Raw genomic sequence first — 64,700 nt, 5'->3', positions numbered from 1 at the left:
TTATGATGATCAGTTGTACTATAGTTCTTCGTATCGTCTGCAAACTGTTTACAAGCCGAATCTATGCCACATGGTAAATCATTTATATATAAAAGAAATTAGAGTGGTCCCAATACACTTCCTTGGTATACACCGCTAATGACATTCTCCTTAATATCCGACACCACGCCATTGACAATGATTCTTTGTATTCGATTATTGAAAAAGTCTTTAATCCACTTAAAGATAACACCTCATTTAACAATTCATCTCACAACTGAGACATAAGGATACAATAAGAAATGCAAGAAAAAACGAACAGCTCTCGAATGTAAAACTTGTATCTCTCGGTTGAACGTAATTCATTATTGTCATGTATATTCATAGTGGAATGAGATATTACTGTGATTATTATTAATATTATTATTACTATTATTATTATTATTATTATTATTATTATTATTATTATTATTATTATTATTATTATTATTATTATTATTATTATTATTATTATTATTATTATTAATATTATTATTATTATTATTATTATTATTATTATTATTATTATTATTATTATTATTATTATTATTATTATTATTATTATTATTATTATTAATATTATTATTATTATTATTATTATTATTATTATTATTATTATTATTATTATTATTATTATTATTATTATTATTATTATTATTATTATTATTATTATTATTATTATTATTATATGTGTATAGTTTAGTTTTGATTTATTTTATGGATGTTCGTAAGTTGAAGTACTTGTACAAAACTATGCGTATAATAAGTATATTATACTACAGTTAACATTTGTTAATGATCCATGATATTATTTCCACCTGCATTCAATATGTATATTAGGTGATATCTGTAATCTACCGCAAATCCCCTGCCATACATCATAATCAAAATTACAATTTCTAAATTATAAAATATAAGGGACATAACCCTGTTAATCTCTCATCATGTAAAATAATTCAACTGTCAGTTGATTTTTGACATCCAAATGTAATAACAATAATTATTATGATTTTCATGGAGTTACTGTTCTCTTTGCCTTTGGTCATCAAATAAAAGCTATTATGATGTGTCGCTCAAGGACGAAACGTTGACGAACGATAAACTAGAATTGGCTCTATGACTTTAAACACTTGATTCCTCATGTTAGTCAATCCCTGGTCCTTGCCTAGCACCAGAACGATCCTGTCAGTCCTTCCTAGTCTCTCCTAACAGTCTCTGGCGCCGGAACACTCCGTGACACCCTGAACAATCCTTGCCAGCCCAGAACATTCCCCGGCACCAGAACATTCACTGGAACCCCAGAATAACCCTGGAACTCAGAACCAACCCTTGAAATTGCTGATACAATCCAGTCATTAGAAGGGTACAGAACAATCAAGCGGCTGGATTAAAGGTAAGCCAAACAGGCTTATACCATTGTCAAATCTATCACCTACATATGATTAAAATTATATAAATAAATAGATAAATAAGAAATCAGATCCACTCAAATAGAGTCATTCTTCCTGAGATTAAATATATTATAGCGGAATGATAATTAATTTGTCAAATATACATCATCCACAATCTGCATTCTACCTTTCACTCATTCTCTCTATATTTTCTTGTAACATCTAAGTAAACTTTTGTATATAATTGTTATTATTGTTATGGGTGTTACGATTTTCTCTACTCACTTGTTACTATTACAGTCAGTTGTGAGGGATTCTAAGGCTATTCTTACTCACCCCTAGATTAAACGCGAGCCATTTGTGGTGTAGATGGAGTGCCGCAGCTGGTAGCGATAACCATAGCGCTCATATTAGGTTTGAACCCAGAGCATTGAGCTTATCGCACCCACAATAAAAGCACAAACCCCCCCCCCCCTCTCCCCCCCCCCCCCGCCTCCCATAAAAAAGAAACTGGTTTTGAAACAGCATGCGGTTACTGAGTTTCTTAGCGCTGAAGAGACTCCACTAATAAACATAAAAAATTGTTACCGCCCTCAGTGATGCTTCTGTTGATGTGAGTACTATGACCCGTGGGTTTATCATTGGTGAATATTTTTGTTTTACATATAGCTTCGCTGGTCGTTAAGAGTTGTCAGAATGTGTTAAATGTTATCAAAGTTAGTTTTTCAGAATAACGATAATCAACACCAAACCAATGAGGCTGAAAAAGGAAGACAGGGCATAGATGTAAAACCATCCTAGGTGGTTAACGATGAATTCCATGATTTGAGGCAGAATTAGGTCACTCGGAAGGCAAGCAAAAGTTATCATGGCGAAATTCATTGCCATTTGGGTTCTCCCAAATGTTCTTGCAATGACGACAGAGTAAATTCCCATGATAGACGAAGCGTTACAACACAACATTACGTAAGTACCACAAAATACCCAAATGCTGATTTTGGGTGAAAAATAGAAGAAGATGCTGGACAATGAAAGAATAGAGCCGTAAATAATAAGACATGTTTTACTGCTGACCATATCCAGTAAAACACCATAGAGCAGAAATACAATCATGGTCAACCCTGATACGATATTCCCTATAGTGGTTAGGAAAAGGTCAGATTTTATATACAACTGGCCGTAAGACTTGCCGTAATTCAGGATTGAAATGAATCCAAATGTACATAAGGACAGGTTGATGAATAAAACATAGAACTCAACTGATCTAAGAACTTTTTTGGGTGAGAGATCTGTGGTTTTTAAAATGTCATCTGTCTGCATTTGAGAGTCAGCTTTATATGGAAGATTTGTGTCGCTATCCGAAGATTTGGTTTTGTTGTCCATTGAGGAATATAAAAGAATATGAGATCCTGTTTTTTTCTCCACAGACGATTTGTTCTTTATCATCAAAATACTGAGTAAGCCAAGACCAAGGTAAAAAAATCCAATTATCAGAAATGTGGATGGTACTTTTTCAAGAAGGAGTGGTTGGTAAAAAAAATGTCAAAGATGCAGATGTTGTTACTGGAGTGTCATTATTGGGATTAATCCAAAATGTTACAGTTTGACTGGTAACAATCGCACCTATAAGCATAAATGCCCGAATAAAACCAATAAAAAACCCAGCTCGGTTACCCATCAAGTCGATGACAATGCATGTTGCCATCATTTTACTAACCCCAGACCCGAAACCCTGCACGAGTCCAAGGCAGATACTAAACAAAACCATTGAATCGTCGGAATTTATGACCACATACACTAAAGTTATACCAGAACACTGAGTCACAATTCCAATTAACATCATCCATGATCTTCCGATGTGTCGAACAAACCATCCGGCAAAAAGTTCACCGAATGCGGTGCCGTTGAGATAGAGGGGTAACACCCAGGCCGCCATTGCTGCGGATTCTGAGTGTACTTGATGCCAGATGTACGACCCTGTATAGACAGTCAAGTTTCCCCAGTAATATGGGAATCCGCATATGAACATCTGAAAACACGACCCAATCAGAGTGCTCCATTTCCAAAACGTCTCCTTGGCCGGTTGGCTCATTATCACTGGAATGAGAAAGAACAACAAAACTTTGAAATCATTAATATAAGATTCTTTCATTTCTTTGTACTTATTAGACGAGTTATTCTTACCGTGCCAAATAACACTGCGAGCTTGCTAGTATGTGTTCTTCCACAATAAAAAAGATGGCAAGTTCAATAAATACAAAGAAATGAAAGAAAACGTTTAATCCAACCCTCCAAGTAAGATTCTTAAATATTTCGTGATCAGTTGTATTGTAGTACTACTTCGATTTGTCATAATTTGTTTTTTCTCCCTCTCCTTGAATGACAATTTGACTTAAAAAACGAAAAACGATGGATTTGTATTCATGCGCACCAAAAGATTATGTTCAATTGCCAATCAGCTGTCTGTTACACCTTATTTTAAAGAACTAAGTGCGCGGAAATATTCTGCAATCCATGAAGTTATTTTGTTTTTCTATCCCTCTCCCTAAATGGTAACGCGTAATGATATCGTGTTGACAATAATAATTCGTGACTTCAGATTATCAAGTGTAAAATTTACTAAAAATCAGATTCTTTACAAAGAAATGTCATTTCAATGTTTTCAAAGATATCTTTTATTTACAATGACGAAATATAAATCGATGGTTGGGTAGAATACATGATTTCTTAATGTCTTGCGTTTTGGAATTCGAACTTTGTTCACACGCGCACTCGCAAGCTCATGCAGCGGCAGGAATCACGTCCGGAATTCCAGATAGCAAGAGTGGAAGAATCGTATACTATTCCACGCATTCAAAGCATAATTTAGCTATTCGGATTTTTCTAAGAAATTATAGGTTTTTCCAAATGAAGGATTGGAATAATATACGATTATTAGTCTCTTGTTTTTTTGGAATTCAGGATGTTTTCCCAACCGCTGCACGAGCTTTCGGGTGTGCGTTGGGAACAAATTTCGAATTTCAAAACGCAAGAGTATAAGAAATCATTTATTCTACACCTCAATCGATTCCAATATCGTAACTCCTTAAATGATACTTCTTTTTTTTAATCTAGAGTTTGATAATCTGACGTCACAAATTATTACTGTAAACATGGTAAAAAATTCCATTCCAGAGTCACAGCTGCTCGGATTAAGACGAATCTGCCATGATGATGAGAACTTCAGGGTGGAGAAGGAAAAAATGCATAACTTCTTCCCCAACCGCCAATACCCTGAACACATAATATTGAAACAAGCGGTCGACAAGGTCGACATCTCTGTGGAGGCTGCCATGAGACCAGTTAACAGCGGAAACACCAAAAGAGACAGACCCATCTCCCTCATCACAAGTCACCACACAACAAGAAAGTCATCAAAATTAAAAAAAAAACAAAACAAAACAAAACAACTATCGTCACATTCTCCAGGAACATGTAAACACCGGGGATATATTCAATTAATCACTTTTAATGTCTTACAGACGGGACCGCAGTTTGAGCCGGATGTCTATAGACATGGCCAACAGTCAACTTAAGACACAGCCTTGTGGACGTTGAAGATGGCGGACATGCCCACATATATTCGTGGAAAGCACCATCAGTTTCCCCGATAGAGGGTGCGGTATCAGGCACGCCTTCATCTGCACGGATCGTAATTGAATCTACGCATTCATCTGCAAACTTTGCCACAAGACATATGGGGGGAAATGGGAAATATATTACACGACAGGTTTGGACAACATCCGCGGTCCATCGAACGCGACGAGGACAAACCTGTCAATTCATTGAGTCCAGTCATCGAGGATTGCATGACATCTAAATCGCCGTCCTTCACAACATAGAAACACAGAGAGGCAGAGCCACAGTCAAGCAGAACTGGTACTTAAAATTAACACCCTGTCACCTCAGGGCAATAACTCGGGGACTGGACCTCATTTAAATACACTGCTGTCAGCTTAAGATAAACTTCGTTATGTTAAAGTCTTGCATAAAATAAACTCCTAAACAGGTCTAAAACATTCTTTTTGATCTCTCTCTCTCTCTCTCTCTCTCTCTCTCTCGCTCTCTCTCTCTCTCTGTCTCGTTCTCTCTCTCTCTCTCTGTCTCGCTCTCTCTCTCTCTCTCTGTCTCGCTCTCTCTCTCTCTCTGTCTCGCTCTATCTCTCTCTCTCTCTATCTATCTATCTATCTCTCGCTCTCTCTCTCTGTCTCTCTCTCTCTCTCTGCCTCGCTCTCTCTTTCTCTCTATCTCTATCTCTCTCTATCTCTCTCTCTGTCTCGCTCTCTCTCTATTTCTCTCTCTCTCTGTCTCGCTCTCTCTCTCTGTCTCTCTCTCTCTCTCTCTCTCTCTCTTCATATGTTGATAAATTTAACAAGAAAATGTGTGTTCAAATGACGTCACCCCCTTCATTAGATGTGCACTTATATTAAACAGTGTGTAGAAAAAGTTTTAGTCAATTTTGGTTTGATTCCGGCCTGAAATGCATGATGTATTACATAGATCAAATAGTAAAGGTACCTGGAATAAAATTATACTTATTTTTAACAATCTAGAAGTTTCTAAATCTCACAAACACCGACTTTTCCTGGAGCAGGTGTCGAAATTAGGGCCATCCCTTAAAAGTTTGCACAATGGCGGATGTTGAAGCGGATTTCGTGAATCGTAAGTTTACGCATTAAACAATACAACATTTTCCAACCATTTTTTTAAAATCGGAAAGTAGAAGAAAGAGAAAGAAAATTCATCGGCGGACAAGATGAAATCAATGTTTTTGTGTCCAAAAAACATAAATTTAGGTGAAATATTGTTGGAGAGCAGGTTCTCTAAAAGTGTCGACTTTTGGGCAACTGTCGAAATTCGGGCCCTTTCCTTATTACACTGGAAGACTGGAATAGCCCAGGTGACAGCCACAGGACAGCGCCCCAAATCGAGCTAGGGAGGAATGGCATGCTCAAGGCCACTGGGTACAGAGCATCGTAAAGGCCATAATGCTGAGTCACACTGCCCCCGCCCCCCCCCCCCCCTTCCCCAATTCCATCCCCATCAAGTCGTTATGGCAAGTCATTCTTTCCTCGATTTAAATCGATTGATATTTGAAGGACGAGTTTTCTGACCAAATTTTAAATACGTGTTTTTCCAGAGCACAGCAGTAAACTGGTTAGACTATAAATTGTAAACAGAGCGCATCCAATTTCCTCTCCGGTCCGTCGTGCCCTTACCTGACTCAATCCTAGAGATTTTTGCTACTTTTCAAAATTGGAAAATAAAAAAGTATTAAAAATGAGCATGTACATAGATAGTTTTATTCAACTACCATTAACATGCACAAACTAAAAACATAATCTTTGATACTACGCCTATAAATTGTCTCAGAAAAAAAATGTAATAAATAGGCATGTTGTAAAAGTAACCCCGGTTAAACTACGGATGTAGTCGGTATTAGGGTTCAGTGAGTTAACTTGACCTTTCCTCTCAGTCGGCTTCTTGTTTTGTCTTAGCAAAGTGAGTGCAACTCACCCGTTTTTAGTTGCCGAACAGTACAGGACTCGAACGCGAACGTTTTATCTCGGAATTAAAAATCCTTCAATAGGCTTTAACAGTCGTGACGTCATTTCCCTAGTAATGACGCACAGTTACTTAGTAACTCGTTCTAAACTATCGGAACAATGGCGGACGCCCTTATGAAATACTTCTCCGACGAGCATAAAAGTATTTCCAGAGGAGAAAAAAACTTATAAATCTGGTCATGCTTTGACTTGTATACATTCTGTTCACATGACATGTGAACATGTCCAAGCCGGCATGTAGAATAAAAAAGTACCGATTTTCTTTGTTTAGAACCAAGCTGCTCGTTGCAGGGCCGACGTGACATCAGACTATTGAATCCTATTTCCTATCGACAAAGCGAAGTAACACACGAAGTTTCATTACAGAAATGTATGCCGATGGATTTGTATTCATGCGCACCAAAAGATTATGTTCAATTGCCAATCAGCTGTCTGTTACACCTTATTTTAAAGAACTAAGTGCGCGGAAATATTCTGCAATCCATGAAGTTATTTTGTTTTTCTATCCCTCTCCCTAAATGGTAACGCGTAATGATATCGTGCTGACAATAATAATTTGTGACTTCAGATTATCAAGTGTAAAATTTACTAAAAATCAGATTCTTTGCTGTTGTTTTTAGAACACCTTTGGAAGATCAGCTTTCACTAAATAAATGTTTGAAAAGTAATATAAACGTTTTTGGTTAGACGTTTGCTGGTATGTGTCATGATTTTGTTGAGAGTAAATTACAGAAATGTATGCCGTCTAAGACACACTAATTATTCACGAAATAAGCGGTCAGTTATTAAAACACGTGGACACAATACCCTTCTTGGGAATCCAACTAAACAAATCACTGAAATGGGACCGACCAACATGTTGATAATATTGTGGCAAAAGAAAATCGTAGCCTTGCCTTCCTGGGGCGAACCTGTACCAGAGCCCACCAAATGTGGAAGATCAGACATATCATAATGCTTAAGTCAGACCCGTATTAGAATACGCGTGCACAGTGTGGGATCCTTATCAGCAAGGTCATATCAAGGCAATCAAACACGTTCAAAGGACAGCTTCGAGGTTTGTCACCAACAATTACTTCTTATGCGAACCAGGATGCGTTACTGAGGCTCTGAAACTGTTGCAGTCGAAAACACTGGAGAGTATGCGGAAAGAAAAACGCCACCAACTTCTACACAGAACAGGACATTCCAACAAAACAGCAGTAACTCTACCACGGTATTTCACAAAACAACACTGTACATCCACAAGACATTTTCATAACAGTAAGTTCACAACTCCAACACACAGAACCAACAAAAATAAAAAAAGTTTCTTCCCAAGTAGGCATCAAGGAATGGAACACTCTCCCACCAGAAATCCTACAGTTTACAGACATTAATGTTGAACTTACTTTCTTTCAATCCAATTGAAGTGTATTTAAACTTTTAAGTTGTACTCACGAACAAGAAAATAACTATTATAGAAAAGTAGGTTATCCAAAACTAATAAACATGAAATAAAAACAACAGCTTCAAACATAGAGAACAAAATACCAAACACGAAACGTTTCGGGCTCAAATTCCTTTTTCAGCCAACACACAAAAAAATAAAACACAACAAATTAAGGAATCATAAATGCATTACTAAAAAACAAGATCGTGGCATAGAAATAATTGGCAAATCCTTTCCAAGATTTTTATACAGAAACGAGGCGCTGCGGGATATTTACCTGCCGTTGATCGGCGTTTTTAAGCAAAAAGTAATGAATGTCTTCAATGTTTGTTGTTATTTTTTGGATGAAGAATGGTATTTGAGCCCGAAATGTATCGGTTTTTTTGTTGTTGTTGCTGTTGTTGTTGGTTGTCCTATTTTGAAGCTGTTATTTATATTCATATTTTTTTTTGTTTATTACTTTTTGAGTGCACAACCTCTAGCAGTTTACTGTCACTAGGTTTCCCGAACAAATTTATAGAAGGGAAATGAAAGCGTTTGCGTCAGATGCTGTGAGAAAAATGGCCTATTTATTCGTTCGAGTTACCCTACGCGCAGCTTTTACTGTCAGGATTGGTGTCATGCACTTAGGTATAATACTCATATTATCCGCAGCTGGATGTCTATAGATAACATTGAAGGTTTATTGTCCGATGCATAATTGTGATCCGTTGACTCATAACGGTATTGTGTCAAAATGAACCATATGCTTAAAAGCCGAATTTAATTGTTGAACTGGTCAAAAATATAAATTATTGGCAATAGCACCCTAAATATGGTATCCGTTCTCCTCAATAAACTCAATGTAAGTCTGATATTTCTGGCAATAGATTCAATTTTCATCATCTTAACCAACCCGAATTAATACCGTTTTGAGGTGAAGGGTCACAATTTAATGAGAACTCATAACTAAAATGGCTGTGTAGAACCTATAACAAAGAACTGTGCCTTCTATAGAGAGTATGCAGATGACGTCACTCAGGCCTTTGTTATTGTTTTTGCCATCCGCGTTTGTCAGTTGTTCTCACTAAACTGTATTAACCAGACTATAAAAGTTCATGGTTACACAGAGTGTGTGTTGGTCCGTTATACTTCCGGATGGCAATGTTATGAACTCCTTGGCCAAGCGCATTCTATCTATAGATAGAATGAACTTGACGGTTATGAGTAAATCGATATCATTAACCCTCTCGTGTTCAGATTCTTTTTGGGGGAGTAGATAATGAGTTCCCTATATGGCCATGTCAATCATGTAGACATCCTTTGATGATATAAGCCTACTCTTTGATATCTGTAGTCGCCTTTTCGTTTTCTACGGTCACTCATGGCTAAACTCCGCCCAGAAACGATTTCATAGGTCCGTCCATCACCAAATTTCAAACTTTTGTTCTCGTGAGTTCATAAGTTTTTTGACCGAAGAACGATTGGCTACTGAGCATCTTGACCCTTCAACGATTGGTCGTTCTGGCAGCTCACGTGTCAACAGACGTCAACAATGAATTGAATCATCGTCGATGCAGTGGAAGACGGCCATGGAATTGTTGCGTCACATCGCCACGTTGTTGAATAAATTATCCAGGCATGGTCGATAGGTAAAAAAGCCAAATTACGTTCTAGTTACATTTGAAACAAACAAAGTATATCACTGATCTCGTCTCTTTGAGATATAAAGAATGATATAAAAATCAAGAAAATCGGCCGATAAATAAAAAAGTTGCTAAAAAAAGCTAAAATAAACAAAAGCAATTTTTAAAATCAAATTTATTCGTAAAACAGTTGGTTTTCAACCGATTTTTATGAAACAAAGACCAATGTACTTCTTTTTTCAAGCTGATTTCAGCAATGTGACTTTCAAATTCCTCAGAATTATATTTTTTACTTTTAGATTTTAGCTTTTAGGCCTACTCCATAAGGTGTTATATTCCTTGCATAACAATAGCGTAATACATCGACGGGGAGAAGCGTCTTTGTTTCGGCCAGCTGGATAGATAGCCTGTGATTGGTCGAAGACTTTGAGATGCTTGATTCACAATTCTACACGAACGGACCCCGGCGGTCTATCAAAGAGGTGTAACAAATTTATTTACCGACTTTATTTCTTGGTGCTAAAATTACAAAGTAATAATTTCGCATCAGAAAAAATAACTCTGAAGTTCCTATCTCTTTATTACAATAAAATTGAGACCTCGAATGACAAAATCGACCCACAAATAAGGGAGTTATGAATTATTCATAATATTTTTAAAAGTTTACAATAATGGTCTTCAAAGTCATTTTTCATCACCAAAGTCGTAATTTTTTACCGATCTTTACCAAACAAAGTGCAATGTCAATGATTTTCACCCGCAAATAAAATAGGATCCAAATCGCAATTTCTGAAACGTATTTTCTTTTCGGTCGGCAAATTCACAAAAATCAAAGCTGAAAACACCCTTCGGCAGTGACATGGCCTGTCATTTCCTTCACAACGATTGGATTTTACTTACTGAGGCCAGTCTTGACTACCCCGCCCATGAATATTATGTCGTTGTCGGTTTTTGTCGGGTTGAATCTTAAAGAGTTAAACTGTCTGAACCAGACTATAAACGTTTGAGGTCACACATAGTTTTGTGTGTTAGTCCGTTCCATTTCTTTATTGTAATGTTATGAGCTTTCTAGCCAAGTGCACACTATCAATAAACGAACGTATAATTAGGGTCGGCAAAAATGAATTTGATTACCCAAACAATAGCGTCCATTGATAGTGTACTATTATCTATAGGGAACAAAACTAGAAAATATTTCTAATTGTTTTAACGGCTGTGCAGAATGCACCATGATATGTAGGCCTCATCTGTTACAATATTGTATAGATAAAAAAAGTTGGCGTCACTTGGGTAATTGTTATTGTTTTTTGTTATCCGGGTTTATGAGAAATGCTCACTTAACCGTATTATCGGAATATAAAAGTATCTATTAACAGGACTATAAAAGTACATGGTTAAACATAGTCACATAGTGTGTTGGTCCGTTATACTTTCGGATGGCAATGCTGTGAGCTTATTAGCCAAGCGTATACTATCTATAGGGAACAAAACTAGAAAATATGAGGTCATGCTTATCTGCCCTAACGCTACTAATATTGCAAACAGACATATCAATGATGGTGTTATCTCTCAGCCCTGCATTGCTTTATTAAAATTGTTTTTTCTTTCATATGTGAAACGGGATTGAAGAGTAGCTAATAATAATAATAATAATAATAATAATAACAATAATAATGATAATAATAATAATAATAATAATAATAATAATAATAATTATAATTATAATTACAATAATAATAATAATAATAATAATAATAATAATAATAATAATAATAATAATAATAATAATAATAATAATAATAATAATAATAATAATAACAATAATAATAATAATAATAATAATAATAATAATAATAATAATAATAATAATAATAATAATAATAATAATAATAATGCTTTCTTTATAAAATATAGCAGCATTGTGGAGAGAATTGTGCTTATTTGAGTCTATAAAACTAATTATACGGCGCACAACTCTATTGAAAGTTAAGAAAATTAGAAATGTATTTTTTACAGATAGATAAACAGATAACTTGATTTCCTTTTATAATTTAAAGTCAGTTTGAAAGTTCGTTGAATCAAACAGATAGAATAAATTACGCACCGACAACACAAACACTCTCAAAAACAACCAATTTTCTAAACTGTAAAAAGTTGTCAGTTTGGCGTTTTTACGCAAATCGATGAATTCGAAATAATGTATTCACTTAATTAATTTAAGGATTTCAGATCTACACTAAATTTTCAACAGTTTTCATCTATTTATGACACAAAGTATTATTATTGATGCTTTCAACGTGATGGTTTCGGGTTGATAATACCCAGGTCTAATTTCTTTGGTAATAAATTTAAAAATAGTAATAATAATCTTAAAAAATCGAAATTTAAAACCAGAAAATAGAACTTGCATTGAAGGTAATAATAAGGGTTTAGAAAGACATTACTAAATGTTATGAACAGTCGGGTGGCTCCGTAGCGCAGTGGATACGCTGTCAGACTCTAACCTTAAAGGTACTGGGTTCAATCCCATTGTGGACATTTTTTAAAAGTTTACTTTTATTGAGAAAGACATCATTTTTGTTGTTATAGTTACTGGACATATATTTAAAACCTTAAATTAATATATTATTATTATTTACTATTATTATTATTATTATTATTATTATTATTATTATTATTATTATTATATTATTACTATTATTATTATTATTATTATTATTATTATTATTATTATTATTATTATTATTATTATTATTATTTATTTATTTATTTTTTTCATTATTATATTATAAAAAACAACATCGGGACCATTCAATGTGTTATCCACGTGCATTTATATGTACACGTCGATTGCAATCATTTTATATTTTATCATTATCATCATTGCATTCGTTTACCGCATCTTTATCATTTTATTGGGTTTTTTTTTTCCTTCTTGTTTTTTTTTTTTTGTTTTTTTTGTTTTTTGTTTTTCAAAAACTTCCTGTCCCATCATTGTTTATGTCTATTTACCTTATCTACGCCATTCACACTACAATCTCTCATCCGTCCTTAGTGTCTTATTCGTCGTGTTTTGTTGATAAAGGGGAAATCAGAATCGTCCACAGTATGTCTTCGTCTATAAAAATTAGGCTTAACATTCAACGGTGCGTTTTTGTACACCTCCAACGGAGGTATATAAAAACGCCACCTTTCGCAGTTGATTTTCTTATCACAACCTGTTTTCACACACGGACAACTGCATGTTGCTGTGTCAAGGGTCAGAGGCTATGTTGGGCCACAAAGAAAAATCAACAGAGGAGGTACCAATTTACACAGACAACGTTGCTTACCAATCTGCCCTCATTAAATTACGGTGGGTACAATATCGAATGGAAATAGTTTTTTCCCCGCGAAATTGCGGGCTTTTTACTAGTAAAATAATAAAATAATAATAATAATAATTATAATAATAATGATAATAATAATAATAATAATAATAATAATAATAATGATAATAATAATAATAATAATAATAATAATAATAATAATAATAATAATATAATAATAATAATAATAATAATAATAATAATAATAATAATAATAATAATAATAATAATAAATAATAATAATAATAATAATAATAATAATAATAATAATAATAATAATAATAATAATAATAATAATAATAATAATAATAATAATAATTAATAATAATAATAATAATAATAATCATAATAATGATCAAATAGGCTAATGGTCAGAACTGACCCCCAGGCGCTGGCGCTTGTTGGATAGTACTGACCAATACCAAGTTAACGATTTTCACTCGTCGGGTGAGACGAACGATAATTTTTGATCACGTGAGCAAAGTCTCTTTACTTTTCTCTCGTCACTAAAATTCAGAACCAAGATGGAGCCTGCGTTTCACGTTAGAAGATGAAAACTGTTAGGAATATTTGTGCTCTGAGATTTTATCAATTTGCGACAAAAATCAAATCTGCTGTAGAAATTGCGATTTGATCCTTATTTATTCGCGGGTGTAAATCATTGACATTGCACTTTGTTTGGCAAAAATCGGACAAAAATTACTACTTTGGTGATGAAAAATAACTCTGATGACAATTATTGAAAACTTAAAAAAGAAAATATTACTATGAATGATTTATTACTGCCTTGTTTGTGCGCCGCTTTTGTCATTCGTGGTATCAATTTTATTGTAATAGAGAAATAGGAACTTGCGAGTTATTTTTTTCTGATGGGGAAGTATTACTTTGTATTATTTAGCAACAATAAACATGTTTGGTAAATAAAAATGTTACCCTCTTTGATCTAACGCCACCATCTATTCGTGTTGAATTCAGAGTCAAGCATGCCAAAAGCTTCGGCCGTGGTGCTAGAGGTATGGCCTATCTCAATTTATCATATTAATATATAAAGTGTTGCTATTAGTTCTTGGTTGTATAATTTTACATTTTTGTGCATTTGGATATTATATATATATATATATATATATATATATATATATATATATATATATATATATATATATATATATATATATATATATACATTGTCGCCATAGATTCTCAACTTTGTTTTTATACATTTTTATGCATGCCACGTCTGTTAACGAATTTCCATTTTTTTATGAATAAAATATATCTTATCTTATCTTATCGTACACTAATAGTCTGACACTGACCAAGAAATGACGTCAAAAGACCAGTCTTTTGCCACAAAAGAAAACAAATCGTGAGTTGTATTCAATAGTTCAACCAACGGAATCGCTTGTTTCCTTGAGCTCTACCAACGACAACTCACTAGACCCTGCACAAACCTTAAAATGACGTCCAACTAGTGTCAGGCTATAGTTAGTATGCGCTTGGCTTAGAAGCTCACAACATTGCCATCCGTAAGTATAACCGACCAACACACAAAACTATGTGTAACCTTGAACGTTTATAGTCTGGTTAAAACAGTTTAGTGAGAATTACTCATAAACGCGGATGGCAAAAAAAATAATAAAGACCTGAGTAACGTCAACTTTGAACTATCGATAAGTTAACGATGGCTATGCTTCGACCAATGGCAGGCTCACTACTCGGTCGACCTTCAAGGTATTACCCTAGAAAGAGGAGCTACGACTAGAAGGGACATCTCGCCGTTCGCGTGGCACATACCACACTTGCCTAGTGATTTGTTAGCGCGTGTTAGCAACACGCTCCTTGGCTGGCCGCCGGTTTCGCCTGGCTAGACTAGAGGGGGAGGGGAGGCCTAATTAAACTGGGCACGTTTGTGTTCTAGATCTATAGTAGGCTAGTACTAATAAGATCTGAGATATTTTAGAGATTGAGTTGAACATGGAAGACACTGAGTTGTACATTGTGTTAATTTTGTGTGCCCCCCCCCCCCCCCCTTGTCTCTCTCTTTTCTCTCTCTCTCTCTATCTATCTATCTGCCTCTATCCCTCTCCCCCCCCCCCCCCTACCCCTACCCCCCCCCTCTCTCTCTCTCTCTCTCTCTCTCTCTCTCTCTCTCTCTCTCTCTCATTCTCTTAAATTCGCTATATTATATCTACCTACCTACCTACCTATCTACCTACCAATATATCTATCAATCTATCCCCAACCCACCCAACCCCAGAATAAATTTTAAAATCACAGATTGTTATAATAATGATAGATCTTTATTGTCCATCAATATGGCAATTTGTCATTTAGTTAGACTTGTTATGACTTTATAAAATAACGATAACATTGAACAGATATTTCACTCCTACTTATTCTCTCTCTCTCTGTCTCTGTCTCTCTCTCTCTCTCTCTCTCTCTCTCTCTCTCTCTCTCTCTCTACACACACACACACACACAATTGATGAATGTCAGTACATTTAGTTAATCTTGTGTGCCCCCCCCCCCCACGGTTTCTCTCTCTCACCCTCTATCTTTCTCTCTCTCTCTGTCTATCTATCTATCTATCTATCTATCGCTCTACCCCCTCCTCTCTCTCCCATTCTCGCTATATTGTATATATATCTACCTACCTATCTGTCAATCTATCACCGACCCACCCAACCCCAAAATAAATTTTAAAATCACAGATTATATTATTATTATTAATAATAATAATAATAATAATAATAATAATAATACTAAATAATAATAATAATAAATAATAATAATAATAATAATAATAATAATATAATATAATATAATAATAATAATAATAATAATAATAATAATAATAATAATAATAATAATAATAATAATAATAATAATAATAATAATAATAATAATAATTAATTAATAATAATAAATAATAATAATAATAATAATAATAATAATAATAATAATAATAATAATAATAATAATAATAATAATAATAATAAAAATAGTAATAATAATAATAATATAATAATAATAATAATAATAATAATAATGATAATAATGATAATAATAATAATAATAATAATAATAATAATAATAATAATAATAATAATAATAATAATAATAATAATAATAATAATAATAATAATAATAATAATAGATCTTTATTGTCCATAAATATGGCAATTTGTCATTTAGTTACACTTGTTATAACTAGATCTATATACTTATATTATGATAACGATAACATTGAACAGATATTTCACTCCTACTTATTCTCTCTCTCGCTCACACACACACACAAAACACACACACACACACACACACACACACACTCTCTCTCTCTCTCTCTCTCTCTCTCTCTCTCTCTCTCTTATAAGATATATCTAGATCTACCACTAAATGTAAACATAGAAACATACACATAAACATACACATCCATAAACAGAAAGGCAGGCGACAAGCCGTAACTAGGGCAAACACTTAGCGAGGCACACGCGCTTAGCGAGTCAGCGTGCGCGGGCTGTGACCATTGGCTCAAAGAAGGAATGTCCCTTCTAGTAGCGTTAGCTCTCCTCTTTCTAGGGTATTACGCCTCTCTTATATAAAAAAAATAAACCCTTTTCCTATTGAAAAACATACAGCGCATATATTTTCCTCATTGCTCTCTCTACCCCTGTGACCTGCACCTCTTATCATTAAAAAAATTATGGAGGAAAAAAAACACAACTCACATTTTTAAATACTTAATGACGTCATCAATGAATGCTGTCAACACTATTTTTAACACGAAAACAAAAATGTCCGCCAAGCAAGCGAACATGTAAACTTCCAAACGAATTCATCGTTTCATAATAGAGAAGTATGTTTTGATAAAATGATAGAGTGCTTCTTCCAAAAGTCTCTTTACCTTTGGGATCATTGTCTTATACTTTTCAACTTTCACAATAGGGCCCGAGACAACTCATATCTCACCCGTAGATTCCACAGACAAAAAAGAGCCGTATCACGCCTTAGCCTTATGAGCAAAAGGGAAATAATCTGCCTAAAACAAGCATCATGTGAGACCTTCCATAAGCTACTACATCCCAAGTATTCTTGTTCTAGTAGGGGGTTTGGGAGGGGGGAATTTTTTAAAAAAAAAATCTTTCCCCTCCCAAACCCCCTACACTAGAACTTCTAGAAGGGGGTTTGGTAGGGGGGGGAGACTTTTTATAAAAAAGCCCCCCCCCCTCCCAACCCCCTTTATAACATCGGAAGACTTGGGATGTAGTATCTTATGGAAAGTCTCCCAGCATCATAAATAATACTGTTTTCAAAGAGCAATGCTGCAAAATATGAAGATAAGGTGGTAGGTTTGGTGCGTCAATTGACTTTTTCCCGGCAAGAAATTAATGTTTTAGATAAGTGATATATTTCCTTCTACCGGCCACCGTCTTCTTACTGATCAAAGCCCGATCCCTTACCGACTACGCGATCTTACCATTAATGAAACATAATTTTGATGAACTACAATTTAATATAAAGCTCAAATAATAACAAGAAAGTCTGTACCGTAATTATCATAGTAAATACATATATAGTAAATAAGACTATCATTTGTAGATTTAAAGAAACCAAACACAAACAACAACAAAAAAAAAACAAACAACAAATCAACTTAAATTCTCGCTCAATGCGCTTTACAATGTTAACCTGACAAGGAAACAGTAAGATGGTAACAATGATAAGGACAAGAGATCACATGCAGATTTACTTCTTTTTAGGCAAACCTCAAATTGAAACAAATACTCATTGAGCCCTTCCTCGTCAAGGGCTTCAATGGCTGCCCGAGCATTGTTTTTTTTTTTTATGTAACCAGCGCTTGCACCGGCCGCAACGGATCCGCCATTGTATTCTTATAGATAGTATGCAGTTGACGTCACCCAAGCCTTTGTTATTGTATTTTGCCATCCGTGTTTGTGAGTGATTCTCACTATAGTGTATTAACCAGACTATAAAAGTTCATGGTTACACATAGTTTTGTGTGTTGGTCCGTTATACTTCCGGATGGCAATGTTATGAGCCTCTTAGCCAAGCGCATACTATCTATACTGCTGAAGCAATCTGATGAACACGATGAATCATAGCCCAGAACAACCTCTGTCTGATATTTCGCCGAGGGTGATTTATGTCTTTCTCTTTTTGCCATTCCCTCTACCTGCTTTCTGTTCCTGTTAAAATCTCAGTTTTATTTTTTCTCTCCTGACGTTTCCTTTCCTACTCAGTCTTCTTTGTAGCATCTTTCTTTTGCCCTCCTATTAGCAGCCACTGTTAAAGGACAAACTGCTTAGCAATTATTTACACATCTAGGTCTAGGAAATGAAAAAATGCATAAAACAGTGTTAGCACCCATTTTAACTCTTTCGGCGCCATTGGTCGCACTGTGCGGTCAGAGCAGAATCTGTTCTACTGACCAATGACGGCACAATGCGGCCAATGTTGAAAGGCAAAAATGATAATGTAATCCAATACTACTTTCTCAAAAAGTACTATAAATTGAACCAATGGATTCTTTTCTTTCATCAGAACATTCAATTGGCCCTAGGGGGGGGGGTATTTTAATTGATATTTTGCTCCGAATTCGAATGTCGCTTTGTCATAGCTTGCCATTCTCACGCTACCTCAATCAGGTGTCAGCCATTTTGTGACAGAATTGCGAATATAGCCTCAGCGCTGAAAAAGTTAAAGACCCATTGAAGGTGTTTGGTCGGTAAGGGAAGGGACATGCTAAAAGGACCAACGACCAACCTGTTTGCAGTGCACGATGGAGATTCAACACCGATTTCACACTAGTAATTCCTATAATATATATATATCCCAGGAGGCAGGATTAAGCCACTCAATGTATTTCTACGGTAGGAAGAGTTGCATTCGGCTTATTTGTAAATCAGGGCGGATGATGTGCAACCTGTAAGACGAGAAACATCTTCATCTTACTTGAAGAAAAGTTGTTAATTTCAGTGGGTTTTCGCTACAACTTGCTATTTTGACAGTTTTAGTGGCGGAAGCAATCTTCGTAGATGATGTAATCGGTTTATTAAAGCTTAAGTCATTCAATAAAGGCGTATCAAAAACAAAACAAAAATCCCGTGTGTTAATTATTTGGTCGGCCGGGTAAGTGGTCGGTAAGGGAAGGAAAGCGGTAACGACTCCCTGGGTTGTCTATGTCAACTCGGTAAACATAGCATTTTTTACAACAACAGTCTTCAAGGATTACAGATACAAAGGAATGTGTTGCCTGCTTCCAAGGCTAATTTCATTATGGTAAACCCAATGCGCACATATTTACAGGTCAGATAACCGGACGCATTTATGGATCTACTTTATTATTGTTGTAATGGAAAATATTGTGCGCTGGCTTGAGAGTTTTCCCATTGCAACAATGAGCCCATAACGATTTGAGTTATCCGACCTGCAAATAATCACACGTCGTGGAAAACCCAAAAGAAACAGGAAAATCTGGCTTCTCTCTCTCTCTCTCTCTCTCTCTCTCTCTCTCTCTCTCTCTCTCTATCTCTCTCTCTCTCTCCAAAAAAAAATTGGGTGCGCTATGGTAACGCGGCGTTACTAAAATTAGCGCATAGACTGAATGAAAATGACGTGAAATGAAATCATCGTTATTGGGTTGAGACCGCTTGCTAAGTTATTTGTACTCACTAAATTTAAGTACACAACCAACGCTCAGGCTATATAGATAGAACGAAGTTGACGTCACTCAGGACTCTGCTCTTAAAAAAAAAAAAATGTCATCCATATTTATGAGTAATTCTCACTAAACTGTATTTACCAGACTATAAACGTTCAACCTTATAGATAGTATGAAGTTGACGTCAATCAGGCCTTTGTTATTGGTATTTGCCATCCGCGTTTATGAGTAATTCTCACTAAACTGTATGAACCAGACAATATACGTTCAAGGTTACACATTGTCTTGTGAGTTGGTCCGTTATACTTCCGGATGGCATTGTTGTGAACTTCTTTGCCAAGTGAATACTATATATACATAGTTTTGTGTGTTGGTCCTTTATACTTCCGAATGACAATGTTTAGAGTTTCTTAGGCAAGCGCACACTATCTATATAATTTTGTGCATCGGTACGATTGATCTGACGGATAGAACAAGTGAGTATTTTACCTAACTACATATCATTAATCAGGAAAAAAAATGTATATATAAATAATCTATATTTTTTCACAGATGACATGGAACATGATGTGATTTTAATGACAAAAGATGGTCACTTTAAGAGAAAGGCTATTGGTCGCCGCACTATTGTTGAGAGTCTGTACAGGTAAATTAATGCTATTTAATATACAGTCATAACAGTTGTATGACACCACCGTTTTACTTGGGCTTCTGCATCGAGTTTGTAATGGGTGTCAAAGTTTGATCTATTTAAACCTTTCCATAGAGTCCTTCCCTGTTTAAAAACATCTTTAACGAAACTAACGATCAAGCCAATATAGTATAAACGGGGACTTATGAATTTATAAATACTTTACATTTTGTTTACCATTATATATTATTCATTGCGTCGCAATATGGTTTCCATGGAAATCTATTTTTTTTAAAAATAGACCTATTTTTGTGTTCTTTCAGTATATTTTGTAGATTTTGTGACGTGATCGATCTAATATATATTTATGGTTCTAACTTTCTAATTTGGAGAGAAGCGGGATTATATTCCAGCACTGGAATAAAGATTTTTTTAAAAATAATGACGGGCACTTTGCACTATGGATCAGAATGTTGGAAGATCACAGAGAGTATCATCCAGAAACTTGAAGCTTTCCAAAACAAATGCTTGAGACGAATCTTCAAGATCTTCTGGACATACACAATCTCACTCTGATGAAACACCAATAAGAAAAGCTCTACGATGGACACATCAAGGAAAGATAAAGCGAGGCCGTCCCAAGGAGTCTTGGAGACCTACCGTAGAGAGGGACATAAAGCAGAGAGGTCTGTCACTCGAGATGGCCCCAGGAATATCTGCTGACAGGACCAGGTGGAGATCCTTTGCATCGCCTGAAATGCCAGGAGACTCGGAGAGGATTGTGTGAGTGAGTTTTTTTTTTTACATCGGGTATGGGAGATGAATAAACAATGTCTCTGAAGTAGTAGCCCCATAGGCAAAAGCCATGCAGAGAAATATACGGTGACCCGGGCGACCATGTAATCGAGTACATCTTTCCCAGATCATCTGTCTGAAAACGTGTTCTTTAGATTTTCGCGAACGACTTGAATCTAAGTTGGAGGAACACAGTCTTATTGAGAAATATATATTTGACCGAGATACAAGATGTGGAATGGGGAATAAGATTCTAGCATATTTAAAAAAGACATTTACGGCAGTAGTAATTTTTTTTACTGTAAATGATCGTGGGCCCATACGTTTTATGTGCATTTGCCAGTCGAAACATTCACTTAGTGTACAAGTAAATTTAGAATATCCGTTTCTTTTTGTTTTTCTTTTTTGTTTAAAATCATGTTCATATCCTGTAATATGTGCCAGGCTAGGCTATGGAATGTTGAGCTTAATTGTCATGCAATCTCATTACACAAAGAGAATTTTGTCGCACTGTTGTGATTCCAAAAAGAAAGGCGAGGAAAATGAAGCCCTTCAAGTCCATGTTCATTCTGCTTTTTGGTGACGTATTGAAGGTTGAGGACTAATAAGCATAAATGTATGACTTTTCCCTAGAAGTTAGTGAAAACCGGATGGTATTATAATGGTTTCAGAATAATAATTCTTGGAAATCAGAGAAAGACTTTATTGACTTGCATTTCTATCAATCTCTCTCCTCTCTCTCTCTCTCTCTCTCTCTCTCTCTCTCTCTCTCTCTCTCTCTCTTCCTATATATATATATATATATATATATATATATATATATATAATATATATATATATATATATATATATATATTTAGGAGAGAGAGATAGAGAGAGAGAGAAATAGAGAGAGAGGTAGATAGATAGATAGATAGAAGAGAGAGGGAGAGAGAGAGAGAGAGAGAGAGAGGCGAGAGAGAGAGAGATTGATAATAATGCAGGATGTCAATAAAGTCTTTCTCTGATTTCCTAGACTTATTATTCTGAAACCATTATAATATCATAATGTCAATATATAATCTCCCTTTATATACATATAGAATCGATTTTACTTCAAAGACCTTTACTGGCCGACGCTTAGAATATTGTTTCATTTTCATTGAACTCGACGACATGAATGAATTATGACATAGATGTGAAATCGTTTGAGATCAAACTCAGTCTACTGGTCTCTATGAATGACTACTTAATAAGATGTATATCATTGTACGAGGGCTGTCCCAGAAATAAGGTAAGTAGAGTCATATCTCCTGAACCAATGATGATATTCGAAAGCTGTAAACCGGGGATTAAAGATAATTTTGTTGTGCATCAGTGCGGAACGTTTCAGCACGATTGATGAACAGGATTCTGATCTGCATAAAATCAAAGATGGCTACTCCCATAACTGAGTGGTACAAAGAAGAAGTTTGAGCTTTAAGGATTTCTGATGCAAAAGGCAATTGTCCTTCTGAAATTCATCAAGAATTGGTAAGCGTGTATGGAGAATCTATGATGAGCTTCAAACAAGTTGTTTTCTGGTTCAATAAGTTTCAACAATGTCGATTAAATATGCATGATAAGCAATGCGCTGGGCACTCTTCTTCTGTCCATTCACATTAAAATGCCCAACGTGTTGAGACCCTGATTAGTGAAGACAGGAGACTGCAAGTTCGCGAATTTGCCCTTAGGCTTGAAATATCAAAATCTGTTGTCGAAAGAATAATCAAGCAATTGGACTTTAGAAAAGTTTCCGCTCGGTGGGTCCCGAAACAGATGACAGAAGACCATCAGGCACAGCGTGCAGAAGTGTTACAGATCCTCCTTCAACGAGTCCATGATGAGCAAGAAATGCAAGTTGGACCTGGCGGAGACCTTGGGCCTGCTGACCAGTCTGTGTTTTCTTGACCATATGATCACTGGTGAGGGAACCTGGGTTCACCACAACACGCCAGAATCAAACAAAGGATTCGATGATCTGGAAACGTTCTTCTTCGCAACCGGCAAAAAGTTCAAAGTGCAACATTCAGCGAGAAAGGTGATGGCCACCTTATTCTGGGATGCCAAAGGTATTCTCTTGATTGATTTTCTGCAACCAGGTCTGGCTATGAACGCTGCCAAATACTGTGAAACTTTTAACAAACTTAAAGATTCTATACGACAAAAGAGACCCGGTCGGCTCAGCAGAGGAGTCGTTTTTCAATACGACAATGCCACTCCCCATACTGCAAACATGACAAAGCACTGGTTCCAAAGGAATGAATGGGAAGTTTTACCACATCCTCCTCATAGTCCAGATATGCCCCGTCAGATTTCCATCTGTTTGGGCCCCTTAAGAGACACTTGGGTGGAAAAAAGTTTGACGACGACGATGACTTGATTTTCAAAAATGGAGAATTTCCTGAAATGTCTTGACGTCAATTTTTTAGGGAGGGGGTATTTGCCCTCCTGTCATGATGGAGGAAATGCATCGATCGGAACGGCGACTACCTTGAGAAGTAAATAAAGGATGCCAAAGTTTATACTGCAAGTTTCATTCAATTCCATTCACAACTTTCTGAGTTAAGAGGTCACTTACCTTATTTCTGGGACAGCCCTCGTAGATTAATTTTACTCCTCACCTTTTACTCACAGATAAAAAAAAAACAGTGCTTGGACTTTGTACCGAGATATATGCAATTACATTGTTATACTAACACTTCCTTAGTAGTAGCGTATGGCTATATCTCCACACTGGAAGACTCCAGCCAGTCTTTAAATTCGTCACCGCGGACAGCCACGAAACCTCCCGCCAATCTCGTCACATGGCTGCGTATATGCTGTCTCCGGCGTTCCCTGACAGTGGGGACAGTCGGCCGACTCCCTCAGACCCCAATGCTACCAGTCGGCCAGACAAGACCTGTCTTCTTCTGGACCCACATACCCACAATGAAGAACTCTTCCTTGATAAATGTCTAACACCAATCAATGGAAATAGTGTACCGGAATCAAAATCTACGTTGAAATTATTTAGTGTGGCTTGTGTTGCAATGAAATAACATTTGACTTCTTTAGAGATTAAATTTTTGTCGCTTTACTTATTATTTTGTCTCGATAATTCATTTTAAAAATAGTCGCTCAGAGCCATTTTGTTCATGGAGCCGGCGTTTGTCCCGGTTTCTATAGCGTGAAAATGACAACAGTATTACTTGTTATCTTTTGGATAGGACGCTAGTTTATCGCAAGGTACAATGGGGTCAGAAAAAATTTCGACTGCACCTGGGATCGATCTTGGTCCCTTTGTGTGTGAAACCAGTGCTCTACCAACTGAGCTATCGTGATTCCTTTCGATAATTCAAGTTCAATAAAATATTTTATACTCGATCCTGCTGATTTGAGTGTTCACTTAATGCGTCAATCTTATACATTCCAGCTAAGCTTCAGTTTGTGAATTTGACAGATCCCATAGTCTTTGAAATCAAAGAGGGAGACAAGTTTGAAATACGATTCGATTTAGTCGATACTAATCCCCGGGACTATGTCGTGACTAGGAACAATGTTGAAATAGAATCGGAAAACTACAATATCTCCGTCAAACCACAGAATACAACCTTACATAGCTCTGTGACGATGACTATGGACAATGTGTCGCGTGAAGGCACCCGTAGATATTCTTTATCTATCATCAGCGCAGTTGGGATGATTTCAAGTTACAATTTCCATCTTAATGGCACTGAAGGTAATATCAATTTTTTCTCGTAATAGTAATAGCAAAGTAAACACGATCATAACAATACACTGATATTCAATAGCAACCGATCAATCCTTTGAATTGTTAAAGGTTTTCTAGTATTTCAATGTGTTTTTAGATCGCAAACTTTTGCATGAATCAAATAAACACAACATTTTTTTTCGAAACAATATCATTTTTATACTCTCTACAAATAATCTAATCAATCAGAAAAATTGACATAATCTTGTCTTTGTTTTGTTTAACTCTCTCCTTGCCGATCGTTTTCAGTATTTTCCCAAAATGGCAGAAAAATTGTTGTTTTTAAATACAAACAAGTTCTCTACAAAACAACTGTATGCTCTTATCAATTAAACAAAGATCTGTCTTAAAATTTTGTGATGTACAAAATAAATCTGAATTTTATCAAATGTAAATTGTGTCGTAATAAATGTGACGATTTTGCTGTAGGTGGTAAAGAAAGGGTTAATCTGAAAGTAATACATCATTGTAACTTAGCTTCCAAAATAATAAAAGCACCACATAAATACTGATGATATATTTCGGACCAGGGCCAAATTTTTGTATGCACTCAAATAATCTTTTTTATAAAGTATTCAATTGTAAGCATAATAAACACGAGACTTCATAGCAATGTTGTAGTAGTGACGTATCACTTTAGTTTGGTTTTACTGTTATCTTTCTTTTCATCATATTATTTTCGCTATGCATTGGTCAACCGATCAGTCATGATTAACATGGATAAAAGTTGTTTCATAAAACGGACATGACAAATCTTCTGATAATGAACTTCCTGCGCAATCAAATCACCATTTGAGAACATGTAGAGAATCTGGACATCGTTTAGCATAAAAAAATGCTGAATATTACCAAAACAAACAAAGTTCTAGTTTTGCTGTTGCTGAAATTGTTTATTCTTTTTCTTCCTCTTCCTCTTCAAGCTGAAACTTCCTCGTGGAAGGCTGAGCAGCAGCATTCCCAATTGTATTTCTGGGAGTTATCCAAATTGTTCCTAAGTCTTATAGTTGAGGGCAGAAACGAGTGAAGATGGTAGTCCACTCTAGATTGTGGCAACATAAATTTGCCAGGTTTCCTCTTGTTCTGTAGGAGATCGTGTAATGATACCTGACCTGGTTTTTCTGACCTTTGTAAAATACATTGAGTTTATTCTTCTCCTTCTTTACTTCAATGGTTCCAAATGGGGTGTCATATAAGGCTTTGATTTGTTTGAGGATTTTGTTGAACGAATTCTATAGCTTTTTTGGATTGATTCTATTTACCTTATTTCGGAGGTGTGATCGAGATCCCGTACCTTACCGCTTTACTCGAGTGTTGGTCTAACATAAACGTTATAGCATTTCTCTTTTATCGTTACTTTGTAGCCGAAGATGTTTCTTCTCAAGAATCCCAGGGTGGAGTTTGCCTTCCTGCATGTGTTTGCACTGTGGTCTTTCCAGGTCAGGCGATTGTTTATCGTTACTCCGAGATATTTTGCTTTGGTGACTTCTTCTAGTGAGTAGTGGTGCATTGTGTATTATCTTCCTTTTGATGGTAATTTTCTGGAATCAAGGTCCCGATGAAGAATTTATGAGTCTCTCTTACGCCTTATTGTTCTGTACAAAAGGCTGTCATCCGCAAATAGTCTCAGTTGAGTTCCTAGCGTCAATCTTTCAGGCAAATCATTGATGCAGATAAGGAACACGAGGGGACCCAGTACGGTACCTGGGGGCACACCTATAGTACTGGAGCTGACTCTGACATTGCTCTTTCAGTTGTTTACGTTTAGTGAGAAAATCCATTATCCAGTCGTGTGTGTTACTAATGATTCCACATCTCCGCAGTTTTATAGCCAGAGTATGGTTATTGACTTTATCCAATGATTTACTGAAGTCTAATAATGTAGCATCTGTTTTGAGTTGTATATTCATGTTTTCTGTTAGGTTGTTGTAAGTTGTTATTCATTGCGTTTAACAAAATCTCTCCTTTCTGGAGCCATGCTATATATAAAAAACATTCACGTATAGAACAGATCAGAGAGAGAGAGAGAGAGAGAGAGAGAGAGAGAGAGAGAGAGAGAGAGAGAGTCCATAAATTGTTTGAATTAATCAAGATCTATAGCATATACTGTTGTGAAAGAGGTTGCACCCAGTCGTATGTTCACCCAATCAGGTTCAGAGACGGAATCCAGCCGGTCCTACCAGGCCTCGACAGCTAACCTCAGGAAAGGAAACATTTTTAGCCTTCAATAAGACAACATATGGTTTTCTTGAACACACTACCATTGAAAAAGCTGACAACGAGATATTGGCTTTACATTTGACGTTAAAACAATTCAAAGAGATCAGGATAAACTAGAAAGTCTTTCATTTTCGAAATTAATAGTTACCAGCATCATCATAATGACTACCACTATCACCACCACCACCGCATCAATACCATATTCATCATCATCATCATCATCATCATCATCATCATCATCATCATCATCATCATCATCATCATCATCATTATCATCATCATCTTCTTCCTCATCATCGCTACCACGATCACCACCACCTCATCATCATCCCCATCACCATTATCAATACTACTATCTCCATAATCACCTCATCACCATCACCATCACCATCATCATCATCATCATCATCATCATCATCATCATCATCATCATCATCATCATCATCACTACCAAGATCAGCACCACCACCACCTCATCGACATCATCATCGTCACTGCTATTATTACCACAATCACCTCATCATCATCATCATTATCACCAACATCACCTCCACCATCATATTCACCACGATGACGACCAAAACAACACAAGTAAAACTGACACCAGCACCATCTCCTCCTCTCCCACCACCCCCTTCCAGTCCTCATAATAAAGCTATACTACGGGCACAAACGGATCCTATATCACATAATGTCACATTTTTAACAATTATAATTATTTATACCAAAATAATGAACCGCTTGCACGGGCTAAAAATAATATATTTTTAAAGCGCCGAATTGACAACACATATTTCATGGATTACGCCCTTTGTTTGAATATAGCTCATATAGGCGGATTTTCATCTCCATATTTTACACTGTTAGAGGAATTTATCAATGTGGTTCTATATCAACATCAATTAATAGTGGTCTCGAGTTACTTGGTACCAAATTTGGTGCTTTCATCACTAATTTCCACAATTTTACCCTAATTCCCCTAGCTATAATCTATTTCATTCCAGCTACTCTCCGGTTGGTTAATAGAACAAACAACAACCGGTACATTCACATTTACGGGGGAGAAGAATATCTTACAATCCAATTTGAGATATACGCTGACCCTACACCCGAACATTCTATTTTGACAATAATTGACGTTGAAGTCGGATCCAAAGATTATAACGTTACAATCAAAACACTGAATACATCCTACACATTTCTGTGACGTTGACTATAAATAATATAGCATACAAGGATTCTTTATATATACCTTAAACATCATCAATGCAGGGGGGGGGGAATTTTAAACTACATTTTCTAGCTAGATATCACTGAAAATAATCATCTATTCACTATAGCACAATTAATATATGTCCACCATCGCCCACTCTAACATTCTTTCGTGAGGAGCAAAACTTTCAAAATCAACTTTAAAGTTTTATTGGTGAATTTATAAAATTTGAAAATTTGTTTGAAAATTCCTCCGACGGATTTGTCGTTGTTTTTGCATGTACTAGAATTATAGCGAAATAATTTTGTAGTCATCCATCTCGGACTTGTCAAAAGTGAGAGGCCAGACCATGACTTGCCCTCGCATTTTCAGTTAGAGGCCAACCACCCACCTCGAAAAAAAACAAGTTAAAGTTGTATATAAATAGCTTTCTAAAATATGTATCATACATTGTGCCCATCTATATCATTCCAGCTACCCTCCAACTGGTACATGAGACTGACAACAACAGCTACATTCATATCTACGATGGAGAAAATCTTGCAAACCAATTTGAGTTATACGCTGACCCTAAACCCCAAGATGGTATCCTAAAAATAAACGACGTTGAAATAGGAACAAAAGATTATAAAGTTACAATCAAACCACTGAATACATCCTTACACAATTCTGTGACGTTAAGCATGAAGAATATGTCACGTGACAATACTGATAGATATACCTTAAAGATCATCAACTCAGTCGGGAAAAGTTTAAACTACATTTTCGATCTAAATATCACTGAAGGTAAGTTTTCAATCATAGTCCACCACCAAACTCACGTGTTGTGCTTTTGACATAAATATCATATAAAAAATGACGATGTAACATATTCTATATACAACCATAACTCAAAAATGTATATATAAAATGCATTCTAAAATGTATATCATAAGTTATACCAATCTGTTTTGTTCCAGCTATCCTCCAGTTGGTAAATGAGACCAATAACAACAGCTATATTCACATCTACAGAGGAGAAAATGTTGCACTACGTTTTGAGATATACGCTGACCCTAAACCAAAAGATTATATCCTAACGAGAAACGACGATGAAGTTGGCTCGAAAACCTACAATGTTACAATCAAACCACTGAAAGCATCCTTACACAGTGTTGTCACAATGAGTATGAAATCTATATCACGTGATGATACTGGTAGATATACCTTAAAGATCATCAACGCAGTCGGGAAAAGTTTAAACTACATTTTCTATCTAAATATCACTGAAGGTAAGTTTTCAATCATAGTCCACCACCAAACTCACGCGTTGTGCTTTTGACATAAATGTCATATAAAAGATGACGATGTAACATTCTATATACAACAATGACTCAAAAATGTATATATAAAATGCATTCTAAAATGTATATCATAAGTTATGCCAATCTGTTTTGTTCCAGCTATCCTCCAGTTGGTAAATGAGACCAATAACAACAGCTATATTCACATCTACAGAGGAGAAAATGTTGCACTACGTTTTGAAATATACGCTGACCCTAAACCAAAAGATTATATCCTAACGAGAAACGACGATGAAGTTGGCTCGAAAACCTACAATGTTACAATCAAACCACTGAAAGCATCCTTACACAGTGTTGTGACAATGGGTATGAAAATGTTATCACGTGACGATACTGGTAGATATACCTTAAAGATCATCAACGCAGTCGGGAAAAGTTTAAACTACATTTTCTATCTAAATATCACTGAATGTAAGTTTTCAAACATAGTCGCAGAATAAATGCATGTCCTATATCAGTCACAATAATATAATGGTGATATACCAGACATCGAAAATTTAAATTGATTTAATTATAATGTTTAAATGGTGAAACGTATAGAAACAAACTATAGATCCTTTATAAAAAAAGAACTATTGTTCTTAAATTGTCATGCAGAGATTTTATCTTCCAAAAATATTAACAAATAATCAATGAATGTAATGATAAAATCATTATTGCAGAATTAATGTCTGTTCCACATCGTTATCTCTAATTACTGCCTTGATAAACAATAATTTAAAAACTATATTTAAAGTTTAAATGGTGGGAATCTTGGAAATGGAGATTGGAGTCAGTTGACAATTTATAACTCGGAGTTTTCAAACGCTACTATCAACTAGAATTTAGCTGGACAGGCGAAAAGTGAGAGGCCAGATTAAGATTGTTCCACCCTACTCACATAGAGGCCAACAACCCATGGTTGTGGTTTTGACTTGAATAACATATAAAAATGACGATCTAACATCTTTTATATACAACAATAACTCAAAATTGTAAATATAAAAAAGCATTCTAAAATGTATATCATAATTTTTGCCAATCCGTTTTGTTCCAGCTGTCCTCCAGTTGGTAAATGAGACCAATAACAACAGCTATATTCACATCTACAGAGGAGAAAATGTTGCACTACATTTTGAGATATACGCTGACCCTAAACCAAAAGATTATATCCTAACGAGAAACGACGATGAAGTTGGCTCGAAAACCTACAATGTTACAATCAAACCACTGAAATCATCCTTACACAGTGTTGTCACAATGAGTATGAAATCTATATCACGTGACGATGCAGGTAGATATACCTTAAAGATCATCAACGCATTCGGGAAAAGTTTAAACTACATTTTCTATCTAAATATCACTGAAGGTAAGTTTTCAATCATAGTCGCAGAATTGATGCATGTCCTATATCAGTCACAATAATATAATGGTGATATACCAGACATCGACAATTAAAATTAATTTAATTATAATGTTTAAATGGTGAAACTTATAGAAAAAAAAAACAAAAACAAACCATAGATCCTTTTAAAAAACAACTATTGTTCTTAAATTGTCATGCAGAGATTTTATCTTCCGAAATTATTTATAAATAATCAATGAAGATAATGTTAAAATCATTATTGCAGAATTAATATCTGTTCCACGTCGTCTTCTCTAATTACTGTCTTGATGAACAAAACTTTTAAAAGTATATTTAAAGTTTATATGGTGCAAATCTTGAAAATTGAGATTGGAGTACGTTTGAAAATTTATAACTTTGATTTATTTTCAAGCGTTACCACTAACTAGAATTTAGCTGGACAGGCGAAAAGTGAGAAGCCAGATTAAGATTGCTCCACCCTACTCACATAGAGACCAACAACCCATTGTTGTGCTTTTGACATAAATATCATATAAAAAATGACGATCTAAAATAATTTATATACAACAATAACTCAAAATTGTAAATATAAAAAGCATTCTAAAATATATATCATAAGTTATGCCAATCCGTTTTGTTCCAGCTATCCTCCAGTTGGTAAATGAGACCAATAACAACAGCTATATTCACATCTACAGAAGAGAAAACGTTGCACTACGTTTTGAGATATACGCTGACCCTAAACCAAAAGATTATATCCTAACGAGAAACGACGATGAAGTTCGCTCGAACACCTACAATGTTACAATCAAACGACTGAAATCATCCTTACACAGTGTTGTCACAATGAGTATAAAAATGTTATCACGTGACGATACAGGTAGATATACCTTTAAAATCATCAACGCATACGGGAAAAGTTTAAACTACAATTTCTATATAAATATCACTGAAGGTAAGTTTTCAATCGTTGTAGCAGAACTAATGTCTGCCTTAAGTCGCCCATAATAATATGATGGTGATATACCGGACTTCAAAAATAAAAACTAATTTAAGGTTTAAAGTGTGAAAATTATAGAAAAGGAAAAAACAACTAACAATAGAACTTTTTAAATAAGTATTCAGTCCGCCATCTTGTTCTTAAATTGTCAGGCAGAGAATATATCTCCCATAATTATGGATAATTAATCACTGGAAGTAATTCTTAAATAATTATTACAGATTTATTTTCTGTCCTACATTGTATACTCTAATGATATGTCTTGATGAACAATACTTTTAAAATTAAATTTAAAGTTTAAATGGTGGGAATAATTAAAATCGACATTGGAGTTGTCTGAAAATCTATAGCTCGAATTTTTCAAGGCGCTTGTGTAAACTAGAATTCGAGCTGGACAGGCGAAAAGTGAGAGGCCAGAATACGAATGATCCACCTATGAGGCCAGAATAAGACTGATCCACCCCCAAACTCACGTGGAGATCAACGAATCATTGTTGTTCTTTTGATATAAATGTCATATAAAAATGACGATGTAACATATTTTATATACGACGATTAACTCAAAATTGTAAATATAAAAAGCATTCTAAAATGTATATCATAAGTTATGCCAATCCCTTTTGTTCCAGCTATCCTCCAGTTGGTAAATGAGACCAATAACAACAGCTATATTCACATCTACAGAGGAGAAAATGTTGCATTGCGTTTAGAGATATACGCTGACCCTAAACCAAAAGATTATATCCTAACGAGAAACGACAATGAAGTTGGCTCGAAAATCTACAATTTTACAATCAAACCACTGAAAGCATCCTTACACAGTGTTGTGACAATGGGTATGAAAATGTTATCACGTGACGATACTGGTAGATATACCTTAAAGATCATCAACGCAGTCGGGAAAAGTTTAAACTACATTTTCTATCTAAATATCACTGAAGGTAAGTTTTCAATCATAGTCGCAGACTTCATGCATGTCCTATATCAGTCACAATAATATAATGGTGACATACCAGACATCGACAATTAAAATTAATTTAATTATAATGTTTAAATGGTGAAACTTATAGAAAAAACAACGAAACAATAGATCCTTAAAAAAACAACTATTGTTCTTAAATTGTCATGAAGAGATTTTGTCTCCCGAAAATATTTATAAATAATCAATGAAGGTAATGTTAAAATCATTATTTCAGAATTAATATCTGTTCCACGTCGTCTTCTCTAATTACTGTCTTGATGAACAAAACTTTGAAAATTATATTTAATGTTTAAATGGTGGAAATCTTGAAAATCAAGATTGGAATCGTTTGAAAACTTATAACTTGGATTTTTCAAGCGCTACAATTAACTATAATTTAGCTGGGCAGGCGATAAGTGAGAGGCCAGATTAAGATTGTTCAACCCTAATCACATAGAGGCCAACAACCCATCGTTGTGGTTTTGACATGAATGACATATAAAATATGACGATGTAAAATATTCTATATACAACAATACCTCAAAATTGTAAATATAAAAAGCATTCTAAAATGTATATCATAAGTTATGCCAATCTGTTTTGTTGCAGCTATCCTCCAGTTGGTAAATGAGACCAATAACAACAGCTATATTCACATTTACAGAGGGGAAAATGTTGCACTACATTTTGAGATATACGCTGACCCTAAACCAAAAGATTATATCCTAACGAGAAACGACGATGAAGTTGGCTCGAACACCTACAATGTTACAATCAAACCACTGAAATCATCCTTACACAGTGTTGTGACAATGAGTATGAAATCTATATCACGTGACGACACAGGTAGATATACCTTAAAAATCATCAACGCATACGGGAAAAGTTTAAACTACAATTTCTATATAAATATCACTGAAGGTAAGTTTTTAATCATTGTAACAGAACTAATGTCTGCTTAAATCGCCCACAATAATATGATGGTGATATACCGCACTTCAAAAATTAAAACTAATTTAAGGTTTAAAGAGTGAAAATTAAAGAAAAGGAAAAACCAGACAATAGATCTTGTTTTTTAAAACATACATATTCAGTCCGCCATCTTGTTCTTAAATTGCCATGCAGAGAATATATCTCCCATTATTACAATTAAACCAATGAAAGCATCCTTACACAGTGTTGTCACAATGAGTATGAAAACTATATCATGTGACGATACAGGTAGATATACCTTAAAGATCATCAAAACATGCGGGAAAAGTTTAAAATATGTTTTCTTTATAAATATCATTGAAGGTAAGATTTTAAAATCATTATAGCTAAATACCTGTTCCAATAACCCAATCATATAGTGATAAACAAATTAAGATATTGTAAGAAAAAGTATAATGATAGCACGTCTGACAAGTCATCAGAAGGTCTGAGGTTCGAATCCCCAGTCGAGGTCGAATGATTTTTTGGGATGGCTTTTTTCTTCTATATTTCTTTCCTGCTTGGTCTGACATCTTTCATACACACTTGTTCAGATCTGTAGTGATAAACAAGAAGTCAACAATAATTGTTCTAAACGTGTTTCTGATTTGTAGTATGGAATTTGAATTTGGAAATGTTTAATAATCCCTCTGTCCGAGTTGTCGGAGATTCTGCGTGTCCTAGGGTTGTTGCTAGATAAGTCGGTCTTCACCAACACCAGACAGGTTGAAAGTAAGAAAAAAAATAAAATAAAAAAGATTGAGCTTTTATATATCGCAATATCCACTGAACGTGCTCACAGCGCTTTACAAGGAGCTCCTGGCCAGCAGCAACGTTTGACTTGTAGGACGGGACATGACGCCTGTTAGTCGATGTTATATTTTTTTAGGACAACGCAGTTATTGCCTAGGTACTCGTCTTACACCTGACCACGGTAAGAGAATGTGAGCAAAGAGCCTTTTCCCAGAAATCTTTGCGCCGAATGAGGCTCGAACGCTGGGCTTTACGATCCGAAAGCGAGTGTCATACCTGTAGACCAAATAGCCGCACATTAAGTAGGTCGTCACCAATGCCGGACAGGTCGAAAGTAAGAGGCCTGGCAGACTGATCCACTCATCGTCGAGTAAGATCGGACAACCCATCCTCGGAATATGCAAGTTTGCAGATATTCATCTAGGGATTTATTTTTGCCACTAATTCGACTACGCTTGAAACAAGACGCTCAAATTCAAAGTCTACATTTCTCAAAAGTTGGTGTTTACACTATTCAGTCCAAACCTCCATATCTCCCCAACGAATAATCAGAATCTTTACAATTGCTATATTATAATTTCAGGGATAAATATATATATATATATATATATATATATATATATATATATATATATATATATATATATATATATATATATATATATATATATATATATATATATATAAACTAGACAACGCGATTTGATATTGTTTTGAACCAGCGGATCATCATATGTTCTATCGTGCCCATTTGTCTAATCTTTACAAACTTCTGCGGCTATGTCTTCTAGTGGTCTAATACGCGCCCTTCGGATCGAAAGGTCCTGGGTTTGAGCCTGGCTCGGCGCTATCTCACCGTACGCAAGTGTAAAATGAGTACCTGGCCGTTAACAACGTTATCTCTGTCCGAAAAAAATTGTAACATCGCCTGAAAGGCATCATGTCCTTTCCTAAATAAATGTTAAATGTTACTGTTGGCCAGGGACACCTTTAAAGCGCTTTGAGCACATTTAGTGGATATTGTACAATATAAGCGCTCTTTTTTTTCTTTGTATAATGCTTTTATTAAAGTGAAATCCAACGAATGTTTTTCCTGAGTTTATATGTTACCCTTTATCATTACCTTCCAGTTCGTTTGCTGTTGGTGAATGCGACGGACAACTACAGATTAATCAAAATTAACAATGGAGAAAATATTGACATACAATTTGAGATATACGCTGACCCCGAACCCCAAGGATATATCCTGACGAGAGACAACGATAAAGTTGGATTGGAACACTATAACGTCACCATCAAACCAACAAATACAACGGTACACAGTTGTGTGACGATGAGTATGACAAATGTGTCACATGACGATGATGGTGCATATACTTTAAATATCATCAGCGCAGTTGGAAAAAGTTTAAAATACAAGTTCTACCTTGTTGTCTCCGAGGGTAAGTTGTCAATTATGATTGTGTACATTCAAAAGATTTTAAATTGAAAACAATATTTTATCAGATTTTGATCAAATTTACTCGTGTTCTAATTTACTTTTGTATTTACCCTACTTTGCATAAGGCATATATTATCAAAAGATTTTCCAAAACAATCGAATTGCATTTGTATACCATTCATTATCATACAGCTTATTTAACACCAATACTGTTATAGAACAGAAACAAAAAGAACCTCCCCCCACCACGACTTCTCCCTTACAGCTTATATCATGGTTCATGTCAGATTATCCAGTTCTCCCATTCAACAAAAGAAATGAATCTGAAGGCGCTAGACATCTGCTGTCATTAGATTTCCATTCATTTCCAAGTTTTACCTAATCTGTCTTAAACATTTCGGATAGGATCATGTGTACAGGGGAGATGAAGAATATTGGAAGTTGTGGTCAGCTAGCAACATATAATACGTCCATTATCAGTATTGAAGAGTACATGAGAAGGTGTGCATGCATTTTAGTCCCCAGGAACAATACACCAAAGAGGGCGATTTCAGAAAATACAACAGGTGATTTATGTTATGTCCAACGTTTAACCAGCCAATTGTCGTACTCTTGAAAGATACGTGCTAAAAATTTGGCCAGTAAATTCGTCCTTCAATTATCGAGTAAAGAAATCTTAATTGAAGTTTAAAAGAGAAAAAAACATCACTATTCTCAAAGGGAAATATATTCAAACCCAAATCGTATCCGCTGGACGTGTAATTCAATTTTATTTCAGCATTAAGTTTACCCCCGACACCATGCCGTTTGGACTCGATTCGTGCTCGCATTATGTTTTGTTTCAATTTGTCATAATAGATTTCGTTTGAAATGTAATTCTAATCATCAGGTACACCCACCAGGAATTACTCATTCAGGTCCTTGAACCAGTATATTGACGGTTAGTAAGAGATAATAGTTAGTAAGATAATAATAATAATAATAACAATAATAATAATAATAATAATAATAATAATAATAATAATAATAATAATAATAACAATAATAATAAATAATAATAATAATAATAATAATAATAATAATAATAATAATAATAATAATAATAATAATAATAATAATAATAATATAATAATAATAATAATAATCTATGATCAACATTGTTCCGAACAGGCAAGGTTAAAATGTTATCGTGAAGGACAGAATTTCTATCAAATCTAACATTTATAAGACTATTTTTCACAGATTGATTTTTGAGTAACTTCCAAACCTTCTTTATATTTCATGATAATTCTATCATCCCCTTGATTAAAATTAATACGAAGAAATTCTACTCGGTCGTAATACTCTGTCCTTTATGAAATTTGGTTTTCATTTCGAGTTTAACTTATTCTACGCAATTCTAGCATATCCATAATACAAATTGATGGCGTAATCTTGAATCTTTCTTGACACTATCTAGTTATAATAATAAACAAAAATTGATGACGCGCTCGATCAAAACAAAGGAATTGTGACACACCCTCAAGCTCACTCGACACCGATCTATGTTAATTTCCACAATTCAGTAGTATGATAATTAAAATAGATGAATGCCTGTTCGTAATAGTATTTATTTACCTGAAAATTATGCGATTTCTCTATTAATTCGCATTGGTGCATCTTAATGGATCGTACATCATTCGTTATCGATGCTGATTGTATTCACCTTGTAGTTAGTACATGTATTAATTTAATATATTAATGATTTGGTCCTTTATTTATTTCATACGTTCTTTATTTTTAGATTTAACAAACTGCTTTGTTTTGTTTTGGGTCTTATCTTAGACACTTCAATTAATGATAACCTAAGCGGTTTACTTTTCAGCGCCCTGTGTCTCCAACCCCGAGATTGTAGTAAATCGTGGACTAACAGTGGAAGATGCAACAGTCGCAGTTTTCGACTACCAGCCGACTGAATTCAAATGCTACATGAAGGGATGTGTGGAATCAATCACGTTTTTAAAGTTTGCTTGTGCTGATCGAAAAGATATCACATACACCGAGTTAAGCATCACGTTTACACTTATTATGGACATTAAAATGCACGGTACAATTTGCAAATGCCACTCTCTCCATTTGGACGGGACTATTAAGTCGGCAACTATTATATTAAACGTAAAAAGTAAGTTGTTTTTTTTGCAAGGAAGGCAGTTAACTGGTTATAATTCAAATACTCACATTTGTAAAGTGTATGTCATTTGCATTTTAAGCGAAATTAATATGATTTACTCCCCTCGAAAATAATATTGAATCTAAATTTACATAAATACATAAAGTTATCAGCACATTGTGTCCCGCCCGGCGTAATACCGTTGTCGGCAGGTCACAGTTTCAATAAAGATCATGACAAGTGCGTATGAAACCGTGCCAGACAAACCAAGAAAGAAATACGCAAGGAAATAAACTTCGAATGATAAACAAACCACAGGCCTCAACAGCACTCCTCCATCTTCTTCTGTCCATGGTACAGCACAGACCTTTATCTCACTCCAGATAAGATTGGACACGCATAAAACTCGGTGAAAGCTTCTCCTCCAGCGTGTACTCCAGCTCTGTTTTGGACAACTCTGTTTCCTCTTGCTCTATGGGTTCCATTCGAGAGTCTGCTTGGTAATGTTTAAAGTATCAAAAAATATCTCATAACTATAACAATAATACTCCACGCCTTCTCTCGATGTTCCTGACCAGGACATCCAGTTCCTTTCTAATTGGTCTTGTCCTAAGATCAGTGTTTGGCACTTTGTCCAACCATTTCTACTTGAGGATTTGTTGAACATAGTGATTGAAAAAAGTTTATATCTTGGTTGATGGGTCAAGGTTATTCGCCAAGTCTCTGACTCATAGAGCAGGACTTGTTTATTATTATTTATCATTATTATTATTATTATTATTATTATTATTATTTATTATTATTATTATTATTATTATTATTATTATTATTATTATTATTATCATTATCATTATCATTATCATTATCATTATCATTATCATTATTATTATTATTATTATTATTATTATTATTATTATTATTATTATTATTATTATTATTATTATTATTATTACTATTACTATTATTATTATTATTATTACTATTATTATTATTATTGTTTGATAAAGCGCTGGTATTCACAAATAGTGGTCAGATGTGCTTTACAATAGTTTTTGTTGTAACGCGTGTTCATTTTTCGACTACAAAGTTATCACAACAGTCACACATATATCTCTATCGAAGCTCGCAAAAAATCACGAAAACCAGAATGAAAAAGAATTGTTTTTAGGTGCCGTTTGAAGATTGGTGGACTTTCACGTTGTCGGGATTTTAGTGGTAAAGAATCCCATGTGCTTGGATCCGAAAATACAAAACAGCGCTCAGTAAACCGTGATTTTCTCCATAAGCAAAGAGATGGCTGATCGCATAAATCGAGTTGGTTTATCTTCTCTCGCAATGCATGGTGAAGGCAATTGTAAGTAAAACATGCGATTTGTAAGCTATTCTTTTCTCTTTTGGAAGCCAGTGTAGTGACTTAAGACCTTGTGTTTTCTTATCCTAGGGCGTTGTCCTTTTAACTGTAGTGTGTTCAGCGATGTTTTTGGTAGGCCGTACAGGATCGAGTTTTAATAATCAGAGCGGTTGGTAACAAGGTTATGGGTAATCTTTTACATGTTTCTTCATCAATAATATCTCGTATTCTGCATCTCATTTGGAGAGCGCTATGAAAGGCCTGACAGCACTATGTGGTGTGTGCGTGTATTTCTCGGTAGGTGTCAAAATAGAAACAAAAGTTTTGAACGACATTGGAATTAATTCGCCGAAGAACAGTAGGTCAATGTGTATTTTCATAAGAGTTAACGATTTTTAGTTTGATTTGTGCGGCGGAGAAGCTGGAAGCTTTCCATATTGGTCGGAATATTGCAAAGTGTGCCAGCTTCAATATTTTTTATGATTTAGATAAGCTGGCGGTTATAAAGGCTTATACTTGATGTTTGGCCTCGTCTGCGGCACTTCAACTCAACCGAGTTGATTCTCTTCTTATCTGACTTCGTTATTGACAGTGATTCACAGACGGATGTTGATGTCAGGAAAATGCGGCTTTTTGGTGATTCTTCTCTCACTGAGCTCTCCCTGGCAATTTCAGACCAAGTCCTAACAGTAAGTTTAGCTGAAGCAAGTGCCAAGTTGCCTTGTCATCTGCTTATTACTAGAGTCAAGAAATTTATTATTTATTGATGGGTTAAGCGCGGCACAGCGGTTCTGAGTTTGTTGCGCACCCGAGCTGTACCTAGTTCAAAAACCCGCGGCCGCCGTGTGGCCTTGAACAAGTCACCCCGCCCTTGGCCTTGCTCAGCTTGCGGCACTGTACTGCGGCTGACGCCCGGGTTATTCCCGTCTTCCCTTGAAATGGACCATAAATACAAATTCCCCCGACAGGATGAACAAAGGCCGTTTTTTTCCAATTATTATCTTATTCATCAATGTAATATATAAGTAATTTTTTGTTATTTTTTTATTCCTCTCAGGTAGTCCAAGTCTTGTCCAAGGATTTAAAAACAACAAAGTTTTTGTAGCATACGAGGAAGATAACATTCTAATCGATTTCGACGTTTACGCCAATCCAAATGTAACGGACATAATGCTGACCAAAGATGGTGTTGAATTCGCAGAGGATTACTTTTATAGAAAGCAACCTAGAAAACCAATGATATTTAACATTAGACTCCTCATATTGAATTTAAAAAAAAGAGACGATGGTAGATATACAATCTTGATACACAATGGCATAGGTGAAGGTTTACATTATAATTTCAGCCTCGATGTTAAACATTATAATGGTCAGTAAAAGTGAAAATCTTTACCTATCTCGAGATATTACCACTACTGATACTACTACTACTACTACTACTACTACTACTACTACTACTACTACTACTACTACTACTACTACTACAAATACTACTACTACTACTACTACTACTACTACTACTACTACTACTACTACTACTACTACTACTACTACTACTACTACCACTACTACTACTACTACAATTACTACTACTACTACTACTACTACAACTACTATTACAACTACTACTACTACTACTGCTGCTGCTGCTACTACTACTACTAGTACTACTACTACTACTACTACTACTACTACTACTACTACTACTACTACTACTACTACTACTAATACTACTACTACTACTACTATCATTACTACTACTACTACAACAACTACTACTAACTACTACTACTACTACTACTACTACTACTACTACTACTACTACTACTACTACACACTACATACTACTACTAGTACTACCACTACTTACTACTAGTACTACTTCTACTACTACTACTACTACTACTACTACTACTACTACTACTACTACTACTACTACTACTACTACTACTACTACTGCTGCTGCTACTACTAATACTACTACTAATACTACGGCAACTTCGTAGTAGCAGTAGTTTTATGTATGAACCGGTGCGGCGTTGGTAGCTCTGTGTTGGTTGTGGCGGTGACTATGACGAAAAATAAATTAAGCAATGTGAGATCGCAAGCGTTCTTTTGATGTAATGTTTATTTATTTATTTCCCGAATTGCATAACATTTCAGCGGAATTCTACGCCTAAAATTGGAAAGTCCCAATCATTTTTTAGAAAAAACACAATCGATGAATAATGCTTTTAAACCGTCACAAGCATATACATTTTTATTCAACGATTGCAGACTATTTTCAATTAATTTATTACCTTAAATAAACATTGAAATGACATCTGATTGGTCATTTAAAATAACCGTTTAATGCGTATGAATACAATTTCAATGCTTTTATTTTGTTGTTGGTCAATTTGTCATTCATGAAGATGAATAAAAACATAAACGGCGAATCAAAGTACCACTGCTATGCACCCTACACTATTAAAATTCACAATCAATCACTCATTCTATCTGAATTATCTTTGGCTGACGCCCCCGCCCGGCTCCCACGCCACACTTAAAGGGATATTATTGAAATTATCGGACATAGGTAAACATCTGAGTTGGTCAAATTGACCTGAATGAATTCGTTATTCTAATCTAAGTAATTGTTTTGAAAATCAAAACAATTTTATTCACAGATGACGTCAACACATTCACAAAATCTAATAAATGCCAGCAATTTAATTGTGCTTTCATTTATTTATATCGGTAAAACACAATTCCGAAAACAAGATTGTGAAAATTTGTAAGAATCGAACACACAACAACAAAAAATGACACCGCCAGCAAAGTGTGTGGAGACACTGTAGCACGATCTGCTGGTGCCAGATTAAGTTGGGGAAACATGCCAAAGGAAACACTGGTAAACTCGGAATGGTTCTCCTAAATGTCAACACTTTCGAGGCTTATACGGGATTTCCGGTGGGCGATGCCGCCTGAATTGTTTGTTGATCAGCACTTTCGATAAAGTAAATTTATTGGAAAAACAAACCATTTTACACACTTATTGGAAGGATCTTACTTGGTGGGGTGAAATAGACGTATTCTTTCATATCGTTGTATTAATCAAACTCGTTTATTGCTATCGGGTAATAACACTACTCGCAAGCTCGCAGTGTTAGTTGGCACGATAAAATAAACTCGTATACAAGTGGTGAAAGATTCGTATATAATGCCCAAATCGAATCAAATTGTGAGGTTTACATGGGCACAAACGCACATCAGTACAAAACGACCTTTTTATAGGTATAAGCTTATATACCTTCTTGTCAAACATAAATAAATATACACACTTCACTTGAACGGATCATAATAAACATAAAAGACATTATGTCACTCCTCACCCTAAATAGTAACGCTTAATGATATCATGTTTTCAATAATAGTTAGTGACCTCAGATTATAATTTTTTTTTAATTTCTCTAAAAATGTGATACTTTAAAAATACATGTTATTTAAGTGTTTTTGAAATGTCCTTTATTCAAAAGATGACAAAATTGGATTGATTTGAGGGATAAATATTTCTTACACTCTTGCGTTTTGGAAATTGAAATTTTCAGCGGTTGGGAACACGTCCGGAAATCCAAAATGCAAGAGTGTAAGAATCATATAATATTAATTGTTCTTCCTCTTTCTTTTTCATATAATATCGCTTTCAGAATCGATAAGAGCTCCTTCGGGTAAAGGCACCCTGGATCTGCTTGACTTGAATGAATTCAACTTGTTTAAGATTGGCGTGATTGTAATTTTCCTCCTAGTCGTTATGGGGCTTGCATTTAGTGTATTAGGTAAAAATACACACTGTCATGTAAAAAACTATAAAATTAAGAATTTAATTAGTATACATCGATGTAAGATAAAGAAAAAATCCATCCCAAAAATCAATCGACCTCGACTGATTTTTTGGGAATTTTTTTTTTCCTTGTATTTGTTATTTCTTGCTTTGTTTGGCACCTTTCATACACACTTGCTCAGGTCTTTATCATGCACAAACTGCATACACACAAAAGTAATTGACGTCAATAAGCGCTTCGTTGTTGTTTGTAGCCAGCCATTTTATGAGTAGTACTCACTAAATTATATCAGACTATAGATAGAACAAAATTGACGTCACCCAGCGCTTCGTTATTGATTTTAGCCATCCATTTTTATATTCAATTCGCACTAAATTGTATCAATAAGAAAAGGTTACATATAGAAGTGTGTGTTGGTTCATTATATCCGGCTGACGGAATGTTGTGATTACATTACCTAAGCCCATAGCATGATTAAACGTTCAAGGCTACACATAGTTCGTGTGTGTTGGTACGTTATATCCGGCAGGCGGAATGTTGTGATTAAATTACCTAAGCCCATAGCATGATTAAACGTTCAAGGCTACACATAGTTCGTGTTCTGAAAAGTGAGTGGAGCAGGCACTTATGTTGGTAACAACAAGATATGAAGTGAGTAGATAAGTGCCAGAAGACAATAGAGAATAAACATTTTTTTCGCGGCGGTGGTGGGGTTTGAACCTGCGACCTTATTGGTACGACAACTCCGCCTGGCAGGTGAGAGCGTGACTCTACCGTGTGAGCTATCCACGAATACAAAAAATATTCGTTTCAAACCCAAGTCATATTTCTAGAGACCTCTCTCACCAACTTCTTGGAGATCGCAGGCTCGCTCGCGCACAACCATCGCGAAGTTATTTTTGACCAGCAGTTAAGCTTAATAGTCAATATTCTCAACACAAACATATAACATAGAAACGATTGAGACATTGAGTATGCTCCGGTATATGGGGTGAATTTTTAATTCAGAAAAGTGAGTGGAGCAGGCACTTATGTTGGTAACAACAAGATATGAAGTGAGTAGAAAAGTGCCTATTGTCTTCTGGCACTTTTCTACTCACTTCATATCTTGTTGTTACATAGTTCGTGTGTGTTGGTACGTTATATCCGGCTGGCGGAATGTTGTGAGTATTATGGTAAGACGAAAAGCATTGATGGCAGATTTTTAAAGTAATTATGAAATCCTCAACAATGGTAATTTCCTGCTCAAAATTCATATTCGATCAATTAGCATAAAACAACAGTATTTCACATTAAGGGGAGAGCGACATTGGAAGTGATGAAATTTGACCCATTTCGCTCAAATTAGAATTTGGTGGGATGTTGTCATGTGACCAGTTGTCTGCATAACAATTTTCATGAGGACTTCATCTCAGTTTTCTTTTTTTTCAAAATAACGTATTTTGTGACCCATAGTATGGCTAAATCCATGCCTATTTTTAGTTTCAGTGGAATGGAATGACTGATTTCACGAAATAGCATCAAATAGTCTTTATAACTGAGTAAAGGCAAACACATATCAATGAAAAGTAAAAACTCTGCTCTCTCTTCAACAACCAATCACTTTGTTCTTAATGCATGTCAAAGGGTCACAATCCAATCAGAGAGCGAGAAGTCTGCATGAGGAGAGCGTTTCTCTAAACTAGTTTACTTATACTTTTAAATGCGTTTTCTCAAAAGCAGAAATTTCGTCACTAAAAACATAACTCCTCTCTAAATTTTTAAAATTAATCTTCTTCAAACGTTCTACAAATGAGTGTTATACAAATAGGCAGCCGGATTTTTGAAAAACAATATCGTGCAATTATGTAACTTTTTAGAAGGGGACAAACGAGTAATAAATTTGATCTTCATTTTTTTAAAATTCTAATTTTTTAAAATTAAAAATCGGGCTTATAGAGCCTCTTTGTTTTCCTTTTGTGGTCAATAGATTATGGTAATCGGTTGATAAACAAAAAGGCCTTCGACTTTTACATGCTTGTTATTTATGTTCCAATATGGCGTCGTTTCCATTTCAACGGGCAACTTTTTTCGTCCTTCCTAAACATATACATTATGACTGTGCACAGAAGTTTCATCAAATAAAAACAAAAAGATCCGGTTTTTGCTTCGGATCCGAGTGGTACCGAGTTCGCTCACCTGCTGCTGCACTGTGTGTCCTCACCCTAGCTCAATTTGCTCTAGCTGCAATGCGGCTGACGCCTGGGTTATTTCAGTCTTCCCTTGGAATAGATCCTAGAGACAAATGAGTTAATAGAAAGAATTTAATTAACTTACTTTAATTATATACAGACTTTTGTTCTCACATGAAGAAGAGTTTTGACCAAAAAAACAATCCATGTTTAGAATTCTATTCTTTTATGAAGTTGTTAATAAATCATTATTTATTTTTATACTCGCTTTTACAGTCATCTTTGCGCCTCATATTCAGTGTGCGGCTATGTCGTTTAGTGGTATGACACTCGCCTTTGGATCCTACGTGGCCTGTGTAAACTTATAGCATGACACTGACCAAAAAATCACAAAAGAAAACAAATAGTGACTTGTATTCAACAGATCAACCAATGGGATCACTTGTTTCCCTGAGGATCTCTAACAAAATCTCACCAGGCGCCAAACAAACACAAAAACGACGTCAAAATATCAAAGTCTTAGTGGTTAGAGTCATATATATATATATATATATATATATATATATATATATATATATATATATATATATATAAGTTAACAATGGCTACGATCGGTAGGTCCTGGATTCGAGTCTCGCTCTTAGCAGTCCTTGGAAAATGATTTTTGCTCACAATATCTAACCTTACACAGGAGTAAATTGAGCAATGACCCTTAACAGCGTTGCCTCTGTCCGATAAAAAATGTTTAATATCGCCTAAGAGTCGTCATGTATATTCCTACATGTTATGTGTTGAGATTGACTTTGGAGCCCTTGTAAAAAATATTTAAAAAATAAAATTTCCTTTATTAATCCAATAGGAAATATTTGTCCAATGGAAGACTGGGATAACACAGGCAAATTGAGCTCACGGCCACACAGCTCAGCCGTGAGTGATCAAACTCGGTACCTTTCGGGTACAAAGCAAAGTCCGCACAGCTGAGTCACGCTGTCCTTAAAATGTGAATCGATATATAAAAGCTATCTTTTTTAATCAGAAAAAAAATGTGCATGAAACTGAAATAAAGGCAGAGAAATAAGAAAGAAAAGTGCAAGAAAAAATATCGCCCCAAAAGAAATCAGCAGAGGAACATAATCTTAGCTGATTATTGTATTTCATCCTTGTGTCTCATATTTCTTTCTTTTATATTTCAGGCTATAAAAAGAAGTCTCTGGAAGATCCAAGAACGAAATCTGAGGAAAGTTCAGTGAAACCTAGCTCTGACGACGATAATTCAATCGATTCATCTTCAAGTACTGAAGGCTCCCTGAGTTCCACCAAGCTACCATGAGCAAAGTAGCCTTACTATTCGAATGCACAGTCATTGTTGCAATCAACCACGTGGCCTAACGGTTCCAACGTTCAATTAATGCAATCTGATGCGTAACCTTACACTTCCAACGTATAGCCATTGTAATCACTTGCCTGGCCTAACACTCCCAACGAATATCCATTGCAACCAGTTCCAACGTATAACCATTACAATCAGTAGCATGGCCTAACACTCCCAACGAATATCCATTGCAACCAGTTCCAACGTATAACCATTACAATCAGTAGCATGGCCTAACACTCCCAACGAATATCCATTGCAACTAGTTCCAACGTATAACCATTACAATCAGTAGCATGGCCTAACACTCCCAACGAAAATCCATTGCAACCAGTTCCAACGTATAACCATTACAATCAGTAGCATGGCCTAACACTCCCAACGTACAATCATTGAAATCAGCAAAGTAGCCTTACACTTCGAATGCACATTCATTGTTGCAATCAGCGACCTGGACTAAAGGTTTCAACGTTTAATTATTGCAATCTGAGACGCAACCTTACACTTCAAACGTATAACTATTGTAATCACCTGCCTAAACTAACACTCCCAACGAAGAATCATTGTAATCAGTTCCAACGTATAACCATTACAATCAATGACATCGCCTAACAATTCCAACGCACACTCATTACAGTCAGTACCAGGTCCTAACACTTCCAACACACGCTCATTGCAGTCAGCGGCACCATCTCTAGATGGTTTACGGATTGAATTTGAAGTTAGAGCCAGTAATATCATACTTTCTCCAATATTATTTTTTTCATTATTTAAAAAAATAAAAATCAATATAGCATACTTTTGGATTATCTTGAAAATTAATTTACGCCATTTTCTAAACCCAGGATAATGCCATAAGTCACTTTTCGTTTATGTTGTCCATCGGGAAATAATGCCAGAATTGCCTTTTTTATCTTGTCCATCACAGCATAACATCAAAACTCACTTTTCGTTATCTTTCCAATTAGGCATAACGCCAGGATTCACTTTTGTCCGTCCATGCATGATATTAGAAATCACTTTTCGTTATCTTTTCTATCCCCGCATAACACTAGAGTTCACGTTTATCCATTCCGGCATAATACCTAAATTCATTATTCGTTATCGTATTCGTCCAGGCATAATACTAGAAGTCACTTTTTGATATATTTTCCATCCTATCAAAACACTAGAATTCACTTTTCGTTATATTTTCCATCCATGCATAATACCTGATTTCACTCTCAATATCATATCCATCAGAATATATGTAATCAGAATTCACTATTTTCAATATTTCGTTAATCCCGGCATAATACGATAATTCACATTTTTGAGATTTGTCGGATGCGTTTCTATTTGTACGTAGCCTTAGGAGATATGATTGAGCGACACTTTTCTTGACTGAAGAAAAAGTATATTTATAGAGGCCCCGTTTTATAAAAACACTATTCATTTCAATCCCACTTGAATAATTGAATGATTGATAAATAAATTATGCATTGTTACCATATTACCCAGAGTTTATGGATATCCTTTGGATGGATTCAACCATCGAGTTCACTTTTGAAACAGTGTGCAGGAAACGTTGTCAGACAAAGCAATAAGGGAAATTACAAGAAGAAAGTAAAACATCCTAAAATATCCGTTCTCCTCTCACTGGGAATCATCCCTCAAACCTTCTGATTACCAGTCAGAAATGTAACCATTATAATTTGATATTTACATAAATAAAAATAGAGGTACTCAAATGTCCTCGTCTTTGTCCTCTCGTGTTGTTCAATGTTTATGCTCTTTTATGGTTTACACCGTAAAACACGAACCCTTGTGAAGAATATAAGCATTAGAATTGATCCAACTATCTGGAACCTCTGTGGTGTAAAGCTGGCATGTCTGACCGGAAAACCCAAGTTCGAATCCCAGTCGAGGAAGATCTATATTTTTTCTTGCATTTTTTCTTTCCTGCTTTGTCTGGTACATGTTCAGACTCACTTATTCAGAGCTTTATCATACACCGGCGCATGATCTCTGATTTCTTAATTTGGTATTTTCAAAATTTATTTTTAAACAGTTTGCCAACCCCAAACACAAATCAAGAAAAAATCATTGCCGCCACTCATTAAAAAGACAACATACAACATCCCCAACCCCCACCCCCCAAAAAAACAAAAACAACAAACAAAAAAAAAACAACAAAAATACAAAAACAAAAACAAACAAAAAACATACAAAATAAACAAACAAAAAAACAAACAAAAAAAACTCTACTAAAATATTATTGTGAATAAACAAGGATGAAATAAATATGTCATAACTGTGTAGTTGGACTGATTACAAAGAGTAAAACCGACAAACGTGATGGTGATGAGAATGGTGATTAATAAATGAATAGATATTAACATTAATTCGTTCATTTTCACGAAATACCATACTCAATGCATTTCAAAATTGGTATATGTATTCCACCAGCAGGTAACAAAGACCTATAACTATTTACATACACTACCAGTCTCTTATCAAGTGTATTTTCTTTACTACCACTCTTGCAAAATCCGTCACTCTAAGATACCTATTCACACTTGAGTCGAGTGGGTTAACGTGTATTAAGTACCTTACTCGTTAATTTAAAACTAAGACCAGAACGTTCCACGATTGCTGTCATCCACACAGCCACTGCCCACGTTCATGGGAATGATAACAACGATGGCGGTGACGATGATGCTGCTATGTGGTCTAATTGTATGACACTCTCATTCGTATCAGAAGGTCCTGGGTGCGAGTCTGGAGCGGCGCATAGTTGAATTCTTGGAAAAAGGTATTTACTCACATTCCCTCACCACACTCAGATGTAAACATGAGTACCTGGCCGTTATCAGCGTTGTCGCTGTCTGAAGAAATTGTAACATCGTCTAAGAGGCGTCATGCCTCCTCCTATTTTGTTGTGTTGCTGTTCACTAGGGACCACTTGTAAAGCGCTTTGGACACGTTTGGTGGATATTGCGCTATATAAATTTTTTTGGTCTGTTTTTGTTTATTTAAAATGATGACTATGACGATGTTACCAATGATTACCACTATGATAATGGTCTCAACGGTAATGGTTGTTTAGGCGTTTTGTGTACTCTTGACTCAATATAATGAAGACATTTCCAACGTATAACTATTGTAATCACCTGCCTGGCCTAACACTCCCAACATGCAATCATTGCAATCAGTTCCTATGTATAACCATTAACCATGGCCAAACACATCCAATAAACATTTATTACAGTCAGCGGTACTATTTCAAGATGATTTAGGGATTGAAATTGAAGTTATAGCTTGAAATGTAGAAAACGGTAGGGGCTGCCTGAAGCCTCTGTGATCGTGAAATTACTAACGAAAGAGTGAAAATGGAGATGAATCGTATAGGAACGATACAAACTCTTCTTCAGTAAAACAATACACAAATTAACGTGTAAAACAAATAAATTAAATAACATAAAATGCAAAATAACTTGTATCGTATGTACTCAATGGCGGTTGCAGTATGAATGAAATTTAGCGTTGCGTGGGTAGTCGGTAAGGTGTCCCAGTGGAGTGATCGGGTTGAAAAGAGAGGCCAGCGCGTAAAGGAACAGGAATCAACTAGAAAATAATGGCCTGAAGACTGGATACAAACATTGTACAACTAATCTTCAGGTTCCTGAGTGATACCTTCGCATTTTCTAACCTATATTAATGCCGGTTGTCAATGACTGCCATCCATCGTCGCTCTTTTAAGCCCTGCAATCACACAAATCTGCCAAATCAACTTCCTACTAAAACACCATTTAATTCGATATGCAACTTATTCAATGTGTATGCGTGCCAGGAGGACTGGTTACACATTTCCAATGAGTTTTGAAAAGAGGAAGGTGTGAGTAGTAGGGGGAATTAGACTAAAACCGTGCAAATTCGGGTTGAAAGCATGAACATTTGCATACAGGTTGCTAAGACCCATAGACAAAACATCTGATATAGAACCACTCTGGCAATTAATCATAACGTATCGGTTTAAGGCCTTAGAGTTTACCTATTACAGATATATTAAAGAAGGGAAATAACTGCGTAAAATATATATTTTCTTCATATTCATTGTATTAGGAAAAATTAGGCTAAAACCGTGCACAGTGGGGTTGAAATCCTGAAAATTAGCATATAGGTAGCTAAGACCCGTATAAATAACATCTGATATAGAAACGCTCTGCCAATTTATCATAACAGTGCGTTTTTGGCACTTTTATTTTTTCCTATATAGCATTACTTATCCGAGGAAATAACCACGATAATACAATGTGCGTTCTAAAACTTTAAATACACTGGTAACCATTTACGGTAGCGAACTGATGGTTATTTCGTGTTGTAACTAGAAGATAAAAGAAGGAGAGGGGGCGAGTGGGAGAGACGGAGAGAGAGAGAGAGAGAGAGAGAGAGAGAGAGAGAGAGAGAGGGAGAGAGATCATTTTACTCATTACTGTACTGACCTAAGACCCCCGCATCTACACAAGTCCGTGCAAGGCAAACCGGACCTTAAACACTTGCATCGGGTGCCGATACATTCTTTCTTACATGAACACTTGATGAGTTTTTGGGACACTTTTGACAATTCTGGAAATAAGCTCCACAGTGGTTCATATCGATCGCCACATTTGTTGCAGGGCTTTCTTCTATAAAAGATATAATGCTAGCAAAAGCTCGACTTCTTTCAAGAACTGTGACATCATCATTATCATCAGCAGTGACATCTTTTAAAGCTTGTTTAGTATCGTGCATGACAAACTTTATGGTAGTGTGCCTTCCGGACGACTAAATCTTCTCCGGCGATAAATGACAACATATCAGAATCTTTGATAGATAACGTTATTTCACTAATATTTTCTTCCATGTCTGTTGTCATTACAGAATGGAGAACTCCCGATTCCATGTTTTTACCAAAAAAGCAAGTTTGTTTATTATAGTCAAACTCTAATTTTGAACGTTTTCTCATTTTTCTCATTCGGTGACTCCTCCAAGTCGAATGACGAAGTTTGGAATCCTTGTAGGGCATTTCTTTAATTCTAATCGCCTAATTTTGTTGACATTAAATTTGACACGACAATACTTATGCCCATTAAGCATAATTTTGTTTTAAGCTTTCAATAATCTCATTTCTTTCTGATGAGTTTGAAAAAATAGCTACATCCAACTTGTTTTCATCACAAACCAAAGAATTTAATTGTGTTAAATCTTCAAAAAGAGTTTCATAGCCTTGCCCTTTGTCATACCTCCTCGACTTAGAGGGGCATTATAATCGGTCTGTAATATCTTGTTGGCATATCAAACACTGGTCCCAGTCTCTGGGAGCAGTTCTTTTTGCCATTGTATGTGTATCTGAAAGCATGCAAACGCATTCCTTTACTAGGCATATGCAATATTCTTTCATATATATATATATATATATATATATATATATATATATATATTTCTTTTTTTCTTACTTTCTTTCTGTTAAAGGCCCATCATCAGCAGGCAAAATGCTTGCAGTGCCTTACATAAGGACACAACAGTACATAAAGAACATTCTCCCATTGTCCCCATGCGGAAAATAACGTGAAGTAAATAACTTGCCACAATCATAGTGGTTGATGATGATGATGATGATGATGATGATGATGATGGTGATGATGATGATGATGATGATGATGATGATGATGATGATGATGATGAGATGATGATGATGATGATGATATGATGATGATTATAGCGTTCTTATATAATTTAAGTGGTATGCTGACTCTTTACTGTCATCAAGTTTGACCGAAATAGGTTTTAACTCACGTTAAATGAATATAGCAGTATTTTTGGAAAGAAAAGAAGAAAGGAGGAGGGGAGAAGGAGCACTGTCCTTTGTCAACACCGGTTTTCGGCATTTATTGAGCTTTGTTTTGCTTGTCTGTTTTGTCTACCCCTTCTGCTCTACTGCCCGTCTGCCCGTCTGCCCATCCGTTTTAGAGCAATTGATTATACTAATTAAATCAGATGCAGAAAAATCTTATATTATAGAATATTGCTCGCAAGACGTCCTTTAAAACAAGTGAAATTGAATAATATTTACGATTAGATAATTTGTATGGTTCGTGAATCGAAAGTAAAGGGAAGGGAAAACATCCGCTTCGAAGATAAAAATAGTCGCCCATGGGAATCCGAAGGATGACGTAAAACAACCTTGGGTTGGCTTGGCTCGAATGTTTACAAAATAAAAAGGAAAGAAATTCTTGTCATCCATTTCAAAATTTTGTAATCTTAAAAACCTTGTATCTCAACTAATACTGGTCTCTCAGAGTGGTTCTATATCATAAATTATAGGATTTTTCATATTCTACAACATATGTAATATTCATGCTTTCAACCCTGATTGCACAATTCAAGGATTTTTTGGACCTTATTCCCCTTACTAGAGGGCACGACTTCAGTTTTCTGTTGAACGAAACATTATTATAGTCAGACTTTGTATTAATGGCGAGTGTTTTTTTCTGGTTTTTCTCAGCTGCCCCTCTATCAAAAGTTGTAAATATTTGTGACAACGTCAAAATCAATTTGTCTTAACTGAATCTAGATTTTGGACCGTATTGATTCCATATTTTTTAAAAAGTTTTCTTTTTTTAAGGCGATAAGAAACTATACTTTAAAACAGCAGACATAAAATTAGAAATTTTAAACTGTAAAAATGTAAACAAGTTACGCACCACAAAGTATGAATGAATTCATCGTATTTCCAAAAAATCTTGTGCTGATAGTGAGCTCACGTCATACGTCTTTCCAAATAATAATAATTCGCTTTAAGTGTTATAAACATACCACTTATGTAGTTTGTATTAAATTTTGAATTTATTATTTATGGCATATTGTCTACATCATGTCGTAATTATCAAAGACTGATATGAAATATCTCGCTTTAAATCATTCGAAATAGTGATTGTATACTCAATATGTCAAATTAACAAACACTGTTTATATAACTTTGACAATTTTGTTTCTATACATGAACAATTCACAGGGCCTGTAAAGGATATAAAAACACATTAGGCTCTTAAAAAACACGATACAGTACGGAATCTCTAACGGTTCCACTCTCGTTAAGGTGCGAAAAGAAGTCTTCTTGTATCTATCGATAAGTCATTAAAGAGGACGGCAATGGTTTTGGAATTTCACAATCAACCATGAGAAGATCGTTATCGAAATAGAGATCACTAGTGTAGAACGACGTGGCAGGAATAGGATCATAGATAACGTTGATATGGATATCATCCAAAGATTTATGGGTGAGCGTAAATATACATCCGAAAAAATATTGGACGTCTGATTATTCAAGCAGAAAAAGGCCCGTGGGTTCTGGACAGAGAATCATTGTTATTCTTACAAGTGGTGATGATACTGGATATCTAAAAGGATGCCATGCCATTTTTTCTTCTCTGCATCATCTGGAATATTATTATGTGGTCAATGCAAAGGTGTTTTAAGACTGACTAAATATCGTTTGCTTCCCTCCATTGAAGCACCCAGCTGCATTGTATTGGACAACGCTACCACTCGTTGGGCCTTGGTCACATTAAGTCTCCAACTTTGGCAAATATAAAAGCTGACATATTTCACGGTTTCAATCAGACAGTACTAAATATTCTGACCATTTATCACAATGCTAACTATACTCCTTCGTAATTAAAAAAAAAGAAATGAACCAGAAAAAGCTTTCAAAGCAGTCTGTCTATTCAGGGAGTTTTGATACGAGGTTGCGCGACTTCCCCCCTATCAGTGTGAGCGCGATCCAATTGATTGAGATCATTGGACCAATGTAGAGGGAAAGATTGAGAGGAAGAACACGGAATTTACTCTCACCGACGAGGCAATAAATGAAAAAAAGAGTAGACTGAGAAAAGGCATGCCTCAACCTCCGCAAACTAGAGGAAAATTACATTTCATTGGATAGAGTGATGCTCAGAATATGTCTGCAGTCGTTTCATTTCTCCTTTTCATTATCCTTGTCATCAGACTGTGCTGACTGATGTGTCCGGTATTTCTTGGTTGTTGTTGATCTTTTTGTTGAACACATATTTGTGGAGACACTGTCTCATAATTGATGAATTTTTCTTTTGACCAGTCTACATAAATGTATGTAATCCTCTTGGCATAAAGACAAGCTATTTCTCAAACTTTTGCAATCTAAATTACATTGGAAGCGCGTTATGTTCACTGTCGTTTGTAATCACCAGTAATGTGTATTGATAGTTATAAAGTGTATTTGTTTGAAATTTAATAATTAACATTCGTTGCTTCATATTCAAATATTGCACGTATATCGTTTAAGCGTCAATTAACCGTACACTCCAGTTTAACGAATTCCTTCAAAATGGATATGCGGAAAATTCATAATTTTGATAATCTATATCTTCTATGAGTTCCGATCCTCACCTGTTATCAATTTTAATATAGCCGTAATAAACAAAATTCTTTCCTATTGTTTTAAAATTCATGAAAAAATATTTTTTATTAAGACAAATTGATTCAGAGGTTCATACAAATTTTTGCAGCTATGCATTGGTGGGCAGCTGAATGAGAAACAGAATAAAATCACGCGCCACTTATTAAAAGTCTGACTATAATTAATACCGTCCTGACATGGACTCCAACTGTAAGAGAGTTAGCTTATAGCAAGTGGGTTTAATGAGTTCACAGTACTTGTATATCAGTTAAACTTGGTCATTATATTGAATAATCTAGTTCAGTTTTACGTTCCAAAGTTAAAGGATTGGTCATTATATTGAGTACTAGAAAATTACTTTCTTTGATCAGTGTTACTTTGTATTTGGGGAAAATAGCATCAAATTATAGTTGGAATTTATTATTTGGGCGTACAGATTATTTAGGTGTACTGAACGTAAAACTGACGTTTAACATATTAATATTATATCATAAAAGGCGGGGTTTAACATTAATATGTAGGAATTGACGTTTCAGGTTTGAATATGATTTGATCTTACTCTTAGGGGTTGGATTGTAGACTGACAGGGAACTGTCGAAACTAGTAAGAACTGTGGCTTGAAAGAATTTACAATAGGAGTAAAACATAGTGTTGCTAGATTATTATTATTCTGATTCTACTTTACAATGAGCTGCACTTACCTAAGTTCTAATATCCAACTAAGAATCTCTATTTTACGGACTTAGAAATATTCCACGTATATTGAAAATGGTTACCTAGGCAAAACGACTTAACATTTGGATTGATTTTATGGATTTGGAATTTATGAAACTGATTGAATTATGACCATGCTATTTGATTTGGATTTGGAATTTATCACAACAAATAAACTGTAAGAAATGAAACTTGGAATCTGGACTTTTATTTGAATGTCTTGATGTTGTGCATTCAATTATCATCACCAGCCCTTGAACTCTTTCGTCATTATTAACATCTACAACACAACGCAAAGGAATAACATTACCATCTACCAAAACACCACTATACGAGCAATAGCCATTACATATGTGTGTGCAACAACGCCACACAACACAGTTGCAGCCAAGACCGGATGGTGACAATTAGTTAACTGCCCTACTAGTTTGGGTATTACAATATGACGTACCGAACCAGGGCGAGCGCTGCCATGCACACAGATGAAGAGAAAAACGAGAAGGTTGTTGTTGATAAAGATGAAGACGATGTTTAATAGATGATGGACGACTGAAGAAAACGATGCAATGGGATAACAGGGCAACGGTAGAAAAAAATGTAGCAATATATACAGTAGTAGCATGTACGGCAGGTGGACTGCAAAATATAATATTTAAAAATATTTATATTTTGGTTACATTAAATTTTATAAACCTAATAAAGTACGTGTATCTAATGGTAATTAATATGCTTAACAAATATGAAATGTCTCCCCATTAGACAATTAAATCATAATCAAATGGAAACATAGAAAGAAAAAATTAAGTATACGTTAAAACATGAATACTACTCACATGACACGAAAGTAAATATCTAATAAACAGACTAATGTCTTTACATGATGGTTGGAACATAAGGAATGACAACCGATTATTTGATACAATGAAAACGAGTATATGTCACGAAATATTGATGGAACATATGGAAGGATAACATAGCAGATTATTAAATACAATGAATACTAGTATATCTCATAAGATGTGGATGGAACATGGAATGATAGATTATTAAATACAATGAATATGTATATCTCATAAGATGTGGATGGAACATGGAATGATAGATTATTAAATACAATGAATATGTATATCTCATAAGATGTGGATGGAACATGGAATGATAGATTATTAAATTCAATTAATATAAGTATATCTCTGCGAACAAATGGGGCTACACATCAAAGACAATTTACACACGAATATAGAAATAAAAACTTACATTTCTGGTGCGTTAAGTTCTCGAAAATGTGAGGACAATCCAGTATAGGAAAAACCATGGGCTATAACCCGAAACTTCCAAGAAAATATAGAAAAATATTTTAAATATGCAGTTAAAACTGCCTTGATGAAAATTGAGAGGGTTATAACCTTTACTTTCAACGTTTGGAGAGAAACTGACCAAGAATGTTGAATCAGTTTACCAATACTCATTAAAGGCGCGAAAATGTTATATCAGTTCTCAGCACAAATGCCAATAATCATGACAAACGTGGACATAATTATAACTAACAGCAAGTTATGACAATAAAGTAGCGGATGACGACTACTGACAAAGCAAACTTAGCAACGAGCAATACAAAATAATCAATAAAAACAATTCTGGTCTAACCAGAACACCTACTGCGGGAAAACGCCAATGTTTTGTCTAAATATAAGATGAAACTTGACATTGGAAAGGAACCGTATTTAAAGAGTGACGATCATTTTAAGAAGTAAATTTTTCTTTGTTAACAACCTTGATTTTAAGCAGTTTAACTGCCGTCCTCCATAAAAAGTAATTATTTATGAAAATTGGCCGGAAAACTCGTCCTTCAAATATTGATCGATTTAAATGACCCTCGACTTGGCATAACTCTCAAACCTCCGAGTTCACTTAGTCTTCGTTAATTCCAGGTTTGAGAGTTTTTGCAAAGATGAGGGTCTTTTAAATAAATCGATATATGAATGGCAAGTTTTCTGGCCAAATTTTTAATCACGAGTTTTTCCACAGTGCTGCAATTTACTCGCTAATGACAACATTATCAGAATTAATACTTATTTACAACAGTTTAAGAAAAAGCTAAGAATTTCAGCAAAACAAACAATAAATAAGGATATATTCGTATTTTGGTCCTGACATTTATAATGCGCTTTTCCAAGAATTTGTCTTGCTCAATGCGCTTTATATTGCGATATTTATTCCCCAAGAAGGCCATATAGCACCGCATTCCATTTCATGCAATACATGTCTTAAAATCTATCCGCCTTCGCCAAGATTACCAGATACTCAGTCATACGTGGGTCGAGGGCTGTAACCTGTGGTAAGTGCGGTCCCACGATCACAGTTACCCATCTGACCACTGATCATATCATCATCATCATTATTATCATCATCATCATCATCATCATCATCATCATCATCATCTTTATCATCATGATCTTCATCATCATCATCAATATCATTATTAATCCCATGATCTGATGATCGTCGGGGGGGGGGGAGACACGGGATGCAAATTTCGTCAAATTCCGCCATTCTCTTCTATTCTTCAACAGTTCCTCCATTCCTGTCCATTCCTTGACATTGTCCATCTAAAAGTTCCTTTGTCTTCCTCTTCTTCTTCATCCTTCAAGGATACACTGCATGACCGTTATTCGCAAACCTCATGCCTCACATTATGGCAAAATATGACAGTTTCCTTCTACTAACTGTGGTGATGAGGGGCTCCCGTCGTCCTACACGATCTTGTACTTCTTCATGTACGCCTTTTAATTGTTCTGTGCTCTGTATACGGCACCCATATCAGTTGTTCGATAACTTTTCATCTCAAAAGCAGAGATTCTGCTCTCTAATTCCAGAGATGTCCATGCCTCATATAAAATGGAACGTACCAGCGATTTTTACAGTTTAATTTCTATTTCCAAACTAATTGGATTTTTCCATATTTTTGTCAGTGCCGTTAGTTTTGCTGTTAACATTCCTATTCTTGCCTTAACCTCAGTTACTGGTACTGTCCTTGGTTAGCAGAACTCACAAGTATTAAAATTATGACACTTCCTCGAGTTTTTCATTGTCGTTTGAAATTCCTGCATGTCCATCATTCTGCTGTTTAACATTATCGGATACTTTTCCTCACTTATTCCCGTGCCGTATTGCATTACTCTTTAAATATAAATAGTGGAGAGGAGACAGGGGAGGCAATGACAATTCTTCGCCAAAAGATATTGAGCGAGACAAAGTGGCCAAGAGACTGGACACAATCCTGATTATCGCTATATTTGTTCCATTACCCAGCTTTCTTTTGCTGTATCCTGAGTTCGGCATTTGCCGGTTAATGCTTCATTCATGATTCTTCATCACGGTGTTTGTCTATCTTCAGTTCTCTCCTCTTGTCACACAATTACAATATATCATCCGTCACCCATTGAGGATAACAAAAGATTAGATAGATTTCATCGAAAACAATTTCAAAGAGCCTAAATGTCCAATACCCCACAATAAAGCAACATAACAAGTAGAAAACATGGAAAATAGACCCCCTATCTGTTCAAACGATGGTAGCCTTTTGAATATATACCTAAAAGAGATGAAAGTATACAAGCTAAAAACTAAAAATGTTAAAACTAAATTAAAATTCTCTTTATCGATCCCAAAGGGGACATTTGTCTTTACAATTAGTCATAGGAAAGACTGGAATAACCCAGGAAAAGTACTTTCCGCCAGATCTAACAGACGGAGCTACCCATTTACTGCTTGGTAGACAAGGGGTGGGGGTCGGAATATATCTTGACTACACCCGAAATTGATCTTGGTCCCTTTACGTGTAAAGCGAGTGCTCTGCCAAATGAGCTGCCGGGACCCCCCCCCCCTCCCTATGAGAAGTAATGTCTCCAGAAGAAGAACTGAAATCAAAGGAATATCTTTTGACATGAATATTCCAATCAAAGGACCTTGACCTGTGGTGGGAATAGGGAAGAAAAGTATGATGTCAAAATTCTGGTTCCTATTTCATTGAAAGTTTAAAACCACTTTTCAAGGGGACAGAATAACTACCTTGAGTTATCTATCTTTTGTTGTCAGAATGATGGAATCATATTTTCTAGTCTACATAATATAACCTGGTAGTCAATACAGATCATCCATCTAAACCCTTTTACGTCTCGGAATCCAAAGAATCTACCTTTTCATCTGCTACTAAAATACCTATGCCACCTTTGTGCGATCTATTATTTATTAGTACTCCGAAGGATTGGTTTCATATACACCCCCAATGATTTAGATACAAAAATAGTAGAGAGTTTGATGTCACGACTTTTCTTCCCTATAACCAAGAACTGAAATCAAAAGAAGATAGCGTGATATTAACATTTCTATCATAGGTTTTAATAGCAGCCTGGCATCCCGATCGAGTGATTAGGAAACTAAAGATCTCAAGTCCATTGATTCATTTCTATTATTATTATCAGTACATGTTTAAGATAGATTTAAATTTCCAGATATATGGTTCAGTCGAACGTTACATCAGAGTTGCCTTTAAAAAAATATAATTTGAATTTTGTTATTTTAACATGCGTTATGTCCTAGCACTGGTTGCAAGGACATGGCCCGAACAAGCCCAGAGTTGGCCGGATCCTTCTCGGGTTGCTAGGTTTTTTGAACACCTCAAACACCTAGGAGGCAGATGTTATAATTCTCATCTTTAGCTAGATATATTCTAAAAGTGAAAAAAAAATGGAATATGGTTATATGTGACGTGCACTTATTCGCATTGCTGATAACCCAAATCATTATGGTCTCATTGTTCTACTGGTAAATATATAAAATCAACAAAATATGTCCATTACAACAATATGAAATCAAGTCCTAAATTGCGTGTGGTTATCGGGCCTGCAAATAATTGCAGTTCTGATAAATGTAAGACATACAGAGATCACAAATACAAAATTGCGTCATCATAAAGTGACCCAAAATGTGTATACTACATTTAGATAATACTACAGATATTCAAATCTTCCGTTATTTCAACAAAATTCGTTAGCCGTTAGTCCCTGTTATGGTTAAGCATCGTTGGAGTAAACAGAGAAGTATCTACAGTTATAAATTATGTCGATTATTAGTTATTGGTTACATGCAGAAATATTAAGATGTTTGGATCTCCATGGTTTATAGTGCAGAGTGATTCTTGGTGAGATAAAGATCTAAACAGATGTGTATGAAAGGTGCCAAAGAAAGACAAAGCAAGAAAGAAAAGATACAAGAAAAAACTTTCCCAAAACAGCAGTCTACCTCAACTGGGGATCAAACTTCAGACCATCTGATTACCGGAAATCAGAAGGTCTTATGTTCCATCCCCAGTTTAGGTGGACTAATTGTTTGGGATGCTTTTTTTTCGTGCTTTTGTCTTGTTTGCTTTGTCTCGCACTTTTGTTACACATTTGTTGAGATCATATATCTTACACCGATGCCTACTCCTTAGTTTCATAATTTATTAATTTGTGGAGACTTAATTCAAATTGATAGATTGATACACACATGATAAACAATAATAATAATAATAATAATAATAATAATAATAATAATAATAATAATAATAATAATAATAATAATAATAATAATAATAATATTAATAATAGACAATATAATGCTATTGATTTATCACAATTTTCTTAACTTTCTTATTGTCAACTGTAACGCATACAGAATTTACTTATCCAGATGTAACCTTAATGTTAAACAAAAATCATGTTTAATGTTTTGGATCATATTCGATTTTGGAGCTATTGCTTTACAAGGGGTCCTTAGCCTAAAGCAGCAATTAAACTTAAAAATTTAGGTTGCTATGAATCGCCTTTTGCTATTAGTATTAGACGATATAGCATTTTTTGAGACAGCGACAACGCTATCAACTGTCAAATATTCATTTTACACTTGAGTACGATGAGAGAATATGAGTAAAGAGACTATGCACCATTCAGAGCGGAACTTAAACCCAGGACCCTCGGATTCGAAGGCGAGTGCCATACCACCCACATAGCCGAACAGACCAGATTACCTTGTGTTGCCATGTATGCCTCGTCCTTATCAGCTCTTTTGCATGTCTCTGTTGATTTCGTTATTGGGGAAGCCTGGCTGGAGTATTGTAAATACTATGCCCAGGGAGTTGGGGTAATCAAGGACCCGACAGAACTTGTGGCAAACTTCAGGATAGCAATTGAAAACATTTGGTAGCCTCAAACCGACTACTACCACGGTAGGACTGCTGCAAACATGCATCGATGGGATCTGGGTAAGTCAGCCGAATGTCCCAACTGTCAGGGAACGCCAGAGACAGCAGACCACATTATCCTACACTGCCCTGTGACGAGATCTTCGTTAGGTGTAGAGGCTGTCCTCAACTGCGGTGACGAATTGAAAGACTGGTCTGAGATTTCCAGTGTGTATATGTTGCTATAAGCCACTAGACTATATCGCTGTTCTCAGTTGATTTCCAAGTTTTTTTTTCTGATCGCTCTTGTTTTCAATTGCTGTTTTTATTGTTCCACACTAATCAACGGTCTTAAAAAACTTACAAACCCATTCCCTCAATATTAATTAATGAAAAACCTCACTAACCATGGATCATAGCGACAATTAAACGATTACTAAGTCAATAACGCAGGCGCTGCAACAAAGAAAATCTATAGAACAACGAACACGTCTGGAATGATTACCGGGCACACTAACAGAAAATACATAAAGAACTTAGAAAAAATATCAAAATTATGTCAATAACATACTTGACCTTGATCATAGAGGGAAAAATAAAGGTGCTATCACAAATTGTTTTTTGAATATATATATATATATATATATATATATATATATATATATATATATATATATATATATATATATATATATACGAATAAAAAGTAAAGCCATGACAAGCATTTCTGTATTACAAAGGTCTGACGGATCTTGGTAACAGACACCATTGAAAAATGAATCATATTAAATGGGCAATACCAAAGCGTCTTTACAATAGAAGATTAAACATTGCCATGCATGGAAAACAATATCATACTCACTATGCCAATAATAGCAATCACTAGAGAGGGTGTTACCAAACAACAAAAAGTAACAAAAGCGTTAGACGAATTGAAACAGATTAAATAGTACTGAATTTTCAAAAAAGCCTCCAATTCTGTACCTAACAAACGGCTTTTTCAGAAATAAGAATACTACTGATTAGGTAACAGGTCTCAGTTAGTACATAATTGGTTCAAAGATTGGCTGCATGATCGGACACAATAGGTGGTGCTTGATGGGAAAACAGGAGAAAAATGTCAAGAGCAATTTGGAGTGCCGCAGTGAACTGTATTGCGAACCCATTGTTTTCTCGTGTTTAGAAATGTCTTGGGCAAGAATTTATCTTATGAAACAAATCTTAAACTATTTGCAGACAATTGTCTATTATTCAGAACGATCGAAGATCTTAAAGATGCAAAGATTCTGCAGTCAGATTAAGACTCACTTATACATGTCAAATCAATTTTCGCCCTGAAAAATGATCTGTGATGTCAATCTCCACTTAGAAAAACAGAAAAAGATTTGACTAAACATTTTAGACAAACGCTTAAACATGTAAATAATATGACGTAATTTGGAGTCCACGTAAATAACAACCTGCAGTGGGAAAATAATATCCAACATGTTGTGACAAAGGTCTTCAAAACGTTACATTTTATCAAGAGAAATCTCCATTAATGCCCAAAAGAAGACCAATTCACAAGCATATATTAAACTTTGGAAACCTATCGTGCAATATGCTTTTACTGCATCGGTCCCCTACAAAATTAAGGGTATTATATCCATTAAATACATTCAGAGACCACATATTCAGACATTTGTTCATGTTCAAACTTGAACAAATGTCTGACTATGTGGTCTGTCAAGTGTTATGGCACTCACCTTCTGGTCACAAGGTCCTGGGTTCGACTCCCACTCTGAGCGGGGTATAGTTCAGTCCTTGGAAAAGGCTCTTTACTCAAATTCTCATCGCGTTCAGTTGTAAGATGAAAACTTGGGCGTTAACG

The 64,700-nt window shown here is 35.3% G+C and overlaps 2 protein-coding genes across 3 annotated transcripts in view; both read left to right on the top strand.

Moving 5' to 3' along the window:
• Positions 1-17,216: 17,216 nt before the first annotated feature.
• LOC144978815 (protein Obscurin-like) lies at positions 17,217-48,927 on the top strand. Of its 2 annotated transcripts, XM_078925340.1 has the most exons (16): positions 17,217-17,299; positions 20,678-20,771; positions 24,985-25,290; positions 29,228-29,539; positions 29,713-30,024; positions 30,196-30,507; positions 31,133-31,444; positions 32,085-32,396; positions 33,071-33,382; positions 34,012-34,323; positions 36,258-36,569; positions 37,458-37,508; positions 38,433-38,729; positions 41,126-41,437; positions 43,758-43,886; positions 47,257-48,927. In XM_078925340.1, exons 2-16 carry the CDS (start codon positions 20,714-20,716, stop codon positions 47,391-47,393), a joined length of 3,786 nt encoding a protein of 1,261 aa, XP_078781466.1. In that variant the 5' UTR covers positions 17,217-17,299; positions 20,678-20,713; the 3' UTR covers positions 47,394-48,927. The 2 variants fall into 2 exon arrangements, with proteins under 2 accessions (XP_078781466.1, XP_078781467.1); XM_078925341.1 differs by lacking the exon at positions 30,196-30,507 and having other exon boundaries at positions 17,233-17,299.
• Positions 48,928-61,655: 12,728 nt separating this feature from the next.
• The window catches only part of LOC144978813 (uncharacterized), a 30,044-nt gene continuing 26,999 nt past the window's right edge, over positions 61,656-64,700 (top strand). The window contains exon 1 of the mRNA XM_078925338.1: positions 61,656-61,709. The gene's annotated coding sequence lies outside the window, so the exon portion shown is untranslated. The remainder of the gene's footprint in view (positions 61,710-64,700) is intronic.

Source organism: Berghia stephanieae, chromosome 8, assembly GCF_034508935.2.
Source record: "Berghia stephanieae isolate SIO BIC M18660-M18661 chromosome 8, UCSD_Bste_1.3, whole genome shotgun sequence".
Taxonomy (NCBI): Eukaryota; Metazoa; Mollusca; class Gastropoda; order Nudibranchia; family Aeolidiidae; genus Berghia; species Berghia stephanieae.
This window is presented reverse-complemented; position numbering and strand designations above follow the sequence as displayed.

What these genes read in the sequence shown, in the direction of transcription:
- LOC144978815 (XM_078925340.1), top strand. Translation starts at nt 20,714, where the DNA reads ATGGTCACTTTAAGAGAAAGGCTATTGGTCGCCGCACTATTGTTGAGA. An exon ending in CTATCTAAATATCACTGAAT is followed by an intron (nt 30,508 to 31,132) that starts GTAAGTTTTCAA and finishes GTTTTGTTCCAG; the next exon opens with CTGTCCTCCAGTTGGTAAAT. An exon ending in CTATCTAAATATCACTGAAG is followed by an intron (nt 33,383 to 34,011) that starts GTAAGTTTTCAA and finishes GTTTTGTTGCAG; the next exon opens with CTATCCTCCAGTTGGTAAAT.